Source organism: Lathamus discolor, chromosome 1, assembly GCF_037157495.1.
Source record: "Lathamus discolor isolate bLatDis1 chromosome 1, bLatDis1.hap1, whole genome shotgun sequence".
Taxonomy (NCBI): Eukaryota; Metazoa; Chordata; class Aves; order Psittaciformes; family Psittacidae; genus Lathamus; species Lathamus discolor.
The window spans coordinates 66,094,068-66,158,288 of record NC_088884.1 but is presented as its reverse complement, the minus strand read 5'-3'; the positions used below and the strand labels follow the sequence as shown (position 1 = coordinate 66,158,288).

Sequence of the window (64,221 nt, the reverse complement as noted above, 5' to 3'; positions counted from 1 at the left end):
AATGAAACCCACTCAAACAAAACCACCCAAAGCAATCAAACAAGCAAAAGACATTTCATCTAAAATCTGCCCCACAGAGTAAGAAAGAGTCACATCCTTCTTTCCAGAAGGGTACAGTAATAGGAATTCTGATCTAAACTGTTCAGGATTACAAACAAGGCAAAATAAACACGTCATAGTGCACACAAAGTACTGTTATACTTCTTTAGTTTTGGGCAACTAAGATCAGTTCCCTATTCAGACATTTCAGTAGTATTTAGAAAGCATCTGTCTTTAATGGTGTGATTCAATGGATTACCAGAGGCCAAAAATAACACATGAATAAATGGAAAAAAATAATCTTGCTATTGCAAGTATTGCCAGTTTAGCAATGAAAATGCTTTGTAATAATTTCTGATGCTGGGGGAGAAAAGGTTGGCAGCAGTCCTCCAAGCTGGATTTCGTGTTTCTGCCATGGCACATCATTTGTGTGGATGATGAAGAATCAGACATTTACTTCAGCAAGTTGTATGCCCTAAGAGGGATAAGCCATTTCCTCAGCTTGTGCTAATCAGCACAGTTTGAATTCTCAGTTGTAAGGTTAGAATCTCAACACCTGTAATGATGTAAACTACCTCCACTGGTTTTCAGGCATATTTAGAGCTCAGATCTGTCACTTTGTCAGCATGTGGTTTGGTCACCAAGTTGTCACGCAGAAGATGGGCACAGCTGCTGTTCCTCTCTCCCTTTAGTCTTAGATTATGGCTCTGCTCAGAGCAAAGCCACTGGCAGGTGAGCACTGGCTTTAAAGATTCCGTTAATTTCTTGACAGAAAAATGAAAGAGTAATAGTAAAAATTTTGACAGTCCGTAACAATGTAGCCCAGCAGTCCTGTAGATTTTAGTTCAAATAAGACTGCAGGACTGCATACTAATTGGTAAAAGCTGCCTGTGATTCATAGGAAGAGGAGGAGGAAGTTGCACAGTTAGGTGAATTGGCAGCACAGAAGGTTTTGTCTGCTTCTGAGCATCACAAGTAGCTACTCTTAAGCATTGCGTTCCTGTCTATACAGGCAATCATTTCACTTCTTTCTGTGACTGCAATAAATACATTCCAGAACTGATCAAATTCAGTACCTGAGTGCATGGATTGAAGTCAGGGCATCCACATATCCCATTGCTTTGATAAAAGGGACAGGAAGATCTTACATCGTTGTGCTCCTTCCACATAGAACTGTATCAAAGGCAAGAAAGGAAAAAAAAGAAAAAATCACCCACATGAACATAGCTGAAGACAAACCACAGCTCTGGTGAATCAGATGAGTTATCAGCCCCGCGTGCAGCAGCTTTTCTACACACACAATCCTAGCTAGCCATACAGCTCCCAAGTTCATGTGTTCATCCAAAACCATACCAGAATGTGAGAAGCGCCCTGTACAAGAGCCACAGAATACAGTGGGCACCCTGGCCTTGGATTCTTCCCATTAAAAAAAACAAAAAAAAAAAACCAACCACCAAATCCAGCTCTTCCATGTGGCCACAAAGCCCATTCTAGGACTGCTCTCTCCTGCATGTCCCTTCTCCACAACCCCTTAAAGGCATCTTAGAGGTCTAGCAGTAACCACCCACATTTTTTTTTTTTTGTTTGTTTGTTTGTGGTTTTTTGGTTTTTTTTTTTGTGTGGGTTTTTTTTTTTTTTTTTTTTTACACACCCCCTTCACCTTTCAGCCCAGACAGGGTGAGGAAGTGCCCTTTCTGATATTATGTATAGTCCTTGTGCACATTTCATACTTTCAGCCATTTTAAAATTGTAGCAAATTCAAATCCCTTTGTCTCCATCTGAAAAGGATAGGTACACACACACACACACACACACACGAAAGTGTTCTCTTTATCCCAACACAAGAAAAGGTGGCTCAGCTATGTGAGAATACGGCAAGAGGAATATAAATAAACCGAGGCTCCTTCCAATGACACTCCTTCCCCAAAAAATCACCATTCACTTCTCACTTAAAGACAAAAATGTCTTAAAAAAAAAAAAAAAAAGCTAAAATATAAAGAAATATAGCTAAAGATTTATGACACTACTGACACAAGTGCAATTAACTCCTGAACCAGAGAAAGAACTGTTACACAAACCTGTTTCTGTTCAGAATTAATGAAAAACAGATTTGAAAATTTTAAGTGTAAGTTTAGGTAGATAATAATTGTTTCCTCAAAACACATTTAACTTCAAAACAGTGAGTACTCAGCTAAGCCTGAGACAGCCAGCTAAAGGTATTGTTCAAGGTATCTGTTGGTCTGGCTGCTTGATATAAACTCTTTTCATTAAAAATCTAAAACTCCACAAGTACGGATATATTCATCTAGAAATTGGTATGTTAGAGGGCTCACCCTTGAAATCAGTAAGAATCTCACAAGTTCTTCAGTAGGGACAATGCAGAGCTTTCTCAATTTATTTTATGCTGTATCATACTTATGACATTATTAGTAGGTTTTATGCTCTAATTCAGTGTTCCAGACAAACCCTTGCATATTTGCAATATTTATTATCCCCACTGAAGGAGCAATTTGTCTGGGAGAGATTTGTTGCAAACAACTGATCTTATGGGTCATAAGACTCATTTGTCTACTAGATCCCAAGAGATTTTGCAGTTCTGTTTCAAATGAGAACAAAGAGCTGTTTCTTGCATGTGGTACGGTAAGGGTTATTGGAGTATTTGGCTCTGTCTGCATAGTGAATGAAGCTGAAGGAATACTTCTACTGAAATAGAAGACTTCTTCAGGCTGGAAATGTGAAAGTCCGTTTTTAAAAAAAAATATCTGCAATTTAAAACCCCTGACTTCATAGAATTTGAAGGCAGGTATTTTCCACAAGTAAAATTACCTGCCAAGCTCTTAGAACTAAAATTGTTTACCAATTTTTACTTAAGGTAACTTGCCCAAGTAGTATCCAGTGGGTATCTGATGCCTGATACAAAGTATATCTTTTAATAAGAGTATATAAAACAACTAACTTTGTAATTATTAGTGGTACTTCGAAATTATGTTTCTACAAACTACCAACAAAGGTTGAAAGAAACGTTCGGGAACTTAAAAACCATGAATATAGGAGAATCATAGAATAGCTAGGGTTGGATTGGACCTTAAGATCATCTAGTTCCAACACCCCTGCCATGGGCAGGGACACCTCACACTAAACCATCCCACCCAAGGCTTCATCCAACCTGGCCTTGAACACTGCCAGGGATGGAGCATTCACAACCTCCCTGGGCAACCCATTCCAGTGCCTCACCACCCTAACAGGAAAGAATTTCCTCCTTATATCCAATCTAAACTTCCCCTGTTTAAGTTTTAACCCGTTACCCCTTGTCCTGTCACTACAGTCCCTGACGAAGAGACCCTCCCCAGCATCCCTATAGGCCCCCTTCAGGTACTGGAAGGCTGCTATGAGGTCTCCACACTGCCTTCTCTTCTCCAGGCTGAACAGCCCCAACTCTCTCAGCCTATCTTCATACAGGAGGTGCTCCAGTCCCTTGATCATCCTCATGGCCCTCCTCTGGACTTGTTCCAACAGTTCCATGTCCTTTTCATGAGAACTTTAATAAAATAAAAACATAGATATAAGAAAAGCATCTATTATTTATAATGCAGCTACTGCTTTTCTTTTCTGAGGTTCAGAATGCCTCTATCTCCCCCCAAGGCCAGCAAAGAACCTCCCCCCATTTCCATTCACATGCTAGCTTTAAACAAATCACAAGGAAAACAGTATTTTAATACACTGAACATTTATTGTCTTTCACAAGACAAAATGAAGTCTCCCCAGCTGATGAAAGCCATCAAGATGACCATAAAGGGGATAGGGTGCAAAATTCCAGTGTACAGTATATGCAACAAGTTACCTCCCTGACTACCCTGGAAGAAAGATGATTGATCAATCTCACTGCAACTAAAAAACAGGATTATAAAATATTTACAGAAAGAAATGGTACAGAAAATAAAAACTGGACAACCATATGTGTATGAAATGCTGCTAACACTTTCCTGTGTCTTTAAAAACCTGTACCACTACCCTCACCAGAGCATTCAGGATGTGCAAGGATTCAGGCAGAGCATAGTCACCCCCTACTCCCACACCTCCCTCCCCAGAGGGTCATTAATCCCCTCCAAGGAAGGGGGAGGACTTGAAGGAAGCAGCATCACCACCTTTATTGTGATTTCCTTCCACCAACTGGACATGCTAGCTCCTGAAAGGAGGTCCCTGCCATACCTCATCTGCAGCGGTCTCTATCCAGAGCATACTGGCAAGTTAACCTATGGGTAACTATTAACAGGCAACTATTCCCTGTAATGTTAGCCCTTTCATTGCTTGAAAGAGGATTTTTCCTTCTCCTCCCTCCTGGTCTGATCTGTGTTCAGAGGGGCAGAAAAGCCAAGCAGGACTACAACAGGTCACAGGAGACCCTCCATTTCCTTCATGAAGGCTTCATACACATCATCCTTTGTCTGTACAGAGATCGGGGCAGATGATCCAGCCTTAGGGGTAGCTTTGGTTAATGGAAGAGCAGGCTCATCATCCTGTTTTCTCTGGGAGGCAGCCGAAGCCCCTTTATTCTCCCGACGCACTCGCAAGGCAGTGGGCACAAAGCGAGTGATCTCAGCTTTGGGGTTAGTGATCTGTGGCTTGGCACTGATAGTGGCCGTAGCTTTCTTCTCAATGGTGGCTGCACTGGTGTCATCCGCCTTGGGGCGCTGAATCAGGCTGGGTGGGGCACTCAGAACCCCAGGATTTGGAATAGGAGCTGGTGGAAAGAGCCCAGGCGGGGCAGGTCCTAAGGGAGGCACCAGAGGTGGCCGTAACATGCCTGGACGAGGAGGAGGGATACCTGCAAGAAGAAGAGAAAGTATGAGCTGACTCCATATCTGGTTGTCTTAAAGATATTTGGCTAAAAATATTTCCACAGGCTCTGGAAGCCAAGAAGGAAAAACAAAATGGGAACAAAACATCCCCAACAAGAAGCAGTAACACTGGCTTAAAAAACACTTCTCAGCCCTGCACCAATGCTGGGTGAAAAATGCTGCTGCTCCTCAAATTTCAACAGCTACAGGAGCCTGTGTATTGCTCCCTTTCAAATTTTAAAGGTAAAACCTGAAAAATAAAGTTTCTTGATGATCCATCCCACTGGAATTTCCGACTCATTAGAAATGTCTCTGACCACGCAGAAAAAAAAAATATCCCTATCTCCAGCTCATTAAGTGAATTATACCACCCAAGGGTTATTCAGAAACACTCCAGCAGAAGCTTGAACTCCAAAATTCCCTTTTTGAGGGCAGGTTTTTTGCTACTAAACTACATATAGAAGTATAGAATTACTTGCTGTCATTGCACAGAGAAATGTAATAGCATATAGCACAACTCACACAAAGACAAACCATTAACTAATTGTATTTACTGACTTGGTCACCACAGTAAAAACTGCGAAAATAAAGTTAGAAGAGACTTGGTGCTGAAGTACACAGAATACTTTACCCGGTGGGGCTGGAGGAGGAAGACGAGGAGGGGGACCACGTGGAGGAGGACCTGGGGGCAGGCCTGGTGGGGGACCTGGTGGAGGGCCTGGTGGTCGTCCAGGTGGAGGGCCTGGTGGTAGAAGTCGAGGTAAAGGTCCACGCAGTCCTGGTAAGCCAGGAGGTCTCAGGAATGGAGGAGCTCCTGGAAGTATGCGTAGAAAAGAGAAACTCAGTTCATGGTTAAAAAGAAAAAACAAAACAGCAACTATCCCATCAGCTAATACTGAGGATCTTCAACAGTAACTTGAAATCTGTTGTAGTACTGGCCAGCCATCAGATTAAATAGGTCTTCTGACTATCTCAAAAAGAGGCAGCAGATGTAAAGCTTCCTGATAATAGTCAAGGGGAAGTATCTTTTCCCACTGAAAAAAGGGCACCTCTCCATGTAATGAAGCAATAGCTGAGAACAGCTACTGAGCCAATGTTGTCAGAATTTTAACAGCTAAAAAACTTTTCACTCTGGCATTTCATTGCCCTTCTGGCTTTTAAACTAGTTTTGCACTATTGAAAGTAACTGATTTGTGTTTCCCCCTGTAGGGAGTATCAGAAATGGAACAGCAAGAAAGACAAACTTCAGAAAGCAAAATATGTCTGCCCCCCACCCCAGAAAATCATGCTACTAATGTGCCCACACAGAGCAGAATACATTAAAATTCTGGTATATAATGCTCCTCACTATAGCCCAACTATTGATATCTGCAATTTTAGAACAAGCAATAGTTTTATATACTTTAATTACAAAGCAACCTGTTACTCAGGTCAGCTATACAGCAACCCATCAACTTCCAGAAAAACAACTTTCTCCAGATCAAAGAAACTCAAGTGCTTGCCCTCAAAAAATCATGCACTATAAAAGAAAATGGTACCAATTGGTCTTATTATTAATAGTCTCTAGGCAGTCCAACATTGCTGTGAATTCACATGTAGTATTTACTTCATTTGAGGATAGTTATCTTCCCTAATAAGAGTGAAATACATTCATGTGGTAGAGTAGCAGAAGCCTTCACACTGTAGCTGACATTAAAAAAAGAAATCCACACCAAAACCTACAGCTAGGCAGTGGTTCCCAAACCTCTTTCATCATGCCTCACTCAGTGGGATGTGGGGAGATCAACACAAGAAGAAATCAATAAAGGAAACCCACCCTACACTGGAGGGGCACATAGCACCAGGCCCTATGCTTCACATTCCAATACTATTCATATTCCAACTACTGCCGCCTGTCAGCATTACAGCTAACAAACTGTAACAATGCCTACCAGGCTGACTACAGCAACAGAGGCCTGATGCCTCAAAAGCACAGTACAGCAACAGACTGACCACAGAAGATATCACACAAGTCTCATCAATTACCACATGGGGCTGCTGTACGCTGTCTGCAACACATTCTACAGATTCAAAACTCCCAAACTGATACATTCTGTAGTACCAAGTGCCTGCACAATTCAAACCAGACTACATCAAGTGTTCACCTGGTGGAGGGCCAGGAGGAAGGCCAGTGGGTGGGCCTGGGGGCCTCAGTGGAGGGGCAGGAGGTGGTCCTAGTGGAGGTGGCCCAGGCATAGGAGGTGCCTGTATCTGAGATGGAGGAACAGGCTGTGGAGGTGGTTGCTGCTGTTGTGTCTGGGAAGTTGCAGAAGATGACCCGGTCTCTGTGAGAGCTTCCTCACTGAGTTGTTGCTGTTGCTGTTGTGATGCCTCTTCAGTATCTGAGTCCTCTTCCTCTTCCTCCTCTTCTTCTGAATATTCCTCCACTTCTCTCCCTTCTTCTGGAATTTCCTGCCCTGGAAATGGAGACATACTTCTAAAATCCACCCACAGGTAATATCTTTGTGAAACATCACAGAAATTGAGCATGCAAACCACCCCCCCCACAAAAAAAAAAAAAGGTCAACCATTGAGCAAGGTTTTTCTCAACAAAAAGAACTGAGTGTATTTAAACAGAAAATTAAAACCCAATAATATAAAATAAAAGTCACAGTTCTGTGACCGTGTGTTTCTGTGGGAGCAGAAACTTCTACTACCAACCTGAACTGCAACTATGTGACCTATGGTTGCTGGCAGCTTGCACAGGTAGCAGGTCATATGGGGACACAACATCAAAATAAACATAATCCCCATGTCCAAGAAACTCCAGCACCTTTGAAAGATACTGGGGTGTCTAAAACAAACAGTCAGACAAAAGAAAGAAAAAAAATAAGTAAATAAAATCTTCACTCTCAGTTAGCTTACTTCTGGAAGAAGGATGTTTTTAAAGACTACAAATCCTTTTAGGTTACAGGCTGAGCCCAGAGCCAATCACATCCTTTCTTTTTCACTCATGTTCAAACAAAACAATTGCTTCTAAGTTAAGAAAGGTAAACTTTAAAAGATAAAAAAAACAACCAAAATAAAAAACAAACAAACAAACAAAAAACCAAACAAAAAGAAACAACAAAAAACCCAGTACCTAATAAAAACCCAAAAACCACCAATCGGTTGCTACTGTAACTTCAACTGTATGCAAAACAGACACACTACTAGACTAAAACTAATAAAAAAACCCACCAACAATACCTAACCATAGTTTATTACAGTAAACTATTTACTCTATAAAATAAAACCTGTGCAAACCTAATAAGCTTACCAGAAAAAACATTAACTGGAAGCCTAATGGCATATCTTCACGTATCTATCTCACTCACCTGCCATTCGTAACATCATGGCCTGGAGTGGAGTCAATTCTTTCATGTTCTTTTTCTTTTTTCGTGACTTCCCAGGCATGTCTGCAAACCGCACACTGTGACCTGGGGAAAGCAAAGCAAAGCAAAGCATGGGCAACAGTGGTGGGAGCTGGGAAGAAAATAACAGAAATCAGGCAACATTTAATCTACCTAGTATGGTACCTGCCCACAGCAGGGGGGTTGGAACTAGATGATCTTAAGGTCCTCTCCAACCCTAATTATTCTGTGATTCTATGGCTAATATATCATTCTAACTAGCATAATGCTGCTCCTTGCATAAGGGTTAACACTGGTGTTACTGCTTATTTAAAGTTTTTGCTAATTCAGTATTATCCATCAATTGGTCTTCCCCAAGTAATGAAGAAAAAAAAATTATCCAAAAGTAACAGTGGTATGAAACATAGTTGTCTCAGTTGTTCAAGTGACTAAGAAATGCATATTTTACACCGAGGCTTAATTTTTGTAACATACCCTGACAGCTCAACACTTCAGGTGAAACGTCTTGCAAGCTTACTAAGCTAACTCAACTGTTAAGAAAGCAGGTCCACATGAAAAATGCTTCACTTCTAGATAGTTACCTTCTGATCTGTTAATGAAATTTCTTCAGCTGAAATTTAGGCAAGTTAGAGCAGAGTCAGACAGCAAAACAAATTCACTTTCCTCCCCTCAGTCAGAAAAACAGACACAAACTTTGTTAAATAGTGTTGATCTTTTGAAAAACCAAACCCCGATCTATAACTTCCCATATCATACCCGATTTCTTCTCTTCACCACCTTCCCTCTCCTTGTCATTATCACGATGCAGGAAGTCCTCGCCGTCACTGTCTGCATCTGACCTGTCACTGTCACTATCATCACTACTGTCATCATGCTTGTCCTGATCCATATCCTCAGGATAACCTTCATCTTCACTAGTACTGGACATGTCGTCATCATGCCCTCGCTGTCCTGTGGGAAGCAAAGTATTAGGAAATGCATAAACTCCAAATACACTGGTGTGAAAGACTGAATATTTTGTATGTCTACAGTTAGAAAAATTCTCCTAGCAACAGCACAGACATATTGTCAAATCTTTGCTGTTTAGCTCATATTCTTGAAGAATATTTTGGGAGAGTCTATTTCTAATATTTTCTATTGAGCAGCTGGTTAATTTGCATAGCAAACAAGTGAAGGCAGCTCCTATCTGCTCAACAGAAGCAAACGAGTTGCAATCACCCACCACTGAAACACTTGGATGTTTTCTGGTGTGAAATAAAGCTGATTTACCCATTCGATAAAGTTCCTGGAGATGACACAGCAACTGTGAAAGGGAAGACCTAGTTTCACCTAGAAAATGTGTACCCAGGGCTGGCAGGGGCTTTTTTTGTTGTGGTGCTGGTTTGTGGTGGATTTTGGCTTTGGTTGTGTTTGTTTGGGGTTTGTTTTTGTTGGGTTTTTTTTGGTGGGCTTTTTCTTTTTCTGTTTTATTTAGAAGGGGTAATAGGAAGACGTCTTTGAGGCTAGTTAAGTTTATTTAAGGGATTAATAGGTCCAATGTTTCAGCACTGTTAAGACTACATGGGAAAGCTGTAACTAGAAGCTTCAATATTTAAAAATATAGCTGATAAAATTGCAGAATACTGGAATCAGCTCAGAGGTCCAATCACTTAAGTCCTTCAAGTAGCATTAACACCCATGCTGCCCAGAGAATAACTTGTGTAGGGCACACTACATTCACAGCAGTACTATCTATACAAAAATAGACAGGTCAAGCAAAATGTAGGGCAGGGAAGTTCTTACCTGCTTCAGAACTGTAAGAAATCTCCTCTTCTCGCCTTCGAGGAGCCATCTCCAAGGTGAAACCCACTTTACGGCCATACATCTGGAGGACTTGAGGTGGTGGTGGGCCTGGTGGAGGTCCAGGGGGCTTCCTCCCTGGAGGTAAACGTGGAACACCAAGCCCAGGAGGAGGAAGTACAGAAATGGACCGAACTGGTGGTCTGGAAATAAGGAAGGAAACAAGAGATGTAAGAAAACAAACAAATGAAAGCAAACATACACTTAGTAGAATTCTTTAGCCTTCTTTCATCATTGCTTATACAGCAGCCTTCTGAAAAGATACATGAACACTTACAGATCTATCCCAAGGAGTTTACAACCTCATACAAAGACATGATTGCAGAATATCAGCTAAAAGCAAGCTTCTCAGATGGCAAAAATCCCCCCAAGGATTGAATCCCACTACAGAAGCCAAATGAAGTAATCATAAAGTCGGTGAAAACAGAAGACTGTTCAGAAAGAAATAAAAAGAACTAGCTGTAGAACGAGAGACAAGTAAACTAGGAAATTAAACTGCATTACTATCAAAAGAATACATAAAATACGCCAATTTAAGGGGCATTTATGATAAAAGTGGCAGAGCTTTAAGTTTTACTGATATACAGAAAGACAACAGATTATTACTCAAAGCAATTTAAACAAAACCCTGTAACAGTAGGGAAAGATTAAAAAGGGTTTTGGTTAAAAGAAAGTACAATTAACTCACACATAATTCCCGATTTCTGCTAGTCAATATTACCTCTGCTTCTACTCATAGTTCCTCCCCAGTAATAAGAGTGCTCATTTCTTACTTCCTCTCAAAGTTTCTTTCTCCACTTACCCATAGGCTGATGTCTTTTTGAGGATAGAAGGTGGTTGGGCCCCTGGAAGGGGAATGTCCTGTATGAGGATGTTGGAGGGAGCATGCGGCATATCTGGTAAGGGAATACTTTCCACTTCTACATGCTGAGCATTCTAGGCAGGGGAAAAGGAGAGGAAGAAAAGAAAGAATGGATTACTCTCACAGAAGCTCCTGCACAACCTCATTACCTTTCAAAGTACAGAACACATGGAACTTGCTATCACTTGCCAAAGACATCTTTCATGGCTTGCTGCAAGAAAACATGGCCTAAAAACAGACATTCAGGAAGATGTCAACAATAAAAGCTTTCAACACAAAACAAAACACATGCAGTACACCTATGAAAGGCTTCAGTACTTCAGTCAAAACTCAGACAAGCTTCCCTTTAGACCTTCAGTTTCCAAAGCAAAGAGGCTGTAGACACAGACAGGTTGGACAGAGCCTTGGGCAACATGGTCTTGTGTGAGGTGCCCCTGTCCATGGCAAAGCAGCTGGAACTACATGATCTTAAGGTCCTTTCCAACTCAAACCATTCTATGATTCTATGCCTGTATTTAACTATCCAGAAGGTATGAATTACAGGCTGCTGAATATTCCAAACGGAAAAAAAAAATTAAAAAAAGTCTTACAGATACTTGCACTTGGGCAACATTATGTTCTCCAATATGGTAGGGAAGAACATCAAATAAAGCTCTTTAAAGGAATGCCAAAAATTCTCTTTAATTCCAGCAACAGCCTTCACAGAAATTCACAGAAATATCAACTGCACACTCACAGCCTGGCTCTCTAATATGGAAAACAAATTCTGACATGATTTATTTTTAGCAAAAATCTTTTCCCCCATAATTTCATGTTGAATGAAATCCGTATATCAGACACAAACTCAGACTTGACTACCCCCATGCTGCCCTTAAAGGAATGCTGTAACTGGAAATGCTATGCAAGTAAGTACTTAATATGAATCACATAACATATAGTCTGGTCTTATAATGTAAAAGTTTATCCTTTGTAATTGTTGCACCTAAGAAACAGATAAAGAGTATACACTACCACAGTTAAAAGGTTGAAATATACAAGCATTACCTTGACAGCATCAAAATACTGGCTGAGTTGTGATCTCTTCTGCTCATACTCTACTTCCAATTTGCGCAGTTCTTTGTAGATGTCAGGATTTTCCTTCTCATAGAGCCGCAAGATACGCTCAAAAGTCTCACGGAGTTTTTTGCGTTTATCCTTCAGCACTTTTTCGTTAAGTTGTGGCTGCTGTACTGGGTTAAACTCTAATCCAAGACAGAAAAAAAACCCGCCCCAAAATTCCTTAGTTACTCTGCTGCACAACTGTGATTAATCAAACACCTTCAAAGAGAAGCACAGGGACTGTAGGGGACAAGGGGAAATTGGTTTAAGCTTAAAAAGGGAAGTTCAGGTTAGATATAAGGCAGTTCTCTACTGTGAGGGTGGTGAGAAACTGGCACAGGTTGCCCAAAGATATGGTGAATGTTCCATCTCTGTCAGTGTTCAAGGCCAGGCTGGAGAGAGCCTTGGGCGATGTGGTCCAGTGGAAGGTGTCCCTGTCCATGGCAGGGCAGTTGGAGCTAGCTGATCTCCAGGTCCTTTCTAACCCAAACCATTTTATGATTCTACAAAGCAAGCAACTTCCAACACCTATTTTCAGGAAGTCTTCAGCCTTATGACAATCCTCTGCTTCAACTCCAAGCTACTACCATACACACTACTCCTTTTTATCAGCCATCTTCTTGGCGGGGGGGGTGGGGTGGGGGGGTGGGGTGTCATCTTCGATGGCACCACATCACCTCAAATCACGATCAATGTCCAATTACTCATAAAACTGTCACTTTTAACAGGAAAGGAAAAAGGTTACTCTATCGTAATCTTTCAGTTGTCCCATGAAACTGTTATTTGTCTACATAAAGCACCACCTAAGTCCTATACCTGGTATATCCACTCACCCATCTCATCCAATTTTTCCATGTCACGAATAATCTGCTTTGGATCTTTCATCTTCAATACAGCTGCTCGTACCATCATTCGCTGCTTTTTGTTCTAAGAAGATCAGAGATCAAGCAGATCAGAAAAGCAGCACAGGAAAAAAGAGAGAAACATTTGTACCAAATACTCCCCTATCAGTATGTTCAGTCTGCAGAAAAAAAAAGGTGCCTCAAAATGCCCTGCAAATATTAACCATGGCACAAGTCAGCAGCAAAGGCAATTAAAACTTCTAGGAATCTAAATCCCACTATCTTGCCATTTACAAATGTTTCTAGAATTCATTCACTCAAAACCACATACAATCAACAAGATAACAAGTGTCTAAAGGTATGCAGTAAAACATATTTAAAAAGTATGTAAGTCTGGGGTGGTTTGTTTGTTGGGGTTTTTTTGTCTTTTTTTTTTAATGCCTAAGTTCTTACAATAACATTTCAAAAAGCTGTAATCATGACAAGTTAAAAAATAGTAGATGATGAGATATGGTTACTCAAAAGAAGATTTCTGTTTTCTTAAACTACTTGTTTGAACAGTATATTCCAAAGTCAATCTTAGGATATCAACCAAAATATCTGCAGTCTATCCCTCAGCCACAATCACAAACATGGCACACAGTAAGCAGAATGCCAAGTAAATGTTCCTGATCTCTTTTATTTACCTTCTTTAGTTCCCTTTTCCGAGCTTCCTTCCCTAGAGAAGAGGGGAAAAGAAAGAAAATAACAACTTGAAACAAATTCATGAAGAACCTTTCCTTCATCAAGACTAGCGCTGCGTCTCAACTGTTCAGTCATTTTGCTAAGACTGCAAGACTGCAACTGTTTAATTCATCTTCCCAGCGGGAGAGAAATACAGCATGAAATAGACTTCTATTTCATGTCTGTTATACAGAAACTAAAGGAGATATAAGAGCCTTCACATCTCCAGAAGCAGGGGTGTTTCTACACAAAGAATAATAGTCAGGAAAAGTCACAGTGTTATGTGCAGTCATGAAAGGATTTTTTCCCAGAAGCTGAAACAGAGTTAACAGTAAACAATGCACTTGCAAAACATGTAGGCTTTGAGTATCCATCTGAAACAAAGCATATTCACCATGAAGTCTGGATGTTTTTTATCTCCTTAGCACTGGTAACACCTGGCATGTTACTAAAAGGGAAAAACAGTTAGCCAACTCTCTTATGCAAAATTTGCCATGCTCCTCAAATTCTAGCCTCAGACAAATTAACTGTGTCCCAAGCAGCAGCTTTCAGTTTAGCCAGCAGCTAAGTACAAAGTCCTTTGAAAACTGACAACCACAGTACATAAATACACAGAGAAGCAGCAGAATGAAGCAAGCGGCCTTCTCAGGGAGTTTTTACACCAGCCAAAACTGAGAAAATATTTTTCAAGCTAGGGAAACTCAGCTCTGATTCACATGTGAGGACCTTATCCTCAGAGAAAGCTTTCCATCTGCCTCCCGAGGACCCTCTTACCCCCCATTTCCATAAGCTTTTACTGATACTTACGCGCCTGATCTGTGGGATTCATAAACTTCCCACTCTTGGTGGATGACGTAGATCTCCGCCCCATTTTGACCTTTTTATTTCTGCCTCAAAAAAAAATACTTAAAAAGAGGGAGAGACCTGGAAAAGATGACATGGTTTCAGTGCCTATGCAACAGTAGCTTGAGTACTCTTAAATCTCTTTCTCTGTATCAGCAGGTTGCTCCCTCAAAAACCTCAAACCCCACTACCAGCTCAGGCATTTACATGAAAAATTACACAAAATTCGTTAAAGAGTAGTACTTAGTTACAGTTAAGTACCTGCTTACTACTACTTTCCCAAATATCTATTTTAAACTAATCAAGTAGTTCATTATTATACACCCAAAGACTCAAAGAAGCTTCTTGCTTACACAAGAGAGGCACAGTGAAAACACGCTCTCTCTTTATAAGAGCACTGTAAGGACCCTTTTAGCTTTTCATTTAATTTCATGAGAGCTCTCAAATGTTTACCTTCCCATTCCTCTTTATTTCAGATGCTTCCCACAAATTTCCTCCCTTCCTCAAGACTTCTAAGCTGCCCTTGATCTCCCTCCTCAGCACCCACTATGTCCATCAGCAAGTGTTCTACAGACATCTATTCGTCTCCTCCCCATATGCTGTTGCTATACCACTGCTCTTACACTTTCTGACTCTATCAGTATTATTTCAAACTATGTTACGAGGATCAGGAGAAAAGGTGATTCTGGGAAGAATTATTTCCTGTCTTCTGACATTTCTTCCGTTTATAGACAGATCTCAACAGATCCCACCCCAAAAATCTAAAACACACTCTGAAATTTGGAAGTCGGTGCAATGCACCTTTTTAGTCACCACACTGAATCTAAATAGATCATGACCATAATGAAAGTATTCACAAGCTTAGTCCAAAGTTATCTGCAGGCTCACTGCATCACCATATGCACTCTTCTTCCCCAACAACAGCAGATGCCATTTTCAAGCCACTGAACAGCATGCCTGCCCTTACTACCCCTTAAAAAGAAATGTAAGCACTGTGCCTCATTTAGTGCATCAAGGCCTCACAAGAAACGGCTGCTAGCAAGCTCCAAGAACTGATCACATTCAATGTTCTGACTAGTAAAAACCTACAGAGCTCTGCTCATGGCTCCTACTACAAGGCTATGCACAGTTGTCTGTTTGCAATAGCACCCCAAGGTGGGAAACTCGCCACAAAGCAGTAGGAGTTGTATCTGTACACCGTATTTCCCGTATTTCTAACATTTAGAGGGTAAAGGTGAAGCGAATAAATTTCTGAAATCTCGAGCCCTAATCCTTTTAGGATACAGAGCAAAGAGCTTCAATGATGCAATTTAACAGCCGAAGGAGAAACACCCAAGAAAAAAAAACCCACCAAAAAACACTGAATTTATGAATTTGAGGTGCAGAAAGGAACGAGGCAGTAAGCCTCCCATGAGGCACACGAAAGCCTCCCCTCCTTCCCCGACGGAGGAAAAAAAGGCGGTAGCGCAAAACGTCGCTTTCCTCTCGCTTCCTTCTTCCTCCCCTCCCCAGCTCAGCACCTGTCCCTCTCCTCTCACCCCTCCGGCCGGCCCGGCTCCGTCCCACCGCAGCGGCCTCTATCTCCACCTCGCTCCTTGCCGCCTCGGCCCCACCGCCATCTTGAACCGGGACCGAGCGGCACGCCGCCGTAAAGCGCGACTGCCGCAGCTCTCCGCGCGGACCCGCACTCCGGAAGCGGAATCTTTTACACACTACCCACAGCTCTATGGTTCGGCGGCTCTATGGTTGGGCTGGGGGCGGGACCGGGAGGCGGGGACCGCGTGAGCAGTTGGGCCCGTCAGGCGGCGGATCGGGAGCGGGGGCGGGGGCGGGAGTGGGGACGGGGGTTCTCTGCCCGCCCCACCGGACTCTGGGAGCCGGCCAAGGGAGAGCTGTGGAGGGCAGATGCCACGCCGCTGCTAGGTATATTACGGGGACAGAGGACGTGGCCGTGGTCGCTGCGGCACTCTTCCCCCACGCTCTCCTGAGGAGATGGTACGGAATGCCTTCCTGTTGTGAAGCAGGGCAGAGCTGGGGGGTGCGCAAGGAGCGTCTGGGGAATAAAGACAAAGTGCCGAGGGAGCAGTTCCTCTGTCTCAGGTGCTCTGTGCTTTTCGTGTTGGGTTTGGCCTGAAGGCAGCGGTGCTGCATCCTTCTGTTGGGCTCATGTGCCAGCTGCTGTTTGAAGGGACTGCTGGAGCCAAGTGGGGGGATGACGGTCATCGGGCTGTACAGAGAACAGGAGAGGTGGTCTGGTCCCAGCAGGGACCACAGAAGCTAACGTATTAGTCGTCGTTTCCTGCAACATCCCCTGTGGTAAAGTGATGATCTGTTTACACTGGTGAGCACTGGGTAAGAGCTGTTCTGCCTCGTCGTCCTAAGTGCCAATCCCAGCAAAAATCCCCGGGCACATGAAGAACCAGGATAAAGATACATGATTTCTTCGGGTACCAATTACACCACTGTGAATAAGGAGGGGCAAACAATAAAGCATGGGTGCAGGTTTAAAGAATTAACATGCTGAGGGGAGGTGTAGGAAGAGTATTTTTCTCTGCATAGATACACCTGGGTGCAGAGGTGGTCTGATCTCTGAGCAGGATTTGTAGACCCCCTGTAGACCTCCTGGTGAGCGTGCCATGCAACACAATGTTGCTGAACTCTTTCAAAAAATAGAGGCTGAGCTGGCAAACTTGGAACTTTGTGAAGAATCATTGCAGGGTGGGTAAAAGCAAGGTTATAACCTATGTCTGGCATTAACACCAACATTACTCATAAACTGCATAGAGTCCAAGTTAGCAGGTGGCCAGCCCAGAAACATCCAAAGAGCCAGAGGGCTCCAGGAGCTCTCAGTGCCTGGGAAGCCTTACTAGCCATGTATATAGCAGAGTCATCCCATCCTTGTGCCTCTTTGGCCTGTTCTTCTATGCTGTTCTTGTTACCAGAAGGACTTCACTGCAGTGCAGAGTTTGGTTGAAACCACAGTGTTTCTACACAGGTTTGAAAGCATCTTGGACTGGTTTTGGCCCATTTACAGTTTCTTTTCTTCTATAGGGCTGTTCTTATTTGGAACACACATATTATACAATTTTAATCTTTTGTTCAGAAGAATAGACTGTGCAGAAGGAGAATGCCTGAGGCAGTGTGATGGGAATGCTACATACATCCCTGTCATGTACGATGTCACTGGAGGGGGAGGCAGCTGAGACTTTGAAGATTGCCCACTTCTCACAAGGCTCAGGGTCTTCTGTCATGACAATAGTGGGCTCAGTGGTACTGCATCAACCCTAAGACACTGCTTTCTCTCAGCAGTGTCTGCTGACTTGGAGGACAATAGTCCTCTCACATTTTTTACTTGGCACTTCTGTCACACCAAGAGGCAGCTCCAGTCTCAAGAACAGTTCCACAAGTCCAGGAGGAGCATCAGCAAACTGGTTATGACATTTTTGGGAGGACAAATGCAAGACTGATCAGAGGGCTAGAGAGGGCAGGAACTACCTCTTATTTTGTGGGACTGAGTTTCAGTTACCAAGCAGATATGGAGCTAAGCTGTTCCTGCTCCTGCTCCACTGGGTGCTCTCCCTTGCCTCTAGCCAGTTAAATGCATGCTGCATTCAGTTCAAGTATGTAACGGTTGGTAATGCAAGTAAATCCCATTGACTGTCTTATTGCTAGAGTTAAGGGAAGGAATTTGGGAAAGTCCCAAGCTGACTGGCAGGTTTTTTACCTCAAAACCATCTTGTTGTGGCTGGATGTTGCCGTACGCCTTTATGAAGTCAGAGGCGGCTCTCCTAGGTGACAGGAGATGCTGGCCCAGTAAGCAGAGGGAGAGGCTGCTTCCCACCAGCCTCTAACATCTTCAACATCTTCCAAAATCTCATGGGCATGAGGACATCTGCCACACCTGCTGTTGTGGGAAAGCCAGAATTCCTTTAAGTCCACCAGGAACAAGAAGTGAGTAGATAGTGTATATCTTTGTGTTCCTCATTATGTGTCCCGCTTCCTGACACCACTTAGAATTTGCTTTCAAGAAAATGTCAGCAAACTGCCTGAAAAGTACAACAGATTTATTTTATTTGACTCTGCTATTTTTATTCAGCAGTGATTGTCAATCTCATAACAATATGTAATGAGGTGGTGGGTTTTATTCCTAAATTAGAATGTATATTTGTACATAGGAAATCAGCAGAAGGCAGGAACTCCTCCCTCTCCAACACCCAAACATCGCTGTTCTGCTGATTGGCAGTCTTTTGCCACTAAACAAGTACCTCTAAACTGAGTGCCACTTGTGTCAGGAGATAGGAGATGTCACATTTTGGAGAAATGATGCCTTAGGTCGCCATGTCATCCACCACGATGCCTCATGCAAGGCAGTGGTTTTTGCCTCCTCTGAATTGCATCTCTTGGCCCACATTGCCCAATTCATGGCTTGTGCTGGTCCCAGTTTTTCAGTCTTTGCTATCCATACATACTCCTGAACCCTGGTTTCTCTCCCTGAGAGCTGGCAGAGCTGCTTGATAGCCAGCAGCTGCATTGGCATCTAGTGGCTTTTGAGCACAGAAGCAAAGAGGAGTCAGAAAAGATGATCAAAGTGGGAACAGTGGGGGGAAAGGGAGAAAACGCAACAAAGAAACAAAACCCAGAATGGAAGTGTTATGAAGCCAATGTAGAGTTTCCCTGCTTTAATCTCAGTCATCTCTCTACTTTCACAGGCACAATCTAGTTATTAATATAATGCATAATATTGGTAATACTGAATATTAATGAACATGTATGAATTTGGATATGCTTTTAGTATGGGGGAAGCTGATACCAAAAAAGGATCCTATACACAATCCTACTAGATTAGTCTATCATGGCTGTAGAAGTAAATAGGATCTATAATGAAGATTTTAATCTTTTTTCATTAATTGGTTTAAGATGTTTTTTTCAGACAGAACATAAAAAAACCCTCAAACAAACCATTACAGGAAAAAGAGGTTTTACAACAATCAGGTACATTTTTATTAATTCTTTCATTATTTTTTTTTTCTTTTTTCAAAGATCAAAGGAAAAAAAAAAAAAAGCAAACCACAGCAAATCAGGGCGAGAGACTGCAAATAATGTTCCTGCTTCCAGCTTTGTTTTTGAAATCTGAAAAATAAGGACATTTGGTATTGTGAAATGCAGAATCTAAGCACGCTGTTGGCAGTCCCACACTGGTGAAGCTTGAAAATAAAGCACTTGGTGCATTCATAGGGCTGTAATCCTACAGATACTTGTACATGTTTGGCATCCCATTTCAATCAACAAAGCAGCAACTGTGCACCGAAATAGTTACCTGTGGGTTGGCAGGAGCAGGGCAGTGCTGAGAATAAGAGGTCATTCACAGCCTGGAACACTACAGCTGGTTTCTCTCAGTTGTGTGGCAAGATTGTGTGTGTTTGCTTGTAGGCCCATGCTTCTCTTACCTGCTAATCTACTGGAATTAGAGTTTATTTAAAGAAGATCTCTGTCTAGCTTCTTAGACAGGGATAGGACAGGAAATAGCAGCTAAATATGCTTCAGTTAGTCCTTGTAAGCAGTCCAACAAACGTGAAATTGAGCCTACCAGAGTTAGCACTAATTCACACTATGAGTTTAGCAGACAGCCATCCTGATGATGACATGGACTGGCTTGCTGAAATTGTTTTCTCCCACCATATTGTCATCTTCGATATAGAAACACAGTAGGAGAAAAATCACACCTCACCACTACTACTCCAGCAGTGAGGAGTACTGTCACAAGTATAACTTACAGTTGAAGGTTATCTACAATGCACTCCAGAAAATAGATGAAGAAAAGTTGCAATATATTTGAAGTGCTACCTCCCAGAAGCACCTATAAGGCAGTTCGTTATTAATATATTTCAATGCCAGTTCCCTGGTCTCTTGCTCTCTTGCCACTAATAAGAAAAAAAGCCATCAGTAGTTCATTTACCATAATGAATCAAAAAGGCTTCTGTAGGCATAATTGCTGCAGCCACCCTCACAGCAGGAGAGAGAACTCTGACTTCGTTCACTGAACCTGCTGTCTCACCAAAGAAGTCACTTCATGTATGGCACGCCGGTATTTTTCTGAGGCTGCTTTAAACTCAGCCAGGTGCTTCTCATAGCTTCTCACAGCTGCCAGAAGCTGATTCCTTTCCACGGCTCCCAGGATGGCATGGAGAATCATTTCGATGCCGAGTCCAAGAATAGTGATGCTGATTCCCCCAAGAACGGATGCCCCAATCTGTGCAAGGAGACTGACAAGCTTGCTCACAGTGAGCGTTAAAAAATTGGAGCTGAGAAGTTTGATAGCTACCATCCCAGCTGTTGAAGTTGCTTCTCCAAGTACAATGGAAAAAACTTTATGGGCTATTGCTATTTTCTCCAGCTCAGGCTCTTTGATGTCATACAGCTTCTGGTACAGCACAGGCTCTAGTTTTTCCTTCAGGTCACTATCAATCTTCTGTACCTGATGCTGAATGTCACTCATTGCTTGGATGATAATGTCACAATTTTCCTTGACTGTGCTGTTCTCTCTCATCCGAATGTAGGTAATGGTACAGCCCAGGTGTTCATTCAGCACTCTAGCCAGCTCATTTGTTGCACGGAAATTTGTGGACATGCAGTCAAGCAATTCCTGGTGCAGATGGATCAATTCTTGCCTTCTTTTGGGGTTATCTGGGTAAAGGAGGTCACTCAGCGCCATTCTTCAGAATAGGCTACTTCAAGAGAGAAAGAAATATATTACTCTCTTCAACACCCTTAACCCTAGCCCTTACAGAGCAGTGAAGTGTGCTTTGTCTCTGCCTTACTGGTTCTTTCTGTACTCAGTAATTCAAATCCCAAGGCATAGCTTGTAAATGTAGAAATCTTAATTCTTCAGATCTAAAGATCTTTGGATCTTTAACCAAATGATTGGAAAAGGACCTTATGAGGCATGGAATATACTTGGAGCAATAAAAATAGCCAACAAATAAGCAATTAGCAGATTAGTAAAATGAGCATGGGTCATTCTTCCACTTAGAAACTGAAGATGGTAGAAGCTGAACTAGTTCACTAAAAAATGGAACAGTCTCATTTAATCAGCAGAATCTAAAATAAGCTGTGCAAAGGAAAGGCCTGTTCTAGACAGACCTCTGTATCAGCCTATTTTTATTCTTTTTTTTTTCAGTTAGTGGCATCTGATTTTTATGATGACTGGTGGAGTGGGCACAATCTTTATCACCATAAGAATGTTTTATGCCAGTGTAGCTTATTTTTCCTCACATTCAAGAGAAAATGTTCGTATATAAGCCCTCTGTTCTTATACTAATAAATTCACACTTGATAATTCATAGAAAATAGTAACAATATCTATGATAAACCCATCTTGACCTGTATCACCTAACACTCATCTTGCACTGTATTTCCTTCCCTGATATTTAGCCCCTGTTCCCTCATTGTTTATTCACCTCCCTAATGCTGTAATCAATTCACCCTTGTTTCCACACATCAAACACTGCAGACAGCACCTGATCTTCAGCATGCTATGGAAGCACCTACTGCAGCAGGCAGGATGTCTGTGCTGGCAGATGGCCTTGGAGCAGCAAGCACTGGCTTGCAGGGAGAGCCCTAGTTGCGCAGCCACACTCCCTCCATTCCCAGAGTGTCCTGGAGGAAGCCAGCATCAGCAGATGCTCACCAGGCTCTTAAGACATGACCGAGCAGAATCTGACTCTCCTTTATCACTGTACAGACCAGAGCACAAAACTTAACTAGTTTGATTCCTCCCCCTGCAAACACTTGTGTCTAGCCCTTATGGTCATCATTCTCTGAGCTGTCACTGGTTTGCCAACAAAAGAGCATTTTTCTTCATTACTTTCTTGTCAATATACAGAGTTCAAAGGGACTGAATTACCTGTGGTCATGGAGTCATTCCTCATGCCATTTCCCTTTAATCCATCACCAGCTGCAAAGTAATCATGCTTTAGGATGATTTTGACTTAAATGCATATGTTTTACTTTGCAACAGGAACATACTGAATGAGCAGGATGACTCATTTCTTTGTTGGCACTTCTTTTTTCTCAGCCTTATTACAAACCTGGGACACTTTTATGCAGTGCTTCACATATTTCCAGGATAAACCTCCTCTTGCTGTTGGTGCCCACATATCATAGTTATAACTTCAAATAGGTACGTGTAGGGTACTAGCTAGATTTTTATTCTTAAAATGATAATTTTATGTTATTTTGGTCCTTTGTAGTTCTTGCATTATCTGCTAGCTGTAAACCGTCTGACAGTGACCCAGCTATATTTTACTAAACACACCCTCCCCCACAAGATCCATGTAGAAAATGAGAATGATTTCAACAATTCCCCAGCCAGCTTTTTGTCTCTGTTGAAATACAAGCCAGTCTGAAGGTAATTTTTTCCACAATATTTTACACAGTGCTGTATATTTCTTTCAGCCACTTACCTTGCAGCTCTGTCAAGAGAATAAGCTCTTTAACACATTTTTCTTCTTCTTCAAGCTAGAGGAGCAAAGTAAACATACAGGAAAGGTTTGTGATTTTCAGGAAACATAAAGCCATGTCAGTGCAAGGTATGATTTCATACCAGTCCTGCCTCAGGGCTGTTGCTGACTTGCTCTCTGACTCAGTATGGTATTAGATACTTCCTGCTCAAGTGATGCTTTGTTGAAAGGTCATTTGTTTTACCTTATTTGTAGAAACTGAGAAGATAAAATGTTCTAAGAGGATTAGGACTTCAACAAATATTTAACGTATTTGACAGGTGTGGAGGAGACTTTTTAGCATCTATTCTTTATGCATAATTATTTCAGCTTCCTATAAATGCTCTAGATCTTATGTCTCTTAATACTAAAAGCACCTTTTACTATTCACATTAACATGTGATAATTTTTACATTTGCTTTCTAGAGTTAGGAAAGCCACATATACTTCTGTATTTCTGACTATTTCTTCAGCTCCAGGGAGATTCTCTCCTGAAGCTTTTCTAATTAAACATTTAGACTGCCTACCTGATTTTGTCTGAGTGCTCCTGCGATCAGCTGAAATGTGCATGGGACAGTGACTTCATCCTCTTTCCCATGTGTTCCTCTGGTGGTTTCCAGCAGCATGTGATGAGTTAGGGATCCAGAGGCTGGGCTTCACCTCCGTCCTGTTGCCTGCCTGCTCATCATTAATTCTATTGTGTGGTGTTTACCCAGATTCATCTCATTTTCTTACTCCTGCCCCCTTCCAATTTGAACAGATTTCAGTTTATTTAGTGCTAGTTCCCAATTGTTAGATCCTCCAAAAGCTTTCTGTTCCTGGAGATAATAGGTACAGTATGAATCCCCCTGCCTACAACAAAGGTACCAGCACAGGTACCTTTAGCCATGGCTGAAAGGGGATGATATCACCCTTCTTTGCTGCAGTTTGCCAGGTCCTCTGCTCTGATGCCTTGAGAATGGAAGAAGTTGTGTGGAGCCCTAGAGCCAGCTCTGGCTGAACAGCAGTGGAGGCTAAAATCTTTGCCATTCCACACAATTTCAGACCACTTTTACCATGGAAAGGGAAAGAAGGAAGAGACAGAGGACTGAGCTGAGCACTGAGAGAAAGTTCTTAAGTATGAAGTGAGATGGGAAATTTCAACTGCTTGAACACATCTAACCACAACAATAGCTGATGAAACACATCTTCTGCAACCAATCTGGCTTTCCAAGGCTCTGGCACAAGCAAAGGCAACATCAGGAGCAGTCCTCAGCCACGTAATGTCCCAGGACTATACCTACAGTTGGTCTTGGGAGAAATCTTAGGTTCAAGCAGAAGGATGTAACTTCCCTAGCAGTCAACATAGTAGCAAGGTGGGAGCCCAAGCAAAGGGAATGTTTTGTGCTTCTACCTGTCGACGGATGCTTGCAGCATCTGGCTGCTGTATGAACTGACAGATGTGGGTCACTTCACAGGAAACTGTAGCCTGACAAAACATTGTATTACTCAGTCTTCAGTCTCTTGTCACTTGAGTGTAGATGTCTGATGCATTTGGTTTTGCTGTGTCTATTCCCCCTTCCCAACAATATGAATTGAATTCTGCATAGATCCACCAGACCTCATAGCAGCCTTACAGTATCTGAAGGGGGCCTATAAGGATGCTGGGGAGGGACTCTTCCTTAGGGACTGTTGTGATAGAACAAGGGGTAATGGGTTAAAACTTGAACAGGGTAAGTTTAGATTGGATATAAGGAAGAAGTTCTTTACTGTGAGGGTGGTGAGGCACTGGAATAGGCTGCCCAAGGAAATTGTGAATGCTCCATCTCTGGCAATGTTCAAGGCCAGGTTGGACAGAGCCTTGGGTGACATGGTCTAGTGTGAGGTGTCCCTGTCCATAGCAGGGGGTTGGAACTTGATGATCTTAATGTCCTTTCCAACCCTAACTATTCTGTGATTCTATATACAAACTGAAAGATTATGGTTCTAAGAATGATGTAGATTGTTTGTTAGGACTCCCATGAGTTTACCAATAAACACCAGAAGAAAAGAATAATTCACTTACATCACTTCCATTCCTTTTCAGATTACGTGCTGAAAGTCAGAGACACAACTTCCTGCAGCCATAAGAGTAACAATACTTCCAGCTATTTACACCGTATTTTGCTGGCCTGCTTGGTAAGACCCTACAAAGGCTGACAAAGACCTGTTTCTGTGTTTTCTTCTAAAGTTTTGGGGGAGGGAAGGTCAGGTGGATTGAAAATTTGTAATACTGGTTTCAGAAATATAACATTCTATCTGAAAATATTGTTAAAGAAAATTCTCTGCTCCAAGTTTCCCAAAGCACAGTCTCAGACTTCTGATTCTTAGATAAATAATTTGCTAATGGCGTGTTACAGGAATAAGAGCAGCTCAAGACTGGGTGTCTCTAGGGAGGGACCGAGAAAAAATAAATTCCTGGGGTTTTCTACCATTACAATCTATGCACCTTGCATGTGCCTCTTGGCCCAGCACTGAATTTTGGTCTGGGGTCCCCTTGTCCATCACTGGGTTCTTTCATTTCCTCCAGGAGGTCCATACATTATTTATCATTCTGTTGCTCCTTGCTAATGGATTCAACTCCTATATCTTCAGATTTGCAATGGTCTTGTGGCCTTCATTTACACAACTAAGCAAAGGTTGTAAATTAAGCTCAGCTTTATCAAAGTCGGAGTTAGCTGCTTTTGGCCGAAGGCTCCAGCAAACTTTAGCTTCCTATGCTAAACAATTACCTATATAGCTGTGTATATAGTTACATACTTATAGTATATATATGCATACTATAGTATGTATATACTATAGTATGTATATACTATAGTATATAGTACGTATCATTACATACTTACATAGCTATATAGTATAGCTAAGCAAAACCACCAGGCAAAAGAACACATTTAAAAGAATTCAGCTAACTAAACTTAATTCACAACAATATATCTAGTTTTATTCCCCTGTGTCTTCTGGGTTTCCTGTGTTTTTCAGAGTCAGATCCCACTGCAGAAATGTTAGCCCGCCTTGGTTTTGTGAGTGATAAAGAAAGGCTGGTCAGGGCCTGCCAGAATCTTCATGACTTAGTGTACATCTATGTCTCTTCCATCAACACAATCTTCCGACTCCTCAATAGAAATTTTGGCACCAACTTCCCTATCATGTCAGTAAAAGAAAACTTCAGCATTAAAGATAATCTACAGTTCCTGGTCAGTGCTTTGAAAGAGATGCAAGCCAACATGGAATCAAAAAACAAAGATGTACATGAAAGCATCAGCCAAAGTTTGTATGCTAGGATTGCTGGTCCCATCACCTCCCTGCAGGACAAGATCACTGCAGTAAAGGAACTTTATGAGAAATACAAGGAGATAGTAGAAAGCATCATGGGCGTTCTCGTTGCAGTGATGTTGAAACATGACAATTTCCCTGACACAGTAGAGTTTGCTATGCATCAGTTATTGAGTTCACCTGCCTTATCCCTCCAAGTATCAGAACTTCTCATGGATTATGCTGATATTGTGAAGATGCTGCAAGAAAATGAGGCACCAAGTACGACAGAAGACAGCTCCTCCTCAGATGAACCACCACAACCGCTCAGGCTTCGCTCTGTATCGTCCTCCTCTTCACTTCTTGTTTTCCTACAGGCTATCCTTCAAGGACACAGATCTATAAAGAAAAGCCTGAAAATAGCAGCTGACTACTTAGAGGAGGCTTTCAGAGTGTTGAGGCCACCTTGTGAAAGATTCCAAATCTTTGTCAAATTGGTTGAAGCCTGCATCCACACGATAAAAGAGAAGCAAGAAGAACTATAAATGTGCTGATGTGTCAGAAATCCATCTTGATTCCTGTAATTCTCACATAGGAAAGAGTTTGAGCATGTCTGAACACACATTAAAGAAGTATCTGCAGCAGCTGTTTCTAGTGTTTTAATTTTTGAAATCTGGGCTTAGTATCTTTGAGCATTTAGTGGTCAACATCAAGTTCTAACAACTTATTATTTCAAATAACTGGTAAACCAAGAGCAACATGAAAGTAACATGACACACAGATAGAAAACAAGTTAATGGTAAAATAGTTATGTATTGAATCTGTTCTGGCTGCCTAGGCAACCATGTCTCAGGATTTCAGGGTCAGTAATTCAGTTTCATAGAACATGTTACTAGGTTTCAGATTATTAGATGTTGGCCTCTTCCATTACAGATACCTAAATCTGATACACAAGATGCTGAGTCTCAAACTCCTCCATTCAATCTGCTAAAATATGAAGACATAAAAATTCCTTAAGTGCCTTTTGCACCCCCCAGACAGACTCTTTCTCACTAAAAATAAAGGCACAAAGAGATCTGCAAAGAATCCAGAGTCTGTGTGTGTCTTTCCTGAATGCATATGGGAAAAGCTACACACAGTGAAGGATATCGCTGACCTGTTCTTCAGAAAGGCCATAGGTAACTGCCCTCCTACCTGAAAGAGTGCAAGGAATGTATCCTTTCATGAGCCAGGCTGAATATTACAGTCTCAGCTGGAGAGCTGCAGCTGAAAACAAAGGGAGGGTTGAACCTTCTGTAGCAACAGGAACTCCAGAGTCTGATTTCCTGTAATTCTTCTCACCCGCTATTCAAGTGCATGTATCTAGATGCAGCCAGAGAATCAGTCAGTGTGAGCCAGGCACGTGAAAACTCCGACTACACTAGGAAGAATGGCTGAGGTGAGGGCAGTGGAACCACTGTTCTTGCTTCTTGAAGCTGAAATAAAGCCAAGAGAGCAGTCATTTAGACTTTTTTTTTTTTTTTTTTTCTGCCTAGAGCTTCCTGAATTTTCTAATACAAGCTTTGTCCAGAAGAGCCATTTTTCAAGTCAGCCTACTACTTTGGCTTAGGTCCAGGCACAAACTCTGACTCCTGAATGATTATTTTGTGCTCTAAGGTTGCATTGACACACTATTGTCCAAAGAGACAAAAGCAAGGGTATTGGTGGTGTACTCATTAACTGGAACAGACCCGGTGAGGTCTTCCAGCATGGAGTTAGCTCTATAGCCAGGAAACTATGTATGCGCATTGCCAAAGGATACCTTTCCTCCCTGTTGTCACAGGAGAGAAAACACCACTAAAGCAATGGTAGTTTAGTTTATGCTTACCTCAGCTTGCCAGAGTAGTAGTGGACCAAAGCCCAGAACAGTCCTGAGGCCTGAAGTGTAGCAGCCTTGGAAGCCACCAGAATAAATATCTGAATTCAAGCCGTCTGCAAATCTGATCTGCCTTTGCAACAGGAATGCTAGGGACCCAAATTCATGTGTCCTATGACATCCTTGCAATGGCAGATGGGATAAATGGAAGCCACGAAGAGCCCTTCAGCCTTCTGTGTATCAGGTGAATTGTGGTGTGCTCCCAGGTTTCATGACAAACAAGTAAAAGACTGGGTCATGTGGCTCTCATAGGTGAACACAGTGAACACAGCTACAGATTTGGCCTTCGGTGTGGACCCGTGTAGGGGCAGCTGGTGGTGAGGGCTTCTTGGGGACCCTGGAAACACTGTCCCGCTCCCGCCCGCATGAACATCCGTATACGTACCTTCCACGAGATGGCAGTGGTACTTGCTGTAGTTCCCCACAGAATGCAGATGCAGCCGGTTACCGTGCTGTGTCTGAGAGAAGCTTTTGACAAGGAATGTCTCATAAGGGGGAATGAGGACTTCCTTTTCAGATATGTAGTAAGAAAAGCCTTGCATAGCTGCTCCTAGGCAAGTGGTCACTGTGAACAAAGTTTCATTCCCAAACTTCTGGGCTTCAGTCCAGAGGCGGGAGGTGGAGGTGAAACGGCCAAATCGTACCTTGCTGCCTTCCATGGCTTTGATATACAAGTCTTTTACACCCCTGTGTACTCGGTAGCACTTACGCTTCCCCGTGCTCTCCTTGCTGCTCTGCCATTGCTTCATTATCTGGATAGCAGTTGTCAGGTAAAAGTGAAAATATTTGAAACTGAAGTTGTGTCTGTAGTGCTCTGGAGAGCTTCCTGCTATAGATGTGGCCCAGTTCAGCTGAGAGTGCAGGGAAGAGTTCATGGTGTAAGCCATGAGGACTATGGCATGGCTCTCCTGCATCTCCCTCAGGAGACCTACAGGGCTCTTTAACAAAGCCTCTTGAGCCTTCTTCCAGAGACTCAAATAGTCCTTGTTAGCAGCTATTTCCTTTTGGAAATAGTCTCCTTTCTCCAATTCTTCCATCACCTGCTCTCTGCACCCTAGATACTGGTCATCAAAGGAATGCAAAGCCATATCCATCCTGAGCTGGCATGCAGCCTACAACATAAAAGCAAATGATGATTAGTATCGCATGTGGTTTTTGTGTGTCTGTGGATGCAAGCCAAGTTTTTCCCTGCCCTCTTCTTTCCTCTTTGTCATTACTGGCAAAGCAAGGACAGCAAGTAGGCATCTTCGACAAAACCATCCTGAGCAACCTCAGGTTATTGTCCATGTCCCACCTCAGGCAAATTCCAGCCAGGATGCCAAAATTCTTATTTCATGTGGATGAGTGGCACTGAAAGCTTAAGAAGAGTTAGCCCTTCAGAAGGTGAGGGTATAAAGCCTGGAGGACAAACCCATGGTCCAGTTATTTCAATATTGTGCTCATGATTAATAAGTGCTTTTGAAAAGGGAAAGAATAAGCAAAAGAAGAAAAAATGTGCTAGGGTCAAAGCAACCTTAACACTCTCAGAGGTAAATTTCTTCTTCCTGTCTTGTCATACCTCTCGGACATGTTTTGGCTTCAGGGACTGATGTTCAACAAAGAACAGTATAGTAGCAGTGAACCAAAACTTTTGTTCATCCAGTTTGTCTCAGTGAGGCCAGCTTGACTTGTCGTGCCTTAAATGAATGTGTAACGATTCACACAGCTGAGTGCTGTAATGGGAAAATAAACTCTAATACATAACACTATCTGTTTCTAGCATTTCTAATTAATAAAAATCTCCTGTAATAAGATCTAAGAAATGGTGTGAGTTATGGCATTGCTCTTTTTGCTGTTTGATCTCCTAGTAGACTGATCATGTACTGTAGTTAGTTGATAATTGAATTCTACAAATAGAAATTCGCTTCATGTCAAGTATTTATCCTAGACACATAACCAGATTGATACCTTTCTTAGCCTCTGAAGTTATATTGGCCCATAAACTACATGGGGATTCAGTTTCTCTATGATGCCATAATTGCTCTGAGGGAAAGCTAAAACGCATTACAAGAAATAGAGCAATATTGTCACTGTCCCATCCAACAAAACATTTTGACAGAGCCTTGGCCGGGACAGGCTGGAAAAAAAGGAGAGGACTATAATTCCGCGAGATCTACTCACATACCCTGGAAAACCATCTGGCTCCAAACAAGAGGAAATTTCCAACCAAGTAATTAAAAGGAATTTGAACAGGTAAGAAATTCAACAGAGCAACTGAAAGCAGAAGAGTTAAAACATAACCCAAAGCTCCTTAAAGAACATGTTTCAAATGAAAAAGAAAAACAAAAAGGGGGGGGGGGGGGGGCGAAGGAGAAGGAAGAAGGTTTATTTCAGTGGGATAAGCAATTTTACCATTTAAAATGAAGAACAACATTAACAATGTTTAGTCTTTTTACCAGCATTTGTGAGATCAGCAACAGAAGGCTAGCCAGCAGCGCCGTCATCCCAGAGTCTTCCTAAGACACCATAAAAATTTTTTTTTTACCAAGTAGAGGTCATTTATACGTGTTTCTTTCCCTTTTTCTTGAACTGGAAGATTCTGCAGTTTGTAATTTGCACTCAGGTTTTGGTTACAGTTCTTCAACTAAAGATCATTCACCAGATTCTTACAGCAATTCAGAAGTCATTAATCAATACAGACAATTTACTGGTACAAGTGAGCCAACAATCCATAAGGAAGGGTCTGGTTTCCCCAGCTCCATCTGGTCTGGTGTCCTTCACCTTGATAATTCTGTTAATTCCAAGGTATGTGATGTTCTTGTTCTTGCAAAAAGGAAGAACTCCCTGGCTTGGAGATGTCAAGGCAGGTCTCTCCTGAGGAGTTATGTGTCAGGATGAGGTGGAGAGCACTCCCTGGTCAAGAGCTTAAAAAGGCCCTTTTGAAAAAATGCAGAGCTCTGATAAAGCCAACACAGAAATGCAGGGTAGGTTGGGATCCCGTCAGAAAGCAGAGATAACTGTCCTCCTCCTCCTTAGCTCCTCCTGGTTTCTGATAATGTGTAGCCAATCCTACCCTTAGATCACTTCAGAGTGACACCTTGTTGGACTGTTTACACTGGATAAGCTCAAAATGAGTGTAAATACAGATCCTCCCTGGCAAAGCCCCATGGTCTCTGATAACTCCTCTGCATGAGAAAGAGCCAAGAAGAGGTGTTAGGGCCTTGTTCTGACTAGAGAGAAGTGAAGTCTCAATTTAGGAGGCCAGGTCTTCTGGAGGCTGGTGGAGCTGGTCTAAAGGGAAAAAGTGGTTTTGATAGGAGGCCTGCCAGAGGCGGGGGCATCATTCCATCCCAACACACCCAGTCAGTTGCCAGCACCTATAATAAATGCTTGGAGCAATGTAGAGATATTCCAGCTGCTCCAGCCAATGAGTTGGCTTCATTTGGAGCTCTGCTCAGATGCCTGTATACAAACGCCCGTAGCATGGGGAGCAAACAAGAGGTATTAGAGATATGTGCATGTCTACGGGGGTATGATATAATCGGCATCACAGAAACATGGCGGGATGGCTCCTATGACTGGAGTGTTGGATAGAAGGTTACAGGCTCTTTAGAAAAGACAGGCCCAGCAGATGGGGAGAGGACGTTGCTATTTGTGTTAGGGATAGGCTGGAGAGTGTGGAGCTCTGTCTGGGGACAGATGATCTGTCAACAGAGAATTTGTGGGTCAGGGTTAAAGGAAGAACAGTGATGGGAGACATTACTGTGGGCATCTGTTACAGACAGCCTGATCAAGAGGACTCTGTGGATGAAGCTCTCTATAGACAGATGGGAACATCCTCACACTAGCAGGCCCTTGTTCTCATGGGGGACTTCAACCACCCTGATATCTGTTGGAGGGACGGTATGGCCCAGCATAAGCAATCCAGGAGGTTCCTCGATTGTGTGGAAGACAACTTCTTCTTGCAAGTAATAGAGGAGCAGATAGGGAGAGGTGCCATGCTTGACCTTGTGCTCACCAACAGGGAAGGGCTCATTGGAAATGTGATGCTCCAGGGCAGCCTTGGTTGTAGCAGTCATGAGATGGTTGAGTTCGAGATCCTCAGGACAGTGAGAAGAGCTTGCAGCAAGCTCACTGCTCTGGACTTCAAGAGAGCAGACTTTGGCCTCTTCAGGAGCCTGCTTAGTAAGGTTCCATGGGATATAGCCCTAGAGGGTGGGGGGGCCCAAGACTTCTGGATGATATTCAAGGATCACCTGCTACAAGCTCAGAAATGTTGCATCCCAACTAGAAGGAAGTGTAGCAGGAGGACCAGGAGACCTCCTTGGATGGATAGGGAGCTGCTGAGGAAACTTCGAAGGGAAAAGGAGGCTTATAAAAGGTGGAAACAAGGACAGGCAGCCTGGGAAGAATACAGGGATGTCCGGGAAGCTAGGGACCAGGTTAGGAAAGCTAAGGCCCAGTCAGAATTAGACTTGGCTAGGGATGTGAAAGATAACAAGAAAGGATTCTATAGTTACCTTGCAAATAAGACAGAGTAGGGGCAATGTGGGCCCTCTCCAGAAGCTATCAGGAGAACTGGCTACCCTGGATTTGGAGAAGGCTGAGGTTCTTAGTGACTTCTTTGCCTCAGTCTTCACTGGCAAATGTTCTGACCACACCACCCAAGTCTTGGAAAGCAGATGCAGGGACTGTGAGAATGAAGATCTTAAGCCCACTGTAGGAGAGGAGCTGTCTCAAGACTGTCTTAAGAACCTGAATGTACACAGGTCCATGGGACCTGATGACCATCCGCAGGTCCTGAAGGAGCTGGCAAATGAAGTTGCTAAGCCACTGGCTATCATATTTGAAAAATCATGGAAGTCAGGTGAAGTTCCCGACTACTGGGGAAAGGGAAATATAACCCCCATTTTCAAGAAAGTGAAAATGGATGACCCAGGGAACTACAGACCAGTCAGTCTCACCTCTGTGCCTGGCAAAGTCTTGGAGCACATTCTCCTGAAGGCATGCTAAGGCACATGGAAAACAACAAGGCGATTGGTGACAGCCAGCATGGCTTCACTAAGTGGAAATCCTGCCCGAACAGTTTAGTGACCTTCTATGATGGAGCTACGAAACTGATGGACGGGGTAGAGCAGTTGACGACATCTACCTGGCCTTGTGCAAAACATTTGACACTGTCCCACATGACATCCTTGTCTCTAAATTGGAGAGACATCAATTTGATAGATGGACCACTTGGTGGATAAAGAGCTGGCTGGATTGCCACACATGAAGAATTGTAGTCAATGGTTCAATGTCCAGCTGGAGACCAGTAACAAGTGGTGTTCCTCAGGGATCGGTGTTGGGACTGGTCTTGTTCAACATCTTTGTCGGTGATATGGACAGTGGGATTGAGAGCACCCTCAGCAAGTTTGCCGATAACACCAAGCTGTGTGGTTCGGTTGATATGCTGAAGGGAAGGAATGCCGTCCAGAGGGACCTTGGCACACTTCTGAGGTGGGCTGATGTCAACATTATGAAGTTTAACCATGACAAGTGCAAGGTCCTACACCTGGATTGGAGCAATCCAAGGCACAGCTACAGGTTGGGCAGAGAAGTGATTCAGAGCAGCCCTGCGGAGAAGGACTTGGGGGTGTTGGTCACTGAGAAACTGAACATGAGCTGGCAGTGTGCGCTCACAGCCCAGAAAGCCAACCGTATCCTGGGCTGCATCAAAAGGAGAGTGACCAGCAGGTTGAAGGAGGTGATCCTGCCCCTCTACTCTGCTCTTGTGAGACCTCACCTGGAGTATTGTGTGCAGTTCTGGTGTCCTCAACATAAAAAGGACATGGAACTGCTGGAACAAGTCCAGAGGAGGGCCACGAGGATGATCAGGGGACTGGAGCACCTCCCGTATGAAGACAGGCTGAGGAAGTTGGGGCTGTTCAGCCTGCAGAAGAGAAGGCTGCATGGAGACCCCATAGCAGCCTTCCAGTATCTGAAGGGGGCTTATAAGGATGCTGGGGAGAGATTCTTCATTAGGGACTGTTGTGATAGGACAAGGGGCAATGGGTTAAAATTTAAATGGAGGAAGTTTAGATTGGATATAAGGAAGAAGTTCTTTACTGTAATGGTGGTGAGGCACTGGAATGGATTGCCCAAGGAGGTTGTGAATGCTCCATCCCTGGCAGTGTTCAAGGCCAGGTTGGACAGAACCTTGGATGACATGGTTTAGTGTGAGGTGTCCCTGCCCAAGGCTGGGGGGTTGGAACTTGATGATCTTAAGGTCCTTTCCAACCCTAACTATTCTATGACTCTATTCTATGATTCTATTCTATAAGTCCATTTTCCATTGCCTGCTAGTGATAGGCTGGGTGAGGGGGGCACCTGCAGACACGGTGTGATTCCCTGAGAAAAGAGACATATGTGCATCTGCTTGGGTTCTAGGGACAAAGAGCATTTGCTGAATATTGCTGAAACAGGGTGAGAGATGACATAAGGTTCCATAATGGGTTGCTTTCAAAATAATCTATAACTGCACCTGCTGATGCTGCTGATGCTGTCTGCAGCCACTAGTGATAGGAGGCGATAGCATGAAGGATGATGCAAAGTGATAAATGCAGCCTACCCACTTTGCTGTCTCAGAATTGCTCTATCATCTTGGGCTGTATTTCAGAAAGTGGTTCTTTGGCTGCTGAAAGTGATTTCACAGAATGGCTTGTGAATTTATTCAGAGGCATCTCCTCTTCAAGAGATGAAAAGGAGATAAACTGTGGCAGGCTCCAGTGGGAACTTGGAGATCAGTGAAAATAGCCCCACTAAAATTTCAATTCAGCTGAATATAATTGAGTTGCAGATTATATCTCTATTTTTCCCTTCTGGCCTTTTAGCGTATGTCGTAGGATGAAGCAAATCAGGAAGAAAGCCCACTGGATTTACATTTTCAAATGCTTCAAAAGCAATGTAATCATTAGCTACAATAAGTACAATGGACATAAGATGGCAGCAGAGGATTAATAGTGGTACTTCAGTCTGCCTTAACCAAGCTAAAATCCAGTTCCTCCATTCCAGCAATAAATTTCTGCACTCAGATCCCCAAAAGCTGTGATGACTTCAACCCATATAGACATCTGGTAACTCAGAGCAGACAACATGAATGAGGCCTTCATGCGCAACTTCTCTGAAAATAATATTTACTGAAAGGGAGAGGAAAATATAAAAATAATTCAAAGATGCAAATATAGACAGGAAGCTTGATTTTCTTTTTGTGTGAACAAAATCATACAATAACAACCCCCCTAACTTGTAGTACAGCAAGCACTAGGATTTCAGTAATCTCTCCAGTATTTTTCCCAGCAAAATTTTCACTGCTTTCAACAAGCATTTTGTTCATTTTTGTTGGATGGCATTCAGTTCAGTTTTGCTGTGAGCAATGAAGCCCCATCAGTTTATGCCAGTAGAGGAACCAGTCTCAGGTGTTTGACCAAGGAAAGCAGAGATTAACTGTTAACATTAACTGTCTTCTCCTTGGCCAAGATCAGCATAGCCCGTACAAGTCGTAGCAGCTTGCCAAACAAGAGATGGTCACACTCACACTGGCAGCCATCTCTGAGGACTTATCCCATGTCCTTACTGTAGGGCAAGGGCTTTCAGAGAAATGCTGAACTTAGCAGATGGTAAATCAGGAAAAACCTGGCTCTCCTCTCCATCACTGTCACAGTGTACTGGGATCATGACCTGAATTTCAGTGTAGTCACTTTTGATTCACACTGGGGCACAGGAGGGGAGAAGGCAGCCTCACGCACCGGGATCCTGTTCCTCAGGGGTCACAAGAGCAGGCTTTGTCCTTCAGGCATCTCTTTAGCTACAGATGAAGGCTGTTCTGAGAAACAGAGAGAAGCAGCATACCAACCTGCTTTGCATAAGCAGTATTTATTGCACTAGGCAGCTGGGGATGGCTGCATCAGCTTACACACAATCAGAGAGATCTGGTCTTTTTCAGCCTCCTGACGGTCAACAGTCTCTTTTTTTTTTTGGAGATGGGACCTGCTGTCTATGTCTCAGGGAAGGACGCTGACAAAGCACATCAATGGGGGCTGTGCAGAAAGTTGCTAAGGTACAATATTCACACCAGGGGACAGAATGAAGTAGTACAGAGCGTGGATATGTACATAACTACATTTTTTTTATATATATATACGTATATATATGAGAGATACAAGTTGTCTTGAACTGATTTTATTTTTGTTTATTTCAGTGTTTATTGGGTTTTTTAATTCTTCCTCTTTTTTTTTTTTGGAGCTATTTAGACACTTTAAGTTTCAAGTGTAAGTGCTAAAGCATCGGAAAGGAACAGATTTATCTTTTTATTGTGCTTGGGTATAATCAGTTTCACCAGAAACCAGTTGTAACACAAACAAGAAGAGATTTCCAAGTTACTTTTTACAGACGGTCACTGAGTGCAGCATACAAATGGAAGGGTTCATCTAAAAGGACTCCTTAAACATGCCTTTTGGGATTTATCTGTTGTTGCTATACAGGCAAATTTTGTGAGAGTACAATAGTATTTCCACACTTCTGTCTTTACAAAATGATCCTACACTGGCACATATTTAGGGTGATCATACTACCTGAACATAGCGAACTTTCCTAGTCATTGTACCAGGAGACAGCAGTTCTGCCTTCTTCCCAGTGAGCATCCTAGGATCAGATCCGTTGCATTTACACACATTGTGACATCCTTCTTCTATAAGCCTCCCTCATCTTGCAGAAGAGGACAAAAGGTCTAGTTGTGTTGCTAAGGCATATATTGATTTTTGTTAGAGTAATCACTTTTTTTTCATCGATTGTGTGCTAGGGATTCAAATAGAACTGGGTAAGACAGAGTCTTCTGGTGAAGCTCAAAATGCCACAAAAGCAGCTGAAGAGAGACTTTTTTTTGGTGACAGGAAAAAAGCTAATGCAAGCTTAACAAGTGTAATAATTGTTGCCTTGGTGTTACAGCTGGTTAGGTAGACAACAGAAGATCCCAGTCTAGATGGTTTTCTTCCCTCCTTCCCACCCACAACCTTCTTTCTCCCAGGGGGTTCAGAGTGGTCCAATGCCAAATGAACGAAGTGACCATTCCATCCCTAGTATCTCCCAAAGAAACGGTTGTAGGCCATGGAAAATCCTATTTGGTCAGAAAGATAGTCACAAGGGGGGTAGTTTTCACAACGCTCATGCATCTGCTCCATTGGACTTTTGTAATACTCGTAGTACCTGGAGTAGACAAAGAGAAAGATGCTGTTATGCAGATTCAGTTAATGCAGTTGCAAAGGGTTCACACTCCTGACACTAACATGAGAAGAGTGATTCCCCAGTGTGTCCCAACAAGGGACTTCTCATGGTGAGTTAAACATCTACTTGCATGACGATAGACTGCTTGATCAATGCTGGGAACAAATGGAATTGAATCAAACTTAAAGCAATTGTTCTTGAGGTTTTATCAACAAAGAATACCACGGAAAAAGTTTAGCTATTTTTTGTTCCCAACTTCATTCCTCAACTACTCAGGAATCTTTATTAATTATTGTTATTGCTATTTTTGTTAATGTTGCTGGTTTTAGTTCTATTATTACTATTTTGATTGCAAATTTATTCAGTTATTTCTTGTTTTTTGCACCCAGTTTCTGCTTACTTTCCTACTGGCCACTATCTTCCTTTAACTTAAACAGTTTTCCATTATCATCCTCTCTTCTGCTGTAGACAGCAACACTATCCCAATTCAGCTTTTGTTTCGCCAGGCTAAGCAAACCCAAATCTTTTAGTCTCAGCTATACACTCTGGATGCCCTTCTCAATTCTTCTTCTAGGTTTGGTTAGTCTTTCCCAAAAACTGTACATACTGCTACAGAAGTCCCACCAGTATCTCATGATTGTTTATTTTATTTCTGTATTGAAGATACACTGCAGCACCCCTGAATTACACTTGTTGCATCCATATTACCAAACTAACCTCACATCATGATCAAATAATATGCCACAATGTCTGTCTACCTCAATCCTTCCTGCTTAATGCTTATAACAGAAGCTGCTTTTATGATGCCTCGCCTATAAAGGGTAGTCAATACAGACAATACAGTTGCTGCTACTGAATTTCATCTTGGTTTTAATAACTGCAGGTTCCAGTATCAGTAAGTTTCTCTGCTACAATGCTCTGATCCTTTCGTTTAATGATGGGGTCTCCCAATCTTCTATTGTCTAAACCCAACACTCCAAAGACAGATTGAATAAAAATCTTTTTGCACAGACCTACACAAGAGTAGCTTAACAACCTCTTCCAGGAAATACGTGAAGAACATTCCTGGATTACCTCAAATTTCTCCAACTGTTTAGAGGTAGGATTTCTCCAAATCTTTGTGTCTAGGATTTCAGCACAAATATATGTAGGATCTACAGCTTCAGAAATAACAGCCAATCTGATCTAGCCACATCCCTGTAACACAGCTGCGCTTCTTTTGTAGGGAGTCAGAGGCACTGACCAAGGTTCTGTGATACTCATTATCCTGGAGATTTGTTCTGATGACCCTGTGGGCCAGAGAACCTTCTAAATTGTACCCTGCTCTCCCCATGGCTAGCCAAGACAGCTTGTACTATCTTCCTCCCAGGGAGGAATATCAGAGTCCAGCTGATGTTCCTTTGAGTTTTTAAAAGGATATTTATGAAAAAAACATATATCTACAAATGTCTCCTATAGTCTGTTTTTGCTACAACACATGAAGATAATAACATAGATGTACAACAAATACATGCTTTGTCATATCTTATTGCTTTCCCATCCCCTCTTCGTAACAGGTCCAGAGTCTAGCTCTCAGCATGACTCCTGAGTTGTTACCATTCATACAGGCTGGATCTCTTCTGCCTCTTCACAAAGGTATTGGCAACTTCTTTTTTAATCTTGATGCCTACCAAGAAAGAACACAGCAGGTTAGAGATACAGGCCCATGATCTATGAGAAGTAGCGAGTGCCCTTCCCTGATCATCATGAGGCATTTGACTGTGTTTCCGTTCAGCAAGTGAGAGGTTGCCCCCTCTCTAACAAGCTGGGGTTAAGTATGGATCAAAATGCTGACTACACAGAAACCGACAGCTAATAAGCTGTCAGAAATCACCACCTTTCCTTGAACACTCTTTTCAGATCTTTTTTTTATTTCCCAATCTGTATTTGTATTGGCTCACTGGAGAAATACCAGCTTTCATGCTCCTCAGCAGCAATGTTATCCTTCAACGTGTGAGAACAGAGAGACAGGAGGGAATAAAAGGGATTTTCCATAAAGCTTTCTGGCAGGATCGGCTTGCTGCAAAATCTGTGGACATCCCAAGGTGTGCAATTCACATGTCCCAGAGGACCTAACAGAAGGGACTACAGGAGGCAGCCTGGAGCAGCCATAGAAGGTGGCTGCTTTCAGGCTCTCCAGGTTGAGGGATCTGGCAGGGATGTCACAACCCGTTGCTATGTGGCACCAAACCTTTCTGCTCTGTGTTCCTGCACGCCAGACTGACTGTTCAGAAGACCCAGAAGAGCAGAGCCTGGAGGCCCTGGAGCAGATTCTGCTCCCTTAGCAGTCTGGGGATGCAACAGTCACTTTGGATAAGTCTCTGATGCCAGCCCAGAGAAGCAGGGAGACTGGCCATGTTGCTCACACTGTTGTACAGAGAGCAGATGCATCCAGTTGCTAACAACCTTCAGGACTCATGTCTTGCCTGGGGGCTGCTCAGCGGTTGTGGTAATGCAGGCTACATCACTAGCACACCTGGAGTGATGCTAGGATGCCTGCATGTGAAAAGGAGAAAGGGGAAAAGGAGGCAGATGCAGGAGAATGGAGCTGAGCATCAGTCACAATGATATACTCACTGTCAGCACTGGAAGATCCTAAGAGGTCTTTGGGATCTGGAAGACAAACACAAAGGAGTTTGTTTGTGAGTCCTCCTCCTCTGTTTTGCTCTGTAACGAAATCCCTCTGTCTATTGCCTGGGTCCAGCTTCCCCCAGTTTTCCAGAAGGTCTGTTCCTTTCAAAAAGGGTTTTGTAGCACCCACCATTTAGAGACAGACACTTCTACCACAGCAGAATTCCCTTGTTATGCCTGGATTTATTTAATTTCAACTTCCTCTTATCCAGATTAAATGACACAATAAACATATAACCACCATGGAAGCTAGAGGAAGACCTTCATCTAACTCCTCACCCTTGCTTAAGAGCAGGGACAGCTAGAGCTACAGGACCATTTGAGTAAAACCTCAGTTTGGACAGAACCCCAAGAGAGCTGAATATCTCCTCTATTTTTGGAAAGAGAGGTTTCCTTACCTCTGGGAAGAAATCACAAGTCATTGATAAGGAATAGAAATAGGGCTAAAAATTAGGAAAAGTTCTGTCCTTGCAGCTTTCTGGCTCAGGCTGAGGTACCTGGGTCCCCAGCCCTTGCCAGAAGAATTTACACACCGTATTTCTGTGTTCAGTCTTAATCTTAATTGCTAATGCTCCCTGGAAACACCCAAGGAAAGCATCCTCTAAGAGAATAGAAGGTCTCCTAATATTGGGTCTCCTACACTGCCCTATTTCACAAATTTTTTCTTCCACTGTTTCCCTATACCTTTTTTCAACAGTGTCAGTTCCACCCAAGTCACCAGGTATTTGATGTAAGTGTATTTAGGGGCAGAAAGAGGGCTCTAGAGACCAAAAAAATAACAACTGTGCTTAAACAAAAATGTTATGTGAAAAGGGTTGTGCGTAGTTCTGGTTTTAAGCAATGTGTATACATTCCTTGGATTTAAAAAAAAAAAAAAGTGAAATTATAAAATTAGAAGTTACTCCAATGCAGATAAGCATTCTGGAACACAATAATGACTAAAAAAAAAAAGCAGATTTATATGCCAGACTGACAAAGTAAGAAAGAAACTGGCAGAAGGAAAACATTAATTAAATATATATATATTTGCCAGTATTGAATCATGACTGAACAAAATTTAACTCTGAATGAGTTAAGAAGAAAAGACTGAGCTCTCTCCTGCTCTGCTTCAATCTTCTTGCCATAAAGAGAAAACACTTCTTTTTCTGATCTTTACCCCCTCCCTCTCTCTTCAACTATAGAGCTGCCACTACATTACTATCTTTTAATCATTAAGTCACCATTTCTAGATAGCCTTCAAATGTGATGTGCTCTTATTTCAATGGGACAACTAATTTTTTTGTAACCACTAATAGGAGGCTTTTTCCCCAAATTCCACATTTCCCTGCAACTGAAGGCTTCAGTTAGTGTTTATCTCTGTGAGCCTACAGCACTGCAGGACTGGCAAGTACGAAATCCTCCACCCTACCGTGGTAGATCTGCCTGCAGTTCAGCCCTCTTACTCAAAAGCGAGCATCCAGCACACCTTTGCCAATTCACCTAAATGCTAAACTGGTTTAATACTTAAACATATTCAAATGTTCAATTTCTCTGCTGCAGTTCAGTGGCGCAATTAGGGGATAGGGTTTGACCAGTGGAAGGAAGTGCCCAGCAAGAGACGAGGCTTTCTGTCCCCAGACCCTCTTAGCCATGGTTCTGTCGCTGGGACAGAGATGTGAAGTTGTGCAATGACCAGTGGTGCATCTCGTCCCTGCAAAGCTCCGTGTCTCTCACAGACCAAAGGGAGGCTGGCGGCAAGCTACAGGGATGAACAGCACTCCCAAGAGCCTTCCCAGAAAGACGTCCCCTTACCTTTCTCACCACAGCAGAGCGCTGCCAGGGCCAGAGTCACGATCAGTGGTGCCAGCAGACTCCTCATGTCTTCCTTGGCTGTGCTAGTCTCCCTAACCTCAGAGCTTTCCTGGAGGTTACTGAGGTTCTCCAGAGCCTGCTTTTGGGCAGCAGTTTATATCCTGTGATCTTCTGGAGACATCAGGGCTCTGGCTTGTGTTCCTTTGTCTGAGCTCCAAAACAAAGCATGTCCTTCTAGCCAGGAGATATTTAGTCCTGGCAGCCATTTTGACATCCATCTCAGAACCTGTGGCATTTCCAGAAGATTTTATCTGAGGTTTTGAATGAGGTAGTTGAAGAAAAACAATTGGATAAAGAAAAAATCAGTTTTATTATAAACATGAAACTCATTCATGTTTGTAAGTCACGCTAGCTTCTTGCTTGAAAGCCAGGGGAGAAACCAGTATGCCCTGAAGCAGAGCATTCTTTCTATGTGATGGTGCTCTCTCATGTAGAAAATCAAATGACACTGAACCCAGTGGTGACCCTTTTCCCATACCTCACCCTGACCCATTCCCCAGAAGGTAAAGAAACCCATGAAATAGTTTGCATAGGGCAAACACAGAGTAGATTTTTGCTTCTGAGAGTTTCACCAAATCACTTTGGAGAGCTGAGATTTTTACACTGTTGGGAATGTTGGGTAGTTAGTTTGAGGAAGGGTCTTTCTTTTTAATTCCTGGAAATCTCCTTAGTTTGGAGGCGTCAGTTTGGCTTCTCTTATCTAAAAATCAAATAAACCTTTAGACTCCAAAGTGATTTATTCTTCAGGACTTGGGTGATTGTGGTTATTTGGTATGTCAGGAGCCTCGCACGGGCTATTCTACAGCTTATCTACCAACAACCTCATACTCCCTAAACCCACTAATTTCCCAAAACCATGTCTCACAAACAACATATGGATCACATCTTCCTCCACCTCAAATCCAGTCCTCCTTAGACCCACATGCAGGGAACAAGGATTACAAAATTAACAGCTAAAAAGCTCCCTGGGGCAGTCAGAGCCATTAGGGATTTTGCCAATCCTGAGAAATGCTGTCTTTTAGCTTACCGAGATTTCAGAATTTGGAAGAGGAAAAAAGTTGAACTTTATATACAGTCCAGGAAAGACTGAATATATATACTACAACAGTTTAAAAATAAACAAATATCTATAAATAATAGGCCTTCTAGGAAAGTTATGCTTCCAAAAGAATATTTGAAAGAATATAAATATACATTTCATGTAATCCAAACATCTTTACTTGTCCTTCCAGCTTTTCTCAAGCTTTCTAACCAGCATGTAGTCTCTTAAATGTGTTTGGTTGTTGGTCACACTAACAAATCCCACAGAAATCTCCAGTACTATTCATTATTCATACTGGTAAACCTGAAGTTGGAATCCCAAGATATTTCTGGACACAGACCCAGACAGCACTAGCCCTGTGCCTTCTGTTTTGGTAGTGTCACAATGTCAAGTCAAACCCAGACACTGTGAACTTGTTGACTTTGGGGTATGAAAGTTTTGCTCTAGTTGTTGATTGTAAGTTTCATTTACTTGGGAACATGCAGAACAAGTGTGGGTACGGCTTTTTTTCCTTAAACTAATTTCTCCCTCACTGTTTCCTTTGGACAAAACTTTAGCAACTGTCAGGGTGGAGTTTCAGAAGTGTTTTCAATAAATAAATCACATTGCTTTCCAAAAGTTCATTTTCAAAGCTGGTAAAGCCTTGAAGCATATTTTGGAAGGAGATATGTTTCTAATGTGGCAGGTGGACTTGGCTCTAGACTTAATTTCACAAATTGGTCGACAATTTGATACTTTATACTTCATAGCCTTTGATAGTATGCCACTTTTATAATTTGCAGATGCTTATGGAAGTCTGGAGATGCAATTATTGAAACCAGCTGTGCTGTGATAGAAGATGTTGTATCTTGCACACATGCCACAACAGCTAGCGTCTGAGCTGCTGTGGCTGCTGACCAACCCAGAGCAGCACTGAATTCTTGGGCACGTCAGCACTGGTGCCTCTTGGCCTGAGGGCAGGCTGCTGCGAGGTTCCCTGGTGCTGGTGGTGGTGATAACCTGACAGCAGTCACACTCACTCCTCAATGGGCCAGGAGGTGCACAGCAACGTGTGCACAGGCCAGGACACATCTTGGTTTCCAAAGAATTATGAACAATAAAATGGAGTTGTTCTATGTAAACGAAGTTGGGTTTGACCCTAAACACTGAGTTTCTTTTATTTGTTAATTTACCATAGAATCATAGAATGGTTTGGGTTGGAAAGGACTTTAGGATCATCTAGTTCTGACCGTCCTACCATGAGCAGGGACACCACACACTAAACCCCATCACCCAAGACTCTGTACAATCTGGCCTTGAACACTGCCAGAGATGGAGCATTCACAACCCAGAGCCCCCTTCACCTTTGGTTTCTGCAGCTTTCTAGTGCTACCACAATCATTCCAAGTGGAAGTACAGGCGTGAAAGAAGATTCCAAAAGGAAATATGATTAAAGCCTGAACCACATACTCCTTTCTACAGGAGTATCCTTCCTCAGGACTCAAGGGTAGCTGGATAAACAAGTTGCAACTTACGTGTTTCTCCTGTCACCTACCCTCTCTCCAACTTTCTTTTAAAGATTATACAGATGCCTTCTGAATTTTGTTTCCCCAACTAAGGAAGGATATTTGAGATTTCATTTTCAAAAAGTGCATCTCACCCTGCCTTCTGAACACCACACCATTTTAGGATGTCTCAAAAGTAGGAGCTGAAATTTGCCAGTGACCTCTAAAAGAAGACACTTGTAGATCCTGGAACAAAAGCATTGTAGATCATTTCAAACTCATTGGATTGCAAGGTAATGACTTTTATTTTCCATAATCCACACCAGATTCTATGATAAACAAACTCAGCTTCTTCATGGAAAATTGCACACCGCCACCCCCAAAATACTGTGACTCACGAGAAGATAGTATCAAACCAGCAATTTACGGTGTAGTAAACACCCACATCTTGAACTCTCTCTGATCTCTGCTACATCAGCTCAGGGCTAATTAACACAGTGTAGGATTCCATGGCTACAAGGGAGAGAGGCAGCAGGCAGGATAACATACAGGGACATAAGCAACTGAGTATGTTTCAGAGCCACTCCATTTTCTGGGAAGATACCCTGGGCTCCAGGCCTCAGGGTGGGTTTAAGTCATCCTTTACTTGGTTCTCCGCCTCCCAAAATAGTGCCTGTAAGCAGCAGCATAGCCATGGCGAAAAGCGTACAGTTCACATGGGTAGTAGTCCTCGCAGATCTCCCTCTGACGTTCATAGGGTGCTTTACTACGTTCCCTGATCCTGCAACAGTAGGAGAGATGAAGGGTAAATGCTGTCCTCTTCAACATCTGTCTACAGCCCTTTTCTGGCCCACAACCCCCTGTAAGGGTCCATCACGAGATTCCATCATCCAGCTGCAAAAAGCTCCTCATACCATATTCTGTTCTCACTACACACAGGGGAGCAATGTGACTACAGCAGGAACATTTTGCCTCTGCAGGCAACCTTTTATTTCAGGGCTAAGTGAAGTGATGGGGAGAAGTAGATGGCTCCTGCCTCAACTTGGAGAAGAGTCCTTCCTCGGCAGCACCCCAGGCTTGCTGCCTTCAGCTCTTCTGCTGTTCCCCAAAGCCATGCATGGAACAAAAAGCCCTGAAACATCCTGCAAAGGGGCCACCAGGTACTGTGGAGAAAGTTTGCCTTGATGCTTCATTTAGAGATTATTTCTGTGCTTCAGCCTTTACTTTCACAAGCCCTGAATAAGGCATGAAACTGCCTATATCTACATTTCATAGATGAGGCAAGGAGGCCCCCAGGTGGCCCTGTGATTTAGAAAAAGCTGTGCTAATTCTGCTTGAGATTTGAGGACTAGAACAAGATCTCAAACTGAGCTGTCTTTCTGGCCATCCAACACTGATTTCCTCTCCTTCTGTTGGTGTTTCCTTAGAACAAATTAAGCAGAGCCCCTCCAGCATATGACATGATTTCAAATGTAAGGACTTGCTCTCTACGATCTCTAGTTCCAGTTTCTCTGAGGCATGAAGGACTTCACAGGCACCTCACATTGAGAAAGGGACTGAGGCATCTCAGAATCACCATGGCTGCCACCCCTGATACCAGCCTGTGCTTGGCAAGGAAATGCCTCTCCCCGCTCTCATCCTTAGTGTCCTGAGGCTGTAACATACCTCTCCTGAGTGATGGCTTCTAGTCTTGAATCAGCTTGGATGAAGTCATTGGCCCTTCGCCTGTTGATGAAGGGATCTGAGAAGGCAAGGGGTTATTTAGAGTAGATTGACACCTTTTCAAGGCCATATTTCAGCAAAAGCGAACTTCCATGTCTATAACAGGCTTCCTGTCCACTCTCCCATGCACAGTGAAACCCAGAACCTTTTAATGCTCCCTGTTGCCTACCCCACTGCTTTGTGCACAGGTTCTCCCTCTAGTTTCCACAGCGTGCATGGAAGTGCACAAACTTCTCTTGCTCTGCTGTTAATCAAGCTACTGTGATTTTGTGCCACAGCCCCCCTGAGTGAGCAGGGCTTGGACAGAAGGTAGGTGCCAAGCTGCACAGAACATAGGAGGTCTGGGCACACTCAGCATCAGGAAATTGCAGGTAGAAACAAGAAGAGCCTGGGTAAGTTCACCCGCTTCTAAGGTTAGGTAGTCACAGAGCAGTCTGTGTGGCAGTTTTAGACTGAGGTGTCTGAAGGTCCCTTCAGTCCTTTTTGAGAAACACCACAGCCCTATTGTAGCATTCAGGAGTCTGTGGATGTCTTTGGTATTTTCTCCCACAAGTGCCTTTGTGCTTCTGACTAGCTGCTTTGTGAAGTCCTTCTTCCAGATTGTCTAGTTTCTTTTTAGTTTCAATCCATCTGTTTTCTAACCTCTCCAGAATACTGCTTGTTCCAGACTGAGACTCTCCACCCTTTCATGCTTTTCCTGTGACTCTAATACTCTCTTTCAGCTGAAGGGTCTCTCCTACTCACACATCCCACCTGTTTCTACTAAGGTGCCACAAGTAAGTCTCTCCCTGTCCTTGGAGGAGAACAAGTCATGTCACTGGCTTCTGCAATACCTCTTCCCATGCTCATCCTAGAGTTTTTTGAGCAATGTCCTTTTCTAGTGTGACTTAACCTATTTTAGGTGCATGCAGCAGGGGTCTAAGCTCGTGACTCTTTATTTTCCAGTTCTCATATTCTTTGCAAAACAATGAAATGCATTTGTGCCCAAACATGTGAAGTCTTTTTTAATCCTTTCTCTTTCTGTCCTGAAACTCCATCACCCAGTAAATTCTATTTCCCTGGCCCGAGTGGTTTCACATATTTAATCCCTACAGTAAAATACAAGGAAATGGTCTTGAAGACGCCTGTAGCCCTCTTCAAATTTAAGAAAATAGTAAAGCAGTCTCTTACTGAGATACTCATGGGATTCCATGCTCTCATGGGACTCTGGGAAAAGAAAGATTAAAACATATGGTAAGATACTGTATTGATGTGATTCAGTCTTTCACACACAACAGATCAATCTTTCACACACACAAACCAGAGAAACCAGGTTTTAGAGCATCTATTTAAGAAAAAGGGATCGGGGGTGTGACCTGGTATTTATATGATGAGTTTACGGTGTTTAGGGGTTTAGAATGGAGCTATCTAGTGTCATAGGCAGGACTTCAAGGCTCGTAACTGGTCTTCGAGTGTGTGATTTGCTAGCATAGTTCTTTTCCTTCATGCTCCTGACAGGGCAGTGGACAGGATACCTGTTTACCTTCAAGGCCTGCATGTGGTCTTAGGGAATGAATCAGCACAGTGAAATGTGCTTGACAGTTGCATGAAAAGGCATCTTAATTCCCTCAGTGTGCCTCATAGGAAAAGGGGGTTGATATTAGAAAAGGAGAAAGGGAAATGTCCCAATTCAAAAGGAAGAATTAAGAATAACAACTTTTATTGTAGTGCAGACAACAGAGAAGCAGAAAGAGGAGCAGTCTTCAAGGTGAGCTGGAGCAGAAAGGAAGAGGCTGAAACATCTTGGACCACAAATCACACCAAATAGAGCTGACAGCTCTGGAGCAGGGCTAGGAGGATCTGACACAAGGGCAGGAAAACACGCAAGAAATCAAGTTAAGGGGAAAGAAGGCACAAAGTTGAATAAAAAGCATCTGAATAGACCCAAAGACATCTGCAGGTTTGGAGCTCTACCCAGTGAAAAAGGTCACCTACCATAGCAAGTAGCAGCCATCACCAAGACAGCCAGCAGTGTAAGAATGATAAGAGCACGCATTGTGCCAGTGCGGGGAGGAATCTCTCACTGTCTTTCTTGGTGTGTCACTCTCTTCCCACTGAGGGTAGCTGGAGATCCTGGGCTGCCTGCAAAGTTAGAACTGGAATGTTTATTATGAAAACAGAGCCAGGAGGGGGCCCATGAAATAGCCTGGGGAAGGCAAAGTCTGGCTGGTACACACTCTTTATGGACCCATAACAAAACATCCTCTATTAGCAGATTGAATCAGCTTCTTGGAAGGAGGGGTCATGCCCCCTTCATCTCCCATTTCAGGGCTGGGGGCCATAATTCACAGGCAAGTATGTCACTTACTAGTACTCCATGGTCAGAAAAGCTGACCTGCACAAGTGGAAGAAATTTCAGGGGCTAGTGGGGGCCCAGAGGGAGAGTTATGTGCTGATCCCAAATGTAAATGTTTGCCTTTCTAATTTTTCCTCTGATCTGCCCTCTTTGCCCCCACTATCCCACATTTGGACACACCCAGCCCAAATGTTCTGTTAGCTTTGCTGATGGAGACTTGCAGAATGAGGCTTCAAACATTCCCTCCCCACTCAGTCCCCCTCCCTCCAGTTGGCCCTGCTGCAGTCTCAGCCTGCCAGTCAGAGGAGGAATCCAGTCCCACTGCCTCTTCCTCTCTCCTACTTCATTGCTCCATTATTACAAGCAGCAATCTAGAAGGATCCCTTCTTTCTGCTGAAGGGATCACAATTTTTACGTTCAAATGAGAGCAGCACCCAGAGCTCTATCTCTGCAGGTCGTCACTGTAGTCCTGGCCCTACATTGCTCTTCCAGCCCAAGGGACAGCATCTTAGTGAAGGCAGAGTTAACGGTACCTCTCAGGACTGCCACCTCTTTAGCACTAAAAGCCCTTGCCCCACCAGGCACCAAAGTCAATGCAAGGAGTTACAGAGATAGCCATCCCTGCTGGGTGACAAGCAAAGGGAAGTAGTTTGCTAGAGGCAAGGCAGGGAGGGAAGATGGGTACCTAGTGCCTGACAGCTCTCCCTCGTGGCAGTGGTGTCTGTGACCATGCACAACGCCTGGAGATGACCACAGGGCACAGTAGCCATTGTTATGTCTGATCCAGGCTCTGGTGACCTCCTGCTTTGTCCATGTGTAGCTGCAGGAATGATGATTTCTCACTGACAGGGTGCAGACTATGTGCACGCTGAGTGCAGACCATTCCACCCAAGCCAGTGTCACTGCTGTCACCTTCAGAGGCTGGTCTGGGGAGCCATGCTGCAGGTGACACAGCCAAGAGTGTCCTGGGTTTAGCAGTAGCAGTCAGTTTTTCTCCTTCTTAGTAGCTGGTGCTGTTCTGTGTTTTGACTTTCGTCCTGGGAGCACAGCTGGTAACACCAATGTTTTTAGTTGTTGCTAAGTAATGTTTACTCTGACCAAGGACTTTGTGAGTCTCATGCTCTGCCAGGGATGAAAGGAGGCCGGGAGGAAGCAGAGACAGGACACCTGACCCAAGCTAGCCAAAGAGGTATTCCATACCATTGCACGTCATGCCCAGGGAGGTAAATGGGAATTACCCGAAAGGGCACATGCTCTCTTCAGGGGGTCAGGCTCATTTTGGTGGGTGGTATCATATTCTCTTCACTTGTTATTTTCTTTTAGCATTAGTATCATTGGTGGTAGCAGTAATGATTTGTGTTATACCTTAGTTACTAAACTGTTCTTATCTCAACCCATGGGAGTTACATTCTCTCGATTCTCCTCCCCATCCCTCTGGGAGCAGGGGTGGGGGAAGGAAAGAAAGAGGGAGGAAGGGGAGGAGTGAGTGAATGAGCTGCGTGGCTGGGTTTAAACCACGACCAAGAACTTCAGGGACAGCTAGTCAGAGCCTAACACTTTCCCAGTGGGAAGTAGAATTTTAGTGGAACAAGATTACTCTGGGCTTTACAACTTACCCTTTCGATGCCAAATTCCTGGCCCTTGCCTGAAGCCTGTGGTCTCTGAGAAAGAAACCAAGCAGGGCTTTCAATTTCAAACCAGAGAGAAATAGTTACTTTTCTTTCCCATTATCCTACCCCAGTCCTGCACCATCAATACCCCTTCCCCTTTCATCCATGTCCTGACCTTTCAGTGCTCACCCTGAGATGAGGAAGACAACCAGGTTGTGCTGGGGCAAAAGCCCAAAATCTGCTATAGACACAAGGTCAGAGAAGTAATGAGACTTTTCTGCTGTTCCTCCCAGCCCTGACATTCCAGTCTTTTTAAGGGAATTCTCTGCTCTGGGATTGTTTGCATCCCATAGAGCCAACAGTTTTGGAATTAGTATCACACGTGGATTTTATAGGTTTCCTGAATGTCTTGTACACTCTTTGAGCTCATGGGAGCTGCCAAGAAAGGACGGCTTGAGAGTCTGAAGGACAGAACCCAGTGAGAAAGCAGTGGAACACAGACAGGAAGATGCTGGGAGTACTTTGGCATGAAGGTAAGGCTGCACAGTGGGAAACTCCAACATGTTTTCCAAACAAACCCTCTTTATTTATCCTCAATTCACTCAGGGCAGAGCACTCTGCTCCCTGGAAGACTCCACTCCCATTTCAGAGGACTCTGATCCCAGACTGCCTGGAGTATCCCCTACCTTCAACCACAGGAGAAGGGCCACAAACACGATGTTGACCCAAATGTTTCATTTTTCACCACAGAGGCAATGCATTTTCCAAGTATGCTGGTATGACTGAGTATGCTGGCTACACACCCCCAAACCAATCAACCTCCTTCAGGGAACACTTTCCCTTGAAAAAGTACATCTCCTTTTTACTCTCCCTGTACTCCATGCTTCATCAGCACACATCTCCCCTCCCCAGCATCAGGGGGCTGCTGCAGAGGTAACACAGCACACAATACAGTGAGCCCTATCCCCCTGCTTTCTAGCAGCATCCACTGAGTAGCAGTACAGAAAGAGAAGCTAAGATGAATTCTCTGCAAGTGCCAGGGAAACATCTGCTGTCCCCTAAAACAAAGGCAAGATCAGAAAAGCAGTTCTCTGGCCTGTCTCCTGCTAGAGTGGAGAATCGCAGCATTCTGCATGCCACAGCAAGAGCTCAAAACATTTTGCAGCTGTGAAGCTCCAGCAAAGCATCAATAACAAGAAGCTGTCCAGGAAAAGCAAGGCAGTCCCCGCATACTCACTGAGCCGTCGCTTCCCCGCCAGCCTGCAACTCCTGTCTGCAGGACAGCTCTCCTGGCGTCCTGATCCCTGGACTGAAGAAGAGGGGCCTTTTATTTATTAGCATCGATCAGTGACTCCTCCCCTCTTCTGTCTCCTACTCTCGATCCACCCCCAGGCTACCACCTTCTCAGTCAAAAACACCTCCTGTCCACAGCAAGAAAACCAGCAAGCTCAAGGAACTGAGCCAAGAGGGAGAGGAAAGAGCCAGAGCAGGCACCAGGGGCCACATCCAGGCTTCCTTATTGTGCCTAGGAGCAGTGAGTAGGAAGGGGTCTGAGGACAAACGCTAGTCTCCCTTTTTGCAGCAAGACCCCTCTCTCTGCCAGCCCTTTCTTCCCTGGCTGTGCTCTAACTACAGCTGTGCTGCTGGCAAGGGCACCTGTTCTTCCACAGGAAGCAGGAGGCCAGAAGCCTTCTCCCATCTCTGTTCACGGTCCTTTTGCAATTGTCTGGTCTCCCCTCTTAATATCAGGCTAATGTCAGACTGAAAAGTCACATAACAAAGTTGTCTGCTTTCGGAGGCAGCTCTGAAACCTCCAAAAGTGACAAACCTGAAGAGGCAAAGAGCTGGCTCACACAAACCCAAGCCTCTGAGATGTACCCTCGCTGCCCACAGCAGACCCACAACAGTGCTGGTCAGCATGTCAGACAATCTACATGTGCTTGCTGGACTGGGTTATTGGCTTTCTAGCTTTTCCTGCACCTCAGCCAAGAGCACACAATGCACCATGCTGAGATGCTGAACCCATGTGAATAGCAACTCACAGCAATGCTCCTTCGCTCTGCAGAGATCCATGCCTAGTGCACACTGAGCATGGGTGCTGGCACATCCAGTCCTTAAGTAAGGGTAGGCACAGCCCAAGAGACGGAGCTCAGCAGAGGTAAGATGGAGGTGATGACCAACTGCAGAATCAGTGGCTTGGGAGGTTAAGAAAGAAAACCCATCACATCTATTCACTAACCAAACAGCTGGTGAGTGTAGCTTGTCTGGTCCAGAAAAAGATCAATTGTAGCCTGATCTGTAGGTTGCAAAATTACTTGGTAGCAAAATAAAAATGATAGCATAACTATGGAGTTAAAGACCCACCAAATGATTGGAACAGAGGTGGGATTTGCTGCACTTCTATAGGACTCTTCGTCACCTTGCAACTAACACATTCATTTTTTATATATGTATTCTTGCCTGCTTCCCAATGAACAGTGAGGAATTCCTGTAGGGTCTTTAGCTCCTATAGTACTTGGTAAGGTTGGGGAAGTTCAGGCCTACCTGTGGCAACAAAGGTACCATATTACATATGTCTTTGTACAAGCAGCTGTTGACCCACAGAGTCTGACAGCAGTAACCTTGAGCTCCTCAAGGTACAGGGTGCGTAATCATCAGCCACCTTTGAAAAGCAGTGCAAACAGGAGGACATTTCTTGCCCTCTTTTACCACCCTTCAGGGACAGCTGAATCTTCAGCCCTGTGACATGCTGAACTCTGTAAGATATCACATCCCAGATCTGGTCCTCCTCATTTGCCTAGACACTGGAAGACTTCTGTCTCCAGTGGCATCTCACAAGTTTTTAGTTAAGTTGGAGAAAATGGGCATTAAAGCCAAAATTATGAGATAGTAAGGAGCCAGGCAAATGGGGCAGAAGCTTGAACAGTGGAAAGAAGAAACGTTGAGGAATTACTAATTTAATTTTTCTTGGGACTCGTTTTACTGAATACTTCCGTTGATGACTGGATTAAAAAATTAATACTTGTTGAGGAAGTTTCTTGATGACACTAAGCAAGAAAGCAATAAAAGTGGAAAAGAGGCCTGAGCACTCATACAAGAGGAAAAAGATGACCTAGAAAGCTGAAGTAACAGAAACAGGAAAACATGCAGTGGTGGAAAGGCAAGGTCTTCCATGGGGATTAGCAGTAAGAATCCTGTTGTAACTTAAGAGCTTGCAAACTGGAAATAAACTGGGAACAAAAGAAACAACTATGAACCAACAGTCATAAAAATGATTACAAAATACTGATTCTGAGATGCCTACTTGCAATGTGCCAGCAGAGATGAGCATCTGCTAGTGCCACTGGATAAGATACCAGGGAGATCTCAGGAGGAGTCATCTGTATAGCCCAGGTCACCCATGTCCATGGAAAAAAAAAATCCTGTGGGAAGTGGTGTAGATGAGGACTAACAAGGTGAGGTGATTTGCAGACCCCCCCCCCAAATGACAGGCCTTTTCACCATAGCCTGTGGGAGTCACCAAGCCTCTCCTTCCCAGCATTGTCCACAAGGCTTTTCCAGCAGAACAGTGAACTACTAATTAGGTTCTGTTTCCAGTATTCCTCCAAGGACTGTTTCAGAGCCCACAGCTCTCATGTTTAGCAGAAGTCCCATTTCCAGCCTCTCTGGAAGCCATAATCCATATCCATGTGTCCATCACTGAATGCCCAGCTTGTGACAGGAAGGCTTCAGCAAAGTCACTGAGCACTGCAGCAAGGGAATAAACCCTATCAATCAGCTCTGTGACAGAGCAGAGTTTCCAAACCCAGGATGCCCAGAGTGTCAAGTAGCTGGACTCATCAATCTGGACAGCCCTTTCCCAAACCCACAGCCTGCTCCTGTGTTTCAGGACATAAGTTAGTCAACCACCACATGGTCTATGGCTTAGGAAGTGATTTCTCAACATGATAAACAAATGCTTTTTGGAACAACTAGTTCTACAGCACATGAGAAAACAAGATTTTATTTTTACTTTTTCATTTAGTCCTAAGTAATACCTAGGAACTGATCCAAGAAGCAAGTATAATTGAGACACTAAGTAACAGTGTCCGAGTATCCACAATATAATTAAAGTCAACAACTTCATGGAATAAATCGTGCTGAAAACTAGCATACTGACACTAAGCTTTAGAAACGGAGATGTTTTTCAAACACAGGAGCTAGTCAAAAGACTATAAAATAAAAATAAACAGAACACATTAGAAGAACTTGATATGCGTATCTGAATGTGTGTTAGCGCTGGCAGGAAACTCACTCAGCTACCCTAAATTAATCCTGAAACTCGTTCAAAAGCTAGTTCAACCTGGGAAAAACACAGATGTAAACATTTCAGACTAGATTTAAAACATTCCAAAGATTAAAAGAAAGGGGGAGCACATAAAGAGGAAACATCTAGTTTCATAGCAATAAAAAAATTTTGTTTTAACGTAACTGAAACGATGTATTTCCATTTCAGTGGTGGGGTGGGAAGAAAAAAGTAATTTCATAACAAATAAGTGGGGTTATTTTCAAAAAAAAATAGTTAAATACCTATCTTTGAAATCTGTTTCTGTTTTCCCCTAAGAAGAATTTTGTTCCCAGCATTACAGCTTTGTGCAAAAACAAAAATTTCTAGTGCAAAAATACACATTGTTTCTAACTACAACTTCTAGCAAAGTGAATCTGTAGTTTTGCAAGCATTGTAGACACCACCTTTTGTAGAAGTATTTTTGTATTGTAGAAATTTACAGATTATATTGGTCTCCTGTAGCTGAGGAAGGTTCTCCTGGCAGCTCACAGGTTTTCTTTTATAGTTTCTTCAATGTTTTTGGCCAGGGTGCATTTTAGAAACTCCCTTTTCCATCCTACGCAATGACTTCCAGTGACTTTCTTCCAAGCATGGATGTGGAACACACCTGCACATTTAATCTGAGGGATGTCACGCTGGACTCTGGGACAACTAGTTGCTCAGTATCCCAATGCCAAGGAGCAGGACTGAAATTAAACACCATGAAAAAGCCCAGGTCCTTCCTCCCTGACTGAGGCCGATGGTGAGAAGTTCTACCTGCAGTATCCTACAGAATTTAGGTCTGCCTCCGCATGAGCCTGACCATAAAGACAAGTTTCTGATTACTGAGCTGTGGTGTCAGTTTACCTGGCTCCTTGGTAAACTGGGGAGGGTTTTAGCCACTGTATTTTGTTGGTGGTGGCATACGCTTAATCTGTTGACATTCTGAGATTAGTGGCCAGGCAAAACCTCACAGTCATGGTCTGTGGAGCTGTGATTCTCGAAGTTACTCTTAATCCATCAGAATTCAAAATGAAGTTCTGTGTCCTGGAAAAATCACAGTCTGGATAGAAATGCCAGGAGCATTTTGGGTCAGCAGTACAGTTCAATGAGAACTCACTGCTCTCCATTTCTGCTTGATGCAAAAAGTGAGCCTGGCTGAAGCCTTCAACTCCGATACTCGACATTCTCCACTTGGGTTAAGGTAACTTAAGTTACATTAAAGACTGACGCTCTGTTTGGCCAGGACTTTCCAGAACAGCTGTGTTTGGCTGAAACAATGAAAGAAGATTACTGGTAACGGGAAGTTCATGAGCACAGAAGACTAGAATTCCACAGAAGCCAAACTGAAGTTATTTAATACACTGAATAAAGCACCAGAGCCTTCGGGGCTAAAAGCTAACTCTGTCCCTTCCTTTGGCTTCACCCCCACCCACCCACCCACACATATCCACATGCACTAATCAGACTATTTCTCTTTCTGTCTGGAAAGGAAGGAAGAGAGAGGGTAATGTTAATATTATTTGGATGTTGAAAAAATTGGCAGAGGCTCCTGTGTAGGGATTAAATAATCCATGTAAGTAACTAGAATTACTTGTATTTCAAGTATCCTATGAAAAACTGAGCAAGCAAAAAGGTTGAACTCTGACTATAAAAACAGAGCGTACTTCTGGGATGCACTCTTACTGGAAAAGGAGAGAGAGGAAATCTCTCTTCCACCCCCATCCCCCTCACTTCACCATATGAGCACAAGAATGTCCTGACCCGATTCATTCTTTGAGATCAGATGAGATTTACCCGTCTTATTTCCTGTCCAGACATGCAGAGTGATAAGAAAGCAGCTGTGGTTTCACTCTTTTAATCCATCTGGTATATAAAAAAGTAGCAGTAATGCCTCTTTTTTCCAACAATGAACATAGATAGCATCTTAGATCAAAAAACTGACAGTCCTTGTGGAAACAAGATTGGACTGAAATGTGTCTGTTCTGTCTGTTTTGAATGAAGGAAGCCACTGATAAATTTACAAGCATTCCTGTATTGTTATATCTTTGATTTATCTCATGTTCAGTATCTATACTAAGTTAAATTTTGTTTTTAGTAAATAAACAACATTTTCTGTGGTACACCAAGCCTCTGGTCTTAGCCTGTCTTGTAAAAACCTGACAGAGTTTAAAGGAAGGCTATGGTGTATGGGGAAATGCACGATACCCACCTGATTGTGAAATGCTGTTTGTGGTGCAAATGACATTCCTTGAAGCATGAAATCTGATTATGCTTATCTTCCTGCTCATAACTACAAATTATATTAATGTTCCTAACATCACAAGTTAGCCAAGTCATTTGACTTGATGACCTTCCTTAGCAATTAATTTCACGTATTAATTATATGCTATTTGGATACATATTTATCTTTTATTTGTATAAAAAATAACAATTGCTTACTTTTTATCAAGAAATTTTGTGTTCTCATAAAGCAGGAAAGAATTTTAAAGGTAAAAGAAAGATGCACCAGAACAATTTTTATTGCTTCTCAGTTAATTTTAACTTATTCTTAAAGTGGCATTGGACTCCAGAAGTCACCATTTTACAAGAGATATTTTGTCATTAGTAGTCATAACTTCCTTCAAGTTGCAAAAGAAACATTAAGAATAGTACAAATGGAAAACAAATAAGAAGTTTCGGTGTGGAAGCACTGAGAAGAAAAGCATAAGAAGGGCTTCAAGAACAGCACATAGTGATGGCACCTAGATTAACAGATCATCATCCCAGCATATTGACACATGGATCTTCTGGGCTTCTAGGCTGGGACAAACACAGCACTATTTGAAAACAAGATATGTCCTAAAACATGGGACAGAGTAAACCTAAAACATAATAAAAGGAAAAATTCAAACTACTAGAGATGGTGGTGCTAACATAAAAACAAGATTGAGCCATAAAATACTTAAATAAGAAGACAAAAAGCAATGAGATCTAAAGATACTCAGAGGTGGGAAAAGATGGAAAGACAAAAGACCACAGTCACTGTCAGCTCCTGAAGGATGCAAAAGAAGCATCCAAAATAAGCATATGGTGGTCAAATCAAGAGAAACCCAGGAGACATAATGAGGACTCCAGAGCCCGTACCTTGAATCTTCTATGTGACTGCAAGAAAACCAAATATCATGAACAAATGTATCTTGGTACTTGTGAATATGTGGTTATAAGGGTGTTAGTCTGCATGGGTGAATCAGTGTCACTTAAAAATAAATAACCTTCCCTTTCTTTAGTGTCTGACATTGACCTCTGTTACTCCAATATTGCAACATGAAGTACCAAAAGGTAACGTGAATACTTTCTATGATGTCTTCAGTATGGAAAAGCCTTCATCCAAGACCATCTCACATCATTCTGCAGCTTTGGGAGTGATCTGTGTGGTAAGAAGCTTCTTTCAGAGCTCTCTCCACTTTGTCTTATAGTCCTTTTAGCCAGACACTGGGAGGAAACCCAAGACAGGTGCACAAGAAAAAGAGGAAGGCACCAATGCTGCAGGCATGCAATGACCTTCTTGGATTTAACATCCTCCCTTACTTGGCTTGGTCAATGTTAGATGGGGTCTGCTGTGCTGAAACTAATTGCCTCTATTCTCTACATAAAAAAAAAAAAAAAAGGGCATTTTAAGAATCAATACAGGTGCCAAAAATCACATAAAATCACACATATGACTTACAACATCTATCAGTCCTAGAAGCTGCTTAGAGCTTTTTCCACAGCAGGATGTCTCTTCAAAGACTCTTGCCAACAAAGACACTTTTGCCCTTCCTGGGCTTAAGCTGATTTTTTTTCTGGTATTAGGATCTGTTTACAGTACTTACTGGAACCAATTGGGCTGTATTATTTAGGATTTCTCTTCTTACTGCCTCCCACCTGCAGCTGTGCCTTCACTGGAAAATGTTGATGTCCATTTATCAGCAAAATACACTGCATGAGTCACATATTGGGTACACAAATGTTTATAATCCTGCTGGCTGGCTAAGCTGAAGATTAGTGAGGACATTATTTAATACTGTACATTTTCCTAAAGCAGACATTATATGAGAATCTCTGCTGCACATATATTATTTACCAAACACCTGTACACATCTGTAAACAAGCCTTCCCTCATGTTATTTGGCCAACCATTGCCTGTCACTTCAGATCTTTGAGGTAGATACCTTACCTTCTTAATGGTCATTTCACTAGTGAACCTGCTGGAGGACTCAATAAACAAAATACCAATACTACTCAATAAATAAAACATATTCACTAGCTCCTAAAAAGACCCTTGTCTATTTTGAGACCTGAGTGTACACCTGAAATGAACAGCTAATTCCAGCAAGGATTGCAGTCAGGACAGTCATTTCATTACATTCCCCCAGGGACCTCATTAGGGGTAAGGTCCTGTTTGTGCCAAGTGCTGTACAAACCTCAGAAGGGAGAGGTGTGGTTACGTGCCTATCCTCACCCCTCCATAGGAGATGAGACCTGTTTGGCAGCAGCACCTTCCTCAGACAAGGACCTTCTTATCACTGTCTGACTTTGCCTAGCCTGCAGCTTGGTGATGATAGAAGATACACAGGCATCCCAAGTTCACCCTCTTTTCTAGTCCCTGAAGCTCTTCTGCATTACCTGTTTTATCTGGCCCCTTCTGTGCTGTCACTCTAGTGATAATCTGTTGCTGACCCCCTGGGTTTCTGCTAAACAGATATCTGATGCCATTATACCTTAGCTGGGGAGATCTCGAGATAGTGAGAACATAAGAAAATAATTTATCACAGTGGGTTTGCACTTCTAGAGAGGGGCACCATCATTAAAAAAGCAACGGAAGTGTTACAAGGAGCTCTGTACAGCCACTGAAAAGAGACATATGATGCAACGCTGAAGTGACAGCTGAGATCTTGGCTTTAGCTCCTTCTCTCCTGCCTGAAAGTAAGCTGAGAGGTTGCTTTGGTCAGGCTTTTGCCTCTTCCATGCAGGACAGCACTGAGGCACAAAGCTGACCTTAAGCTGCTCCTGAGAAAAAGGCTCCTGCTGGCTTGCTGCTGAGGCTGTTTCCTGCCCATCCCTGCCTGCCTCGTGGCTGCTGTCTTTCATTCTTGCAGTCTGCTGAACCATGTGAGCTCCCTGAAAAGCTGCTGCGCCCCTGGAAGGGTTTCTTCTGCACTGCTGTCCTGCAGCTGCTCCTGCAGTGACATGAAACCCCACCACCTGAGCCAATGTCCAGCAGTCGCAGTGGAGAAAAGTGGCTCAGGAGATGAAGGAAAAGGATCTTTCTTGACAGCCACTGGGCTGGGATGACCACTGTAAACTAACTCACACATGTTCCTGAACTTTCGATTTCACCAGGCTTTGATTTTGTTGGGAAACTAAATTGTTAAATTGGAATGAAGTAACAAAACATACCTGTGGGCCTGAAGAGGTAGAACACATGGATTCTACTTAACTAGTTAGATTTAAATATCCATATCAGGGTCTCCAAAGTATTAGAGGGAAAGGAGGGTGCCATGGCCATGGGAGCATCACAGAGAGGGACCCCAGCTGCTGGGAAGAAGAGCAGCACGAGCATGCACAAAGAAGCCCAAATGACAGAGGAAAGCAGTTGCCAGCATTAGCTGTGTAACCAACAAAGAAGCAAAGGTCTTGATACCCTGGGTCTCATCTCAGGACCCTGGCTTCCTCACTCTCTGTTTGGAAACACTCTGGGGGTGCTAACTTTGCCATTCCTCCCAGCCCCACTCCTTGCTGTTAGTGGGAGCTTTGGATGCTTTTGTCAGTGACATGGGGAGGAGGGTCCCTGGGAATTTGGTAAGTGGGTGGTCGGGGGATAAGCAGAGGAGGAGGGTGCTTCTCTGGAAATGGAGTCCTCCCACACACACAGAGCCTATCCATGGCATGTCTGTCTGTCACAAAGAAACTCAGAGACATATCTAATATACTAAACATAAACCCACACCAAGCCTTTGGCTGATTGTCATGGCTAGAAATAAAAGCCAACCACTTCAGGGGCTTTGCGCTTGCATGCTCGATGGATTCCCAGCCCAAGGCAGATATTCAACTAACTCCAGCACAAATCAAAGGAAACATTCCTGCTTGGATTTTTAAGAAGGGGGCATGGAGGTGAGTTAGAGAACATTGGTGCCATACAAGGCAATGGACAAAGAGCAAGAAGCAGCTCTCAAGCAGCTCATCTTAGGAGGTTTGAGTGTCCCAGCAAGGTTGTGGGAGCATGCTATAAGCAGGACCACAGTATCCCTGGCATAACAAAGGTAATGATGCAGCACAACACTTAGTCTTACAAAGCTACTAGCACCATTACTCCTTAGAGACCACTGCTCTGCTGTCAGGTGTGTTTGAGCATTTGGAAGTGGTAACAGGACAAGCAGACACAGGAACTACCTCATGTTCATAGGAACAACTACAGAAATACAATGCTGGTAAAGCAGTTTCTCAAATGTCCTCTATACACTTATCTTTATTACTAAAAGAAGGAGGGTTTTATTGTCCTAGAATACAGAACCAGACCTATCAAGAAGTCTTCCACTGAAATACCAGTTGCAGGACTCAGACTGCTAACAGAAACCGCTGGGTGAACAGGGCCCCCAGGGCAAGGCAGCTAATCCATTCCCAGATGTTACTAAAGTCTTGCTTCATCATAACTCTGATTCAGGGTGCCTGGTCACTTATCTTTGCTATCCCTTTGTATGGGATACTTGTTCTTTTTAAAAGGGAGTGCCTAGGGCACTTGCATTGTGGAAGGCACCTTCCCTTGGGAGCAGGAGGGTTATGCTCAGGACAGAACTGCCTTCAGAGTATGGAGTGAGTAAAAAGAGAAATAAAATCATAGCAAGGGTCAGTGGGTCTGTTACTCACACAGACAGGAAGTCAGCCACAAGGAGGGTGTTTTGTACCCTTGAAAGTCTCCACACTGCTGAATAGACAGCAAGGCAGAAAGAAGCGACCCTTGTCTGGGATACTGAGAACAACCCTAAAGAGGCGATTCTCAGGTCATCCTACTTCTGCCTGCTTCTCTGTGGGAAGATTGCATCTTTCCAGAATGCTCTGCATTTCTATGAAGTGGTGGTGAGTTATCAGGTCACAGGAGAGATATCAAAGGCCATGCTGTCTCCATGTTAGGGAACTGAAAGACAGAAGCAGTTTGAAGACCCATTAGCTGTGGCAGCATCCAGACTCCTGGATGCCAGAACAGAGCAGTGAAAAGAAGACTGACAGGCACTTAAAGATTATGATCCTTTGATATAAGCATTGCTACCTCAATTACAGAATGAGAAACAGCCTTTCGCTTTAACAACCCCTTTCTTTCTGCTACTGTCTTGCCAAGACAAAATGTACCAAGCAGAGCTCATTCACATTTTCCTCTTACCTGCCACAGGCATTTTTCAATATGCAGATATTTTCTTAATACCTTTGCAATGAAATATTTAAAATAGAATACTATTTAATTATCTAATAATTACTGAGAGTGATACTATGAAATTAATGTGAAACTATCTCTTCCTAATATTTTCTTCAGAAAGTATTTACTTTACTGCCAGAATCTCAAGAAAGGAGAAAGCCTGAAAACATTGCTACAGAACGGTCTGAAATCCAGGATGTTCAGGGATCCAAGAGAGCACTGCAACTGCATTGGAAAAGCCAAATGGCAAGGGAGCACATTCCCCATAAGCCTCCATAAAGATAAGGCAGTTGCTCCAGGAGGAAAACAAAGAGTGAGAGATAGAGAGAAAGCAGTGATCCAGATCTGTTTAGCTTCAGCTGTGCCAAACTAAAGCAATCAAAAAAAGGCAGCCTTTGATTCACGGCAAAAGACTGTCATTTCAACTTATGACAACAGCCTTTGGGAGTCACGGGGAGATGGAAGGTGAAGAGAAACTATGCCCTTGTGCCTAAGGCTCAGCAGATCTGGATGCAGGAGATCTCTCTCCAGCTCTGACCACAGGCTTCCTCAAACAATCTGGGGCAAGTCACTGTCTCTTCTGTTTCTCATCCAAAGAACTGTAATCATTAGCAAAGGAAAATAAAGTCTTGATTACAATGGGAAGTCATGAAATAGCCTAGGGTCAACTCCGACGCTGAATTCCAAAATGCCAAAAAATACTAGAGCACAACAGATTTATACCGAAAGTCTAATACCTAATTTTAAAACATAATCTTTTAGGCATACAGCCCTGTATTACTCAGTAGGTAAGAAAACAGATTAACTTTTTTTTTTAGGTTATTATTCTATTGATTTCAGTGATGAATAGCAACAAATCAAAACCCAGGGAAACTACAAGATCTCATCCTGCTCTCCTGATAGCTGAGGACTTGGCATTTCTCTGTAGTTCTCCACACAGATCAAGGAACCAGAAGTAGACTGCACCAATCCTAATTATGTCTTCTGGTACCTATGGAAGTAATGACTGTCTCAGACCTGTCTCAGAAAGTTACAAATAGAAATACTACCAACACCTCAGCGATAGATAAAAGGCAAGATAATGCTGGTGATGTAGGCGCTATACAAACCACATGACATGACTGGTATAGAGTTACACAAAGTGCCTAACACTATGATGAAATGTGCACTCTGGCCTAGGAAGAGAGGTAGGTAGGAGACATGAAGGGTATATAATACTTAGGGATACACTGGGATAGGGAGAAACCTGGAGTGCACACACAGCCCATGTGTTTAGACTGGAAAGTGGATTGGTCTGGCTTCTCACCCTGTACATGGACTCTTCTAACCTGGAGAAATATGCTGCTTGGCAGCTCATGGGACTAGCCTGCCTATCTGGATCTGTAGGTACATTAGCAGAGAAGGAAGAAATTCAAAGGTGAAGAAAAATACTTTCTTCTTCAGTGTGCATCTTGTGGCTTTGCAGGTTTTTCCACTGAGAATATTCCTCTCATGTTTCCTTAGTGACTGAGCCAAAACTGGTCAAAGAGGTACTTGATTCACAGCCCCAGAAAAAACGCTGTTATGTTTTTCTCTCCATCATTATCAGCTCCCTGTGGTACCCACCCAGAACCTTCCCTCACTGACCCTTGCCTGTCCCTTGCCACATCACCCCTTGGACAAGTTCTTTCCTTCTCCCTGACCAGCCTCTGGCTCTTGCCTGCCCTCCTCTTTCACTGTCCTGCAAACCACTTCCCCAGTTGCATCCTTCAGACAATATTTCCCCCTCCTATGTCAACCTCCCCACCTCTTTGCCAGCCCATGGGCTGCTGTTAGTGGTACTGAAGGAAAGCCATCCTGAGCAGAGATGCAGAGTGACTAAGCCCTGTGGTCTCTCCACCTGTAAGAAAGGGTTTGCTTCTACTATTGCTGCCTGATTTATTGGTTCAGCTTCCTTCCAGATGAACAGAGGTGTCAGACAGCTGTGACCTTCATCCTTTTATCGTAAGGAGGACAACATTTCCTACTATATCTTACACTAAATCTTCACCATTTCCTCCTCCACCCAGGACCCAGCCCTCACACCTAAGGAAAATATGCTTACTTTATGCCACCACAACAGTTCAGGAGGATAAACCACAAAAAAGTTAGCCCCTTGCTGAACCTCCAGGTCTTTGTAATATTCTGCTTTTGAAGGCATTCTCACCTTTCTCACCAAGGAAGAATATAAAGTTGCATCTTTCACAGCACAACCCAGTTCCCTGTTCTCTGTGGTAAAGATGGCAGCTCTCACAAACATCTGCAGCCTTGCTTTGCTGTCAGGCAGGCTCAGCTGCTCTCTTGGCTATTTTGAATGTCCCTTGAGTTTAGGCACTGCTGCAAAGCAGG

At 43.2% G+C, this 64,221-nt stretch overlaps 5 protein-coding genes across 11 annotated transcripts; all 5 read right to left on the bottom strand.

Moving 5' to 3' along the window:
• Positions 1-3,749: 3,749 nt before the first annotated feature.
• WBP11 (WW domain binding protein 11) lies at positions 3,750-16,186 on the bottom strand. The gene is made up of 12 exons (XM_065675771.1): positions 16,015-16,186; positions 14,441-14,557; positions 13,597-13,628; positions 12,902-12,995; positions 12,015-12,211; positions 10,911-11,044; positions 10,052-10,251; positions 9,026-9,220; positions 8,234-8,335; positions 7,022-7,333; positions 5,509-5,691; positions 3,750-4,864 (listed from the first exon to the last, which is right to left on the bottom strand). Exons 2-12 carry the CDS (start codon positions 14,502-14,504, stop codon positions 4,431-4,433), a joined length of 1,947 nt encoding a protein of 648 aa, XP_065531843.1. The 5' UTR covers positions 14,505-14,557; positions 16,015-16,186; the 3' UTR covers positions 3,750-4,430.
• Positions 16,187-19,469: 3,283 nt separating this feature from the next.
• On the bottom strand, positions 19,470-25,794 carry SMCO3 (single-pass membrane protein with coiled-coil domains 3). Of its 6 annotated transcripts, none has more exons than XR_010611895.1 (4): positions 23,502-25,794; positions 22,939-22,993; positions 19,794-21,204; positions 19,470-19,606 (listed from the first exon to the last, which is right to left on the bottom strand). XR_010611895.1 is itself a non-coding variant. In XM_065675760.1 (4 exons), exon 4 carries the CDS (start codon positions 21,186-21,188, stop codon positions 20,511-20,513), a length of 678 nt encoding a protein of 225 aa, XP_065531832.1. In that variant the 5' UTR covers positions 21,189-21,204; positions 22,380-22,430; positions 22,939-22,993; positions 23,502-25,794; the 3' UTR covers positions 19,470-20,510. The 6 variants fall into 6 exon arrangements, 5 of the variants coding, with proteins under 5 accessions (XP_065531832.1, XP_065531828.1, XP_065531812.1 ...); XM_065675760.1 differs by adding an exon at positions 22,380-22,430 and having other exon boundaries at positions 19,470-21,204; XM_065675756.1 differs by adding an exon at positions 22,380-22,430 and having other exon boundaries at positions 19,470-21,201.
• A 1,073-nt stretch (positions 25,795-26,867) lies between these two features.
• On the bottom strand, positions 26,868-31,057 carry ART4 (ADP-ribosyltransferase 4 (inactive) (Dombrock blood group)). Its single transcript, XM_065675729.1, has 3 exons — positions 30,598-31,057; positions 28,548-29,274; positions 26,868-27,722 (listed from the first exon to the last, which is right to left on the bottom strand). The coding sequence occupies exons 1-3, from the start codon at positions 30,643-30,645 to the stop codon at positions 27,628-27,630; spliced, it is 870 nt and encodes a 289-aa protein (XP_065531801.1). The 5' UTR covers positions 30,646-31,057; the 3' UTR covers positions 26,868-27,627.
• Positions 31,058-36,345: 5,288 nt separating this feature from the next.
• Positions 36,346-44,634, bottom strand: LOC136012637 (osteocalcin-like). The gene is made up of 4 exons (XM_065675723.1): positions 41,864-44,634; positions 40,019-40,054; positions 38,999-39,068; positions 36,346-37,384 (listed from the first exon to the last, which is right to left on the bottom strand). Exons 1-4 carry the CDS (start codon positions 41,928-41,930, stop codon positions 37,255-37,257), a joined length of 303 nt encoding a protein of 100 aa, XP_065531795.1. The 5' UTR covers positions 41,931-44,634; the 3' UTR covers positions 36,346-37,254.
• A 96-nt stretch (positions 44,635-44,730) lies between these two features.
• MGP (matrix Gla protein) lies at positions 44,731-51,456 on the bottom strand. Of its 2 annotated transcripts, XM_065675717.1 has the most exons (6): positions 51,354-51,409; positions 50,123-50,167; positions 48,146-48,292; positions 47,342-47,377; positions 46,115-46,190; positions 44,731-45,230 (listed from the first exon to the last, which is right to left on the bottom strand). In XM_065675717.1, the coding sequence occupies exons 3-6, from the start codon at positions 48,204-48,206 to the stop codon at positions 45,092-45,094; spliced, it is 312 nt and encodes a 103-aa protein (XP_065531789.1). In that variant the 5' UTR covers positions 48,207-48,292; positions 50,123-50,167; positions 51,354-51,409; the 3' UTR covers positions 44,731-45,091. The 2 variants fall into 2 exon arrangements, with proteins under 2 accessions (XP_065531789.1, XP_065531784.1); XM_065675712.1 differs by lacking the exon at positions 50,123-50,167 and having other exon boundaries at positions 51,354-51,456.
• Positions 51,457-64,221: the final 12,765 nt, after the last annotated feature.

Bases quoted from the DNA above. Each gene is read 5' to 3' on its own strand.
- WBP11 (XM_065675771.1), bottom strand. From the start codon at position 14,504: ATGGGGCGGAGATCTACGTCATCCACCAAGAGTGGGAAGTTTATGAAT. The intron at 8,336-9,025 runs GTATGATATGGG...TGCTTTCCCCAG, and splicing joins TGGTGAAGAGAAGAAATCGG to GTCACAGTGTGCGGTTTGCA. The intron at 5,692-7,021 runs GTGAACACTTGA...GCATACTTCCAG, and splicing joins TCCTCCTGGCCCTCCACCAG to GAGCTCCTCCATTCCTGAGA.
- SMCO3 (XM_065675760.1), bottom strand. From the start codon at position 21,188: ATGGCGCTGAGTGACCTCCTTTACCCAGATAACCCCAAAAGAAGGCAA.
- ART4 (XM_065675729.1), bottom strand. From the start codon at position 30,645: ATGACGGCGCTGCTGGCTAGCCTTCTGTTGCTGATCTCACAAATGCTG. The intron at 29,275-30,597 runs GTAAAAAGACTA...TTTATGTTGTAG, and splicing joins TGCTGATCTCACAAATGCTG to GCTGCATGCCAGCTCAGGAT. The intron at 27,723-28,547 runs GTACGTATACGG...GCTTTATTTCAG, and splicing joins CCACTGCCATCTCGTGGAAG to CTTCAAGAAGCAAGAACAGT.
- LOC136012637 (XM_065675723.1), bottom strand. From the start codon at position 41,930: ATGAGGAGTCTGCTGGCACCACTGATCGTGACTCTGGCCCTGGCAGCG. The intron at 39,069-40,018 runs GTGAGTATATCA...CTTTCTTGGTAG, and splicing joins AGGATCTTCCAGTGCTGACA to GCATCAAGATTAAAAAAGAA. The intron at 37,385-38,998 runs GTAACAACTCAG...TGTCTACTCCAG, and splicing joins AGATCCAGCCTGTATGAATG to GTACTACGAGTATTACAAAA.
- MGP (XM_065675712.1), bottom strand. From the start codon at position 48,206: ATGCGTGCTCTTATCATTCTTACACTGCTGGCTGTCTTGGTGATGGCT. The intron at 46,191-47,341 runs GTAAGAGACTGC...TTGCCTTCTCAG, and splicing joins GGAATCCCATGAGTATCTCA to ATCCCTTCATCAACAGGCGA. The intron at 45,231-46,114 runs GTATGTTACAGC...CTACTGTTGCAG, and splicing joins GAAGCCATCACTCAGGAGAG to GATCAGGGAACGTAGTAAAG.